Consider the following 60,948-nt stretch of genomic DNA (forward strand, 5'->3'; position numbering starts at 1 on the left):
AGCTCCAATCCATGGGCCAGTCTTGGCCTACACAGTTATTTCCCTCCAATCATATCCACCTGTCCATCAGCTGATGTCACACGTGAAATGAACTGATCGACCAGGGTGGGTGGGATCCAATTCTGCCTTGGCTGAGTATGCCTGTTCCCATCAGCCAATTTTGTAGGATTTAACCCCGCTTTCCCAGGGTTTATTTGGCACACTAGTTAGATTTTTGGAGGGGCCTAAGGTGCAAACAGCATAGACTAGTGTTAGGTTGCAGAACTGGCCCCTGCAACCTGCTCTTTCCACAAGGAGAGAGTTTGAGATTCCCTTTTGTGGTGCTGTTCCCTTTCAAAATGAAAAAAAAAAAAACAACAGAATTTTGGAGCTCCAGAAACAGCTGCTTGCTTGGTCTCAACAAGATACAGTCACATTCACTGAACGAAGTCTCAAAATGCATTATCTATTTGACTCAAAAGACTTAATTCTCGCAACATTTTTGAAATACTGTTGATATAGAACAGCTATGTCCAACCGGTCAACCGCGATTGACAGAGTAGATCTCCTGGAGATCGCGGGAAACTTTTAGTCCCTGCGAATAAAAAAAACAGTTGAATGAATGTCTCGGGCCCCCGCTGTGTACGTTTGCTTGTGTTGGCATTTACTGCAAGCGATTTATGGCATTCACCCCCAAAAAGCTGAACAACTCTGGACTCTCCTCCTAAAAAAAGCCAGATCACTGCCAGTTTGTTTAAACTGGGAGTAGATCGCAGTCTCTTGAGAGCTGGAAGTGCCTGATACAGAAGAGCCAACATGTTTTCTCTTTGGGGAGTTTGTTGTCTCGTCCTACTGATCTGACTGACACAAGCTTTCAAAGGTTTGCTATGATTTTAACTCTTATCAAAGAACTATTGGAGCAGCCTGGCTTGCTCAGTTGGTTAGAGCACAGTGCTGATAATGGCAGGTCAGAGATTCGATTTCTGTATGGGACAGCTGCATTTCCCTGCATTGCAGGGGGTTGGACTAGATGATCCTTGGGGTCCCTTCCAACTCTACAATTCTATCATTCCATGATTAACTATACCAGACACCAACCTGAGAAATAAACCTGGTTGTGTAAATATGCCCTTGTAACATAAATTCTAGGAGCAGGAACCATTCTTTCCTTGATGTGAAACTACCCAACATATAAGTGCAGCGTTCAAATAATGCATTTTTGCCATTTTACTATTTCCATCATAAAATTAACATGTGTCAACACACTGGTCAGTAATTTATCCCCCTGCACTGTCTCTGTGCTCATTTTGCTTGTGTGTCGTTTTATACTTCCTTTATTAAACAGGTGTTTTTTAAAAAATTGTCTTACATACAGGAGAACCTGCAAGCTACAATATATATAATAGTAGTGCAATTCAGATAGGCTCTCACAACGTCTTAACCATTAAACAAAAACCTCAACAAATACGTACTATGCCGGAAAATAATTATTATAATCCTGCAGATTACCAGAAACTGTTTGGTAAGTACTGAAGTTAAAACTTTTTTCTTCCTTCATGAAATAGTTCTTGCTTTCAAAGCCATACATTTTCCTTTGAAACTCTGTTCAGGATATGTACCGTATTTTTCGCTCTATAAGACGCACCAGACCACAAGACGCACCTAGTTTTTGGAGGAGGAAAACAAGAAAAAAATATTCTGAATCTCAAAAGCCAGAACAGCAAGAGGGATCGCTGCGCAGTGAAAGCAGTAATCCCTCTTGCTGCTCTGGCCTCTGTGATAGCTGCGCAGCCTGCATTCGCTCCATGAGACGCACACACATTTCCCCTTACTTTTTAGGAGGGAAAAAGTGAGTCTTATAGAGCAAAAAATACGGTAAGTTTGGATTGAATAGAACTGAAAACATCTACCAAGGAAAGATACGACATGCTCAAACTGAGGTCCAGTTCCAAGGGCCTTCAGGCAGTTCCCTCCCTGCAAGAAGTGAGCTTGCAGGGAACCAAGCAGAGGGCCTTCTCTGTAGTGGCGCCTGCCCTGTGGAACGCTCTCCTTTCTGATATCAAACAATTAAACAGCTATATGACTTTTCATAGAAATCTAAAGGGAGCCCTGTTTTGGGAACATTTTTAATGTTTGATGTCTCCCCCCCCCTTCTTTCCTCTGTATTTTGTTGGACGCCACCCAGAGTGGCTGAGACATAAAAAATAAATAAATTAGTAGTAGTAACAAAAATATTAATCTGTAGAAACAGAGGTGCTAGTGATCTCCACAAAACACAGACTTTGCAGTCAGATTTTGGGATTCTGACCCTGAAGATTCTGGCCGCCTAGCTTGTATCCCTTAGTAGTAGTACAGCGGTACCTCGGTTTAAGAACAGTCCTGTTTACAAACGATTCGGTTTACGAACTCCGCAAAACTGGAAGTAGTGTTCCGGTTTGCGAACTTTGCCTCGGTAAAGTATTTAGGCCCCTTTATGAATTCATTACACAAGAAGGGGTGCCATGAGTAAAGGAGGGAGCAGGCGAATACCTGGTGGCTTCCCCCACAACATTGCATGAATTCCCTGCAACCCCCTTTGATGTCAATACATAAAGTACGGACATCTGCAAGTGGAAAGTCTTCTGCACAAAAGACTGTAAGGCTTCCATGGGATCAGGAATTCTGTACCACTGTGGTTTATGATCCCATGGAAGTCTACACAGGTGGGCTGCTAAAAAAAAAAAAGTGCAGAAAAGTAGCTCTGCACATGCTTTGTGGCCTTGCAATGCAGTCATGTGGCATTTTCAAACAATTCTGACTGGCTCAGAATTCACACTCAAATGGAGGTTCCATGGTGAATATATTGACATAGGGACGCGGGTGGCGCTGTGGCCTGAACCACTGAGCCTCTTGGGCTTTCTGATCGGAAGGTCGGCAGTTCGAATCCCCACAACTACCTTGCTCTGTCCCTGCTCCTGCCAACCTAGCAGTCCGAAAGCATACCACCACAAGTAGATAAATAGGTACCACTGCGGCGGGAAGGTAAACGGCGTTTCCATGCACTCTGGTTTCCGTCACGGTGTTCTGTTGTGCCAGAAGCGGTTTAGTCTTGCTGGCCACGACCTGGAAAGCTGTCTGTGAACAAATGCCGGCTCCCTCAGCCTGAAAGCGAGATGAGTGCTGCAACCCCGTAGTCACCTTTGACTGGGCTTAATCATCCAGGGGTCCTTTACCATATATATATAGAGAGAGAGAGAGAGATTGATTGATTGACATGCACTCAGAGCCCTGCATTCACTGTTAGCAGCAGGGTTGGCCTGCCTGCCCCCTCACACCCATGTTTCTCACGCAAGATGGGGTTTGTCAGGATCTTCCTATTGCCTCTGAGAACAAAAGCAACGGTGTTCCATCACCAAAGAACTAAAGAAGCATTTTCCTTTTGTCGCCACCAGAGAACACTGCTCTCGTTTCAGAAGTTCAACTGAACCTCGTGAGAGAAAATATGGGGAAGAAGTGGAAACCCACGGCGCGGCAGCTGGGCTTCAGTGACCCTGACCTGGAGGAAATTGACCATGACTACGAGAGGGATGGCTTAAAGGAAAAAGTTTATCAAATGTTTCAGAGGTGGCTGATGAAGGAAGGGAGCAAAGGAGCAACGGTGGGAAAGCTGGCCAGAGCTCTCTTTGCTAGCCAGAGGATAGATCTCCTTGCCAAAATAAAGCAGGAGTCAGAAATGAGTAACAAATGAGAGTCATAAACCAGCATAAACTACTTTGCAGGGGAAAGTATGGACATTTTGCTTTACATTTTGCTTTACATTTTGCTATTATGAATGCTCTGGTGCTGCCTGTATAGAATTTGCCGTCAAATTAATGTATTTGTATAATTTTAATTTTAAAAAACCCAATATAAATGGATGCAAGACTGCTCTAGCTTTAATGTAAATAATAAAATATTATCAGATACAAAAACTGAAAGCATATATCAATCTTGAGTCACTCACTATTAGCATATAGAAGAAGAGTTTGGATTTGATATCCCGCTTTATCACTACCCGAAGGAGTCTCAAAGCAGCTAACATTCTCCTTTCCCTTCCTCCCCCACAACAAACACTCTGTGAGGTGAGTGGGACTGAGAGACTTCAGAGAAGTGTGACTAGCCCAAGGTCACCCAGCATGTGGAGGAGTGGGGAAGCGAACCCGGTTCCCCAGATTACGAGTCTACCACTCTTAACCACTACACCACACTGGCTCTCAGTAAGAACCAAGCAAGGAAAGACTGGGGGAAACTGCACTTTCTAGCAATGCCACTGCCGTTGCTCTTCTTTTTTAAATTAGTTTTTATTTAAGTTTTGTTTGTTTGTTACAAAACAGATAATCTCCTTGACATCTGATAGGAGGGCGTACCACAGGGCGGGTGCCACTGCCAAGAAGGCCCTCTGCCTGGTTCCCTGTAGCCTCACTTTTCACAGTGAGGGAACTGCCAGAAGGACCTCAGAGCTGGACCTGAAAAATAGGGGTTGAGATGCTCCTTCAGCCACTGATCTGCCACTCAATCCTGTACATGGGATTTGATCCTAAGGAACTGTGCACAGGATTTCAGACTAGGTCTGGCTAATCATTGTAGCTCAATGTTATGGCTATTGTTTGGGACTGTGTTGTTTTGGATTGGGCTAGTCCCATTCTGTCTTTGATACTAACAGCATGGAGATTAGTCAACACACTATGAGCAGCCCAGTTTTATGGATGTCAGACTCACCACACCATACATATGTACCAGGGACATGGGTGGTGCTGTGGTCTAAACCACTGAGCCTCTTGGGCTTGTCGATTAGAAGGTTGGCAGTTCAAATCCCCACAATAGGGTGAGGTCCCGTTGCTCCATCCCAGCTCATACCAACCTAGCAGTTTGAAAGCACACCAGTGAGAGTAGATAAATAGGTATCACTGTGGCGGGAAGGTAAATGGCATTTCTGTTCGCTCTGGTTTCCATCACAGTGTTCCGTTGCACCAGAAGTGATTTAGTCATGCTGGCCACATGACCCGGAAAGCTGTCTGTGGGCAAACGCCGGCTCCCTCTGCCTGAAAGCGAGATGAGCGCCGCAACCCCAGAGTCACTTTTGACTGGACTTTACTGTCCAGGGGTCCTTTACCTTTACCTAGATATGTGCAATAAAAGAACAACAAAATCATGGCAGTTCAGATCTAGCATGGCGTGGCCTCAGAAGGGAAGGATTTCAGAACAGTAGAATGATTTGTAATGGTAGTGTTTTTGGTCACATCGGGTGAATTATATGTAGTTAAAAGGACCAGGCATGTGAAACCATTCCAGATGTAGCACACTCAATATCCTAACCATGGGGTTTGCAAGGGGACCACAGGACTTCCTCTTCCCTTTCCCCTGGAATCCGCATGTGCAATCTCAGCTGCAGCTTTTATGTTACATCAGCATGAACAGCAACCAAGGTTAACTCCCATGAAGTTCCCTGGTAGCTATGGAAGCAGCCTCAAATCCTGATTTCGCATCCTGGTTAAGAACGAACCTCAGCGACAGGAGAAACTGGAGCCAAGGGAACTAGCGCATAATCCCATGCCTCCTAATCTTTTATTGTGTAAGGTATACATACTTTGGGACCCACTCTGGTAGTGACTGCCATTTGTTTTAAGCTGTTTTATCTACATTGTTACCATCCTGGGACTTGGGGAGAATTATTATTTAAACTGTTTTTTTAGAGCTGCTCCTTGTTTTTAGCTGCTGTTGGTTTCATGTGCTAGTTTGTTTCATTTTTAGGTTTCATTTTGCCTCTTAAAATGTATCTGCATGACTTATTTTGTGTTGTGTAGACTTTGTGAAAGTTGCCCTGTGTATTTTTGTAGAAAACTGGGTATAAAAATGTTATTATCATCATTAGCAGAGTTAACAAATTGTAAGAACAAGTTAGTGTGGTAGTTAATAATAATAATAATAATAATAATTATTATTATTATTTATATCCTGGCCTCCCCAGCCAAAACTGGGCTCAGAGCGGCTAACAACAATAAAAACAGCACAGTTTACATAAAATCACAATCAATTAATTAAAATACATTCTCAAATCAATTCAGAATCAAATTAATGGCAACCATTGGGCTAGAGTTCTATGAGGATTACAGAAGGAGGGGGTCAGACTGTGCCTTGGCCAAAGGCCTGGTGGAACAGCTCTGTCTTACAGGCCCTGTGGAAAGACGTCAAGTCCCGCAGGGCCCTAGTCTCTTGTGACAGAGCATTCCACCAGATTGGGGCCACAGCCAAAAAAGCCCTGGCTCTGGTTGAGGCCAGCCTAGGGTGCCAGACCAGGGCTGTGGAGACCCAGATTCAAATTTCCACTCAGCCAAGAAGTAGACTGAGTGAGCTTGGGCTACTTGCAGGGTTGCTAGGAAGTGGAAACCCTTGTGCCCCTTGGAGAAAAGGAGGGCTAGGAATGCAATGAAGACATAAATATAAAGAGCTCCACTGGATAAGGTGCAGGAAGTTGCGCATGCCCTTTCCAACAGTAGCCAGGGAACCAGTCCTCTAGCACGCCTCTCACACCTGCGCGCCAGTAGCTGGTACAGTCATACCTGGGGTTAAATATGCTTCAGGTTGAGCGTTTTCAGGTTACGCTCCGTGGCGACCCAGAAGTAATGGAATGCGTTACTTCCGGGTTTCGCTGCTCGCGCATGCGCACACTCAAAATGACATCACGCACATGCGCAGAAGTTGCAAAACGTGACCTGTGCATGCGCAGACGCCTGTTACGTTCTACTCAGGATGCGAACGGGGCTCCAGAACGGATCCCATTCGCATCCAGAGGTACCACTGTACAGTGGTACCTCGGGTTACAGATGCTTCAGGTTACAGACGCTTCAGGTTACAGACTCCGCTAACCCAGAAATAGTACCTCAGGTTAAGAACTTTGCTTCAGGATGAGAACAGAAATCGTGGGGTGGTGGGGCGGCGGCAGCAGCGGGAGGCCCCATTAGATAAAGTGGTGCTTCAGGTTAAGAACAGTTTCAGGTTAAGAACGGACCTCCAGAATGAATTAAGTACTTAACCTGGCGTACCACTGCATTGTGATAAACTGCACCAGAACATTGAGGCTTTATTCAACTTGTCCTAGTTGACACAGCCCCCAATGAGTCCCCCCGCCCCACCATGAATCTAGCTAATTTCTTTTTCCAAGCTTTTCTTTTCACATGCAGGGGAAGTCCCTATCTCACCAAGGGTTTGAGTCCCATCATCGGCTGCCCTCCCCTGGTTTAGCCAGCCAGTCAAAGCCCTTCCTGGAGTGTGGCTGCTGTCACATGTCAGGAGCCACGAGTGAAAGCTAAGTGCAAGGTGGAGGACCAAAAGGAGCGTGATTTGTGCCCCCCCCCCACCAGAGGTACCACCCCTCCAACACTCCACACACAGGCCTTCAATTGCAATTAAAATCAGAATTATAGTCGGGGTGGGGTACTGCAAGGGTCATCTAGTCCAACCCCCTGCAATGCAGGAACAAAAAAATTTAAGGGATTAAAAAAATTAAAGGGATTTAAAAAAAGTTGCTAGCAATAAGTGGGGGAAATAAACGAAACAATTAAAAGCAGGGCCGGATTTAGGTTTGATGAGGCCCTAAGCTACTGATAGTAATGGGGTCCTTCATATGTCCAGCTGTCCTTTGTCAACAACAAAATGTTGATTTTTTTGTGTTGAATATATGCTATATGGTAATTTATGGACCTAATAGGTATCTAAAGCCATTTGCACATAACAAAATCCAGTTGTTGTTTTTCCTTTAATATTTTTTGCCCCCCCCCCAAGAGAGTGGGGCCCTAAGCTATGGCTTGTTTAGCTTATAGGTAAATTTGGCACTAATTAAAAGCCAAAACAAAAACAAAAGCCTCCGCACTCCAAATGGGTCGCCTCAACCTGCCTAATAACGATAGGGCCGGCCCTGATTCTCCTGCCCGGTTGCGAAATCGGCGCCTGTTAACCCTTCGAGGATCCTCTCGGTCCCCCGTCCTTCCCTTAGGAAGGCGAAGGCGGAGCCACCGCGCGGCAGAAGCAGAAAGGGCCATGGCTCGGCCGGGAAGCGGAGGGCTCTTGCTGCGGCGCCGTCTCTCCCAGCTCTCCCGCTCCGCGCAGTGGGGGGCGACGCTGCGGGTCTCCCAGGCGCCGGCTGCTTCCTACGGGTAAATTCCCTGTTGAGACGGGGAGGACAGACGAGGCGGGGGAGGCTCTGCAGCCTCAGCGACTCAGAGACGGGAAGGCGGGGGAGGGACTGTGCGCGCGCGCAGTCGGTGGCTTCCGACGACCACGGGGCGGTGGGCAGAACGTTGAAGGACGGGGGAGGAGAGCCGTGCGTGCCTAACGTGGAAGGTTAGAGAGCATAGCGCGCAGCCCGGTGGTTCCCAAACTTTTTTTCTCTGGGCCACACTTTCTGCATAAAGATTTGCTCGCGCCACACCGATATTATTTTAAAATTTAATTTAATTTAATATTCATTTAATATTTGTTTGTTTGATAAGAAATACATCAGAAAACAAAGAGAAATAACTCCTAGCCATAAATAAATAAAAAATATTTGCAGATAGCTCCGTTCTGCACCCCCTAACATAAATCCTGGCCGCGCCCAGTGCACGGCTCCTTTGATCACATGATCACGGGACATCCAGAAAGTACCATGTGAAAACAGCACAGTTGCAGAAGAACAGGAATCCTTCGCAAGATTTGATTATAAGCAAGCACCATATGCACTATAAGTAGCTGAACGAGAGCTGCGAGCTTGCAGTATTGCAGTTGTTGCCCCTGCGATTCGGTTTTCCTTCCCAAATAAACACATAAAGCTGGTTCAGTTGCTGGTATCGCACTTCCCCGCTCCCCAGACCAATGTCTAGATTAGTGGATCCATTATCTTTTTGTGCCTTTGTTAGTCATTAACTCAACAGATTGGTTTCCAGCTACATAGAAGCAAAACAGCAGATACTGACTAAAAGAAGGGAATTGGGGGAGGGAATGCCATGCTGAGCGTTTTATTGGAAGCTCAGGAGAATATTATGCATTCTGGGTTCCATTCCTTAAAGAAGTATGACTCCAGAACAGGAGAGTTGGAGTCCAACATTTATCTGTCAGGGGAGCCTGACAGAACCCTGGGAGCGATGTTTTAATAGAACTCGAAATGGTTGCTCCGTTCCTTTAAGAGTATCAAATCTCAGTTTTACTTTTTTCTGTACGTATATGCCTATTTAATAACTAAAATACCAGCATGCAATTAGTAAGTGACATTACTTGCTTCACAGTGGGATGTAATTGATAGTTCTGAATTTGGATTGTAAGGAGATCTGTGTGGGAGAAGAAACTCAGATCAAATGAGGCTGAAGAATTTGGTTTACCAATGTTGCAAAACGCACTGATGTTCCTCATCTTTTGTAGAGTACAGTCATACCTTGGGTTGTGCGATTTCGGGTTGCACACCGCGCCGAAATCGGAAGTACCGGAACAGGTTACTTCCAGGTTTCAGCGCTTGCGCATGTGCAGAAGCGCTAAATCACGCTTTGCACATGTGCAGAAGCACCGAATCCTGACCCGCAGACGTGCGCAGGTTGCGAACGTGCCTCTCGCACGGATCACGTTCGTAACCTGAGCGTCCACTGTACCCAGATTTTAAGTCAACAATCCCGGCAGTTAAATCTGTTCTGGAGTTCTCCTCTGACCCCCTCTGGAGCAGATTTGTAGAGGGGGGGGATGCACAGAGAAAGGAGAGGGGGGTCCACTGCACAAACAAAATCCTTGCACTTACAGAACCACTTCACTGGATAGCAGCATTCTGTGTTTCCATGCAGGAGGATGTTTCATTTGTTTATTCCCCAGCAGCTGAAGGCCCATCCTCCTTCAAAAGCTGGCAAAGCACTGAGTAAATCTTTCACAGTCTGCTAAAAGAACAGCCTCAGACCACAATTCTGTTTTTCTAATTTTTGGCAACCTCACTCCTATCGTAGAGAACAAAAAATTCCTTCCGTACCTAAAGTGCAAACAACCACACTTTATCCTTCTTTCACTAACAGCATCAGTCTTAACAGTAAGACTGGGCAGTCTGATCCTCCAATTCAGGTGTTATAAAGCTAAAATGTTATTTGTTGGGGGGGGGCTGATATTTCCTCTAGGACTTCAGTAACCTCAGCTAAAGTTGAAGTGAATGGCGTCCGACTACATTATCAGCAAACGGGAAGCGGAAGCCATGCTGTCCTGCTTCTCCCTGGAATGTTAGGTTTGGATATTTTTGTCTTACGTCTTTGGTCTTCGTCTTATGTTTGTGGTCTTTCTCGGTGATGTTCTTTTCCTCAATAAGACATATATACACAAGAACCAGGCTTACTCATACCATTCACACTCTTATAGAGTGGCAATGATTTTTTAAAAAATCTTGTAAGGAGCTAAGAACAACTCAGTCCACCAACTTTTTCTCACAGTGGTCACCCAGACCAGCTGGACCCAAGTACAACTTTCCCCACTTTTGATTCACAGTCATCCTGCCTCAGACAGTGGAGATTGAGCATAGCCATCATACAGAAGTAATCCATTTTGTACCTAAAATATAAGACGCCTTCTGTGCCACTTATTTAATTCAGGAGTGTTCACGGACTTCTACATGTTTGTTTACCTATTTAGGCCAAATATGCAGTTTTTAAGAATGTAGAACTAGAACTGGATTTGAAAGAGGCATTGCTTGCCTGGGAGTAGAGACGTTTTTCTTGCCTCTGGTCAAACAGGTGTTTGCAAGGATGCCAAAGGTGAAAAGAGGATGACAGGTGTGCAGGTGAGGAGCAGCACCCCTTAATTCCAAGCTGCTTTCAATTCTCCGCAAAAGCTATTGCCTCATCTCTTATTTCAACATAGAGAGGGCTAGACAAAGGCATGGAAGAGAAGGCTTTTGATGGTTGTTAGTCATGAAAGATAAGGACCCAAAGCTAAGGTGGCACTGTGGGTTAAACCACAGAGCCTAGGACTTGCCGATCAGAAGGTCGGCGGTTTGAATCCCTGCGACGGGGTGAGCTCCCGTTGCTCAGTCCCTGCTCCTGCCAACCTAGCAGTTCAAAAGCACATCAAAGTGCAAGTAGATAAATAGGTACCGCTCCGGCGGGAAGGTAAACGGTGTTTCCGTGTGCTGCTCTGGTTCGCCAGAAGTGGCTTAGTCATTCTGGCCACATGACCCGGAAGCTGTCTGCAGACAAATGCCGGCTCTCTAGGCCAATAAAGCAAGATGAGCGCCGTAACCCCAGAGTTGGTCACGATTGGACCTAATGGTCAGGGGTCCCTTTACCTTTACCTTAGTCATGAAAGCTATTGCTCTGCCCCCACAGTTAGAGACCCTAAGGCTTCTGTGCTGAGAACCACAGGAGGGGAGAGGGCTCTTGCACTTGGGTCCTCAATGTGAGCATCCCATGGGCATCTGATTGCCCCATATGAGAACAAGATGTTGGCTGTGATGGGCCATTGGGCTCTTCTTATGTTCTTATGCACATATCCCACCATATGGTCTTCCTTGATGATGAGAGTTATCACGCAAGCTACACCTGTTGAATTCCCCCCTTCTCCACAACTATCAAATGAGTCCTGACCTCTCTTGCACCGAGCCACTACAGTGTAACCAAGAACAATTCTCAGAACAAGTCTGGTGCATTGGACAACATTTCCCTGGTCAAAAGGTGTCCTCATACCATTGATTGTAAGCATATGGGGGATAGATATTAAGTACAGTGGTACCTCGGATTACAAACACCTCGGGTTACAAACACTTCGGGTTACAAACACTTTGGGTTACAGACTCCGCTAACCCAGAAGTAGTGCCTCGGGTTAAGAACTTTGCTTCAGGATGAGAACAGAAATCACGCTCTGGCAGCACAGCAGCAGCAGGAGGCCCCATTAGCTAAAGTGGTACCTCAGGTTAAGAACGGTTTCAGATTAAGAACAGACCTCCGGAACAAATTAAGTTCGTAACCAGAGGTACCACTGTAAATATAGCTGTTGGGGCTTAATTTCCAATTGCTCATCATTGTAAGAGAGTATCTGTGACTGTGGTCAGTAGTTGCAGGATATTATGTCAGATCTGTAACTCCTTGAGCAGAGAAAGAAAGACACAAAGTTGGTTTATTGGGTGGTACCCATAAGGCAGAGTTTCCTTTTAAACTTAAAATGTGCATACCAGTGCTATTTTTCTGGAAAAAGAGGTGCCAGAACTCATCATTGTTCTCTTATAATGGCAATGGCGCCCACCTGAGAGGTGCTGGAACTGAGTTCCGGCTGAAAACAGCAATGGGCATAACGATTGTCTGATTTGGTGCAATTATTTCACCTATTTTTTGTAGGGAGTGGCCAGACCGATTTTGGACCACAGCTGAAGTCGATGAACAAGCAGCAATTCACACTTGTAGCCTGGGATCCTCGCGGGTATGGAAAGTCAATCCCCCCACTTCGAGATTTCCCTGAAGATTTTTTTGAAAGAGATGCAAAAGATGCTGTGGACTTGATGCAGGTAAATTTGTCCTCCTAAGGAACACCCTTTGGAGAACTGAAGTAGACAACTGGATCGAGGCGGGTCAGGACTGCTGATCCTTTTAGATTTGTCAGCAGCCTTTGACATGGTCGATCATGATCTTCTGGACCACCGCCTCGCAGACGTGGGGATACAGGGCATAGCCCGTAACTGGCTGTGCTCTTTTATCTCTGGTCGGGGACAGAGGGTGGCACTAGGGAGGGAAATGTCGTCGCGCCACTCCTTGGTGTGTGGAGTGCCACAGGGCGCAATTCTCTCCCCGATGCTTTTTAACATCTTTATGCGCCCCCTTGCCCAGATTATCCGGAGCTTTGGGCTGGGCTGTCACCAATATGCTGATGACACTCAGCTCTATCTGCTGATGGATGGCCACACCGACTCGGCCCCGAACACACTGACCAGATGCTTGGAAGCTGTGGCTGGATGGTTTCGTGGGAGCCGATTGAAACTAAATCCTTCGAAGACAGAGGTCCTATGGCTAGGTCGGGATGGCATGGGGATGAGGGACCAACTCCCTTCTCTTGCGGGGGCCCAATTAGTGCCATTGCCTTCCGTTAAGAGTTTGGGTGTAATCCTTGACGCCTCCCTTTCCATGTAGGCGCAAGTTACAGCAACAGCCAAGGCGACATTTTTCCACCTTCGCCGCATCAAGCAGTTGGTCCCTTACCTTTCCCGCCCCGACCTGGCCACAGTGATCCATGCGACGGTCATCTCCAGGCTTGACTACTGTAATTCGCTCTACGCGGGGCTGCCCTTGAAGCTGTCCCAGAAACTCCAGCGGGTACAGAATGCTGCAGCGAGGCTCCTCACGGGGTCTCTGCCATGGGAGCATATTCACTCAGTGCTTTTCAAGATGCACTGGCTCCCGGTGGAGTACAGGGTCAGATTTAAGGTGTTGCTTTTGACCTTTAAAGCCCTTCACGGCCTAGGACCCTCGTACCTACAGGACCGCCTCTCCTGGTATGCCCCACGGAGAGCCTCAAGGTCCATAAATAACAACACTCTAGTGGTCCCAGGCCCTAAGAAAGTTAGATTGGCTTCAACCAGAGCCAGGGCCTTTTCAACTCTGGCTCCGGCCTGGTGGAACGCCCTGCCTCATGAGACCAGGGCCCTGCAGGATCTGATTTCTTTCCGCAGGGCCTGTAAGACAGAGTTGTTCCGCCTGGCCTTTGGCTTGGAGCCAATTTGATTCCCTCCCTCCCTCTCTTTCTTTTTTCTTTTCCTTCTCCTCCTGCGATGAGGCTACATTTTAATATTTTAATGTTCCATTATTTTAATGTTGTATTTTATTTTTGTTTTTAAGTTGTAATCATTCATCTTGTTTTTATTATTGCTTGTAAGCCGCTCTGAGCCCGGCTTTGGCTGGGGAGGGCGGGGTATAAATAAAAAATTATTATTATTATTATTATTCCCTGGGATTTTAGAATGTTAGTTGTGGGAGTAAACACAGCAAGCAAAACTTTTATTTTTTTGAGCCTCAGAGTTTGTGGCTCGGAAACTATGAAAATGATTAACTGTTTAGTAGCAGGATACCTCTGTTACAGGGATGCGGGTGGCGCTGTGGGTGAAACCACAGAGCCTCGGACTTGCCGATCAGAAGTTCGGCAGTTTGAATCCCCGCGACGGGGTGAGTTCCCGTTGCTCAGTCCCTGCTCCTGCCCACCTAGCAGTTCGAAAGCATGACAAAGTGCAAGTAGATCAATAGGTACCACTCCTGCGGGAAGGTAAACAGCGTTTCCGTGCGCTGCTCTGGTTTCCCAGAAGTGGCTTAGTCATGCTGGCCACATGACCCGGAAGCTGTACGCCAGCTCCCTCGGCCAATAAAGAGAGATGAGTGCCGCAACCCCAGAGTCAGTCACGATTGGACCTAATGGTCAGGGGTCCCTTTACCTTTACCTTTACCTCTGTTGCAGGATACCTCTGTCTCGTTTTTGCTTTAGCAACCTATTCCTTTCAAAGACTTCAGCTTAATTCCTTTTTTAAAAACTCACCATATAGCCTATTCAAACACAAAAACAAGTGTAAGGTATTCACACCCAAATGCATGCCACTAAAACTTTTGGTTCATTTGCATGTAATTGAAGGAAACAACTTAAAGAGGTACATGGTAGGGGGTGCCGAATCTTTTTCTCTCATAGCTCTTAACAGCCAGGCTTACTTCTGGAGAAAAACACCTTGAGGAACACAAAGAGGATTGAGAAGAGAGAAAATGAGGACCAAATGGGTTGGCCTAAATGGTTAAGGCAAAGAATTTTAGCCCTACAATCTGGTGACCCAATTAATCTCCCCTCCACCTCCAGAATGAGCATAGTTCTTGCCCTAGCATGTGACAATGAACCCTCAGAGGATGTTCTAGTAGCCTTCATACACACCTACCATCATGGCTTGGCACCAACCATCATGACTGAAGTGGCAGGCCTCTCTGTGCTTCGCAGAAGCATCTATCAAGATTGGCACCCTATGAGGCAAGATGTATGGGCTACTCTCACTCAAAGCACAAGGGGATGGCTGTCATCCCTACTGTATTTTACTTTTACAAAGGTTTGGCTATTACGTTAGATCACGGTTTCCCAAATTTGGCTCTCCAGCTGTTTTGGACTACAGCTCCCATCATCCTTCCCCCCCCTCAATTTTTTTTAATTGATTTTCCACATATATGACAAAAATAAAAAAAATAAAAAAAACATTACAACACAATAAACTAAACACAAAGAAAATTTGTTTCTTCAAATCTAATTCTTGTTACATTGATAACTGACTTCCTCATATCCCCTCTAACAGAATTTCATTGTATCACCTGTGTAACAGTTCTCCCAAATCATATTTCTAATAAAATTAACTTTCATTTACTATCTTCTTCTCTTTTATTAATATTCTAGTCATTAATATTTACTACCACAAATTCTTATTCTACCCCTACGCCTATTTGTTACTTCCAAGAATTTTCTATTTATCTTATATTACAATATTTAGCTAAATATTCTTTAAATTTCTTCCAATCCTCATGTATCTCCTCTTCTTTCTGGTCGCGGATTCTTCCAGTCAGGTTGGCCAGCTCCAAAAAGTCTAACATCTTCATCTGCCATTCTTCTGTTGTTGGTATCTCTTGTGATTTCCAATTTTTGGCTAATAAAAGTCTTGCCGCTGTAGTGGCATACAAAAACAGTCTAACATCTTTTCTGGGCAGTTTCAATCCTATTATTCCAAGTAGAAAGGCTTCTAGTTTCTTAATAAATGTATTTTTCAACATTTTTTTCAACTCATTATAAATCTTTCCCCAGAAGTCTTTCACCTTAGGACATGTCTACAGCTCCCATCATCCTTATCTAGCAGGACCAGCAGTCAGGGATGATAGGCATTGTAGCCCGAAAACATCTGGAGACTCAAGTTTGGGAAACACTGCTTTAGATGGTCTGGAAGAAGGGAGCTGCCTACCCTTCTTGTAGGTTGCCAGGATACAATATGGGAGTGGCTAATCTGTGACCCTCTAGATATTGCTGGACTACAACTCCCATCTTTCCTGACCATTGGCCATTCTGGCTGAGCTGGTGGGTGCTCAAGACCATCAACATCCGAAGGGCCACAAGGTAGCAACTACTGATCTAGCAAGCCTCCAGTACCATAGATGAAATTTAGTAGGTGCAGCATAGCCAAACTCCCATCACTTGTAAATTCCCTTGATTTCGGTGGGGAAGGGTTGCTTCTGAAGAGACTTGTGTCTTCAGGTAAAGCCATCCAGATGTAAAAATCAGTTATTTCCAGTTTGTTTCCCTGTACTAAACAAGGCACTGAAGTTTAAGAAGTTCTCCTTGCTGGGATGGAGTGACGGTGGAATAACAGCACTCATTGCTGCTGCAAAGAATCCAACTCTTATCCACAAAATGGTGGTTTGGGGAGCCAATCCCAGCGTTTCAGAGGAGGACGTGAAACTTTACAATGGTATGTATCAGATGAATGTAGAAAGGGTACGTTGAAGTTTTTCTTTAATTTTCTTTTCTAAACAACCATAAACATTTCAAAAATTGAAGTAATGTAAGCTTGAAGAATTCACGATTCAGCTATATTCGTACCTGTCAGAAAGGAGGCTTGGTTACTAGATGTGAAACTTAATGCTCCAATATAATAAAAATGCATTACAATGAAAATATTATAATGGTCTATTATACAAAAATCTTTTCCCACTGTACTCATAATTTATGTGAGGAGAAAATGGATTATCCACCTTTTCAGCTCCCTACAATACTTGCTGTTTTCCCATTAAATAGTTAACGATAAATCAGAAAAATATTGCTTTGCACCAGTTGAATAAGCAGCAAATAGAATTAAAAGCCTTCTTGAATCAAGTATCATGGATTGTGGTTACAAAAAGAAGAAAAAAATGTTTTAAGGAACAGTTGAATTGCTCTTGAACAGAAATGGGGGGGGGGGGCAGGGAGCTACTATAATTAACAACCCTGCAGAAAAAGAATTCAATTTAAAACAAAACATTTGCACATTTTGCTGCTACATGAAAATATAAACTCTGTAAAAACTTAAATGTGAGAGCTTCTAGCAGTGAGATGAGATCTTAGGATACTGCTGTATTGTTGCTGGTGCTTTTAGCTTATTCATAAACGACCAAGCTGAGCAGTGAGGCAGCCAATATGCTAATGACATCCAATTATTCGGGGTAGTAAAGACAAAAAAAAAAAAAAACAGGATTGCAAAGTGAACTGTATTTATCCAAAATGGATGAATGGATAAGAAAATGCCAAGTGCAACTCAGAGTAAGGGTCAAGTGAAGTACTGTGGAACAAAATATCCTAACTTCACATTATACTGGGATTGCCATATGTCCAGAAATTCCAGGACATGTCTCTGATTCAAGCTCTGGCGCAGCTTGTGTTCTGCTGCAGCCACAAGTGGTTTGGGCTTGGCAGCAGCAGACAGCATGGGGCCTATTGGGTGAATGCCCCCCAAAATCTCAATAACTATTTATGTCTGGATTTTGACCAACCCTACATTATATACTGGTGGGGCCCGAGCTAGCAGTTACTGACCAAGAAAGGGATTGAAGGATGTGAGGGAAAGCTCGATTTAAATGCTGATTCTAAGTGCTGTGGAAATGGCAAAATTCTAGTTCGCAAAAGAGATTGAAAATGCTGTTACCAATGCCTTTATACCCACCTATGGTGCAGACAGCCTTGGAATACTGTGTACAGTTCTAGTTACTGAAGTGAAGATAGGATACAGTAGAGTTGGAAAAAGTGCAGTCAAAATGATTAGGAGTGGGGCTAAATCCAGTCCATTCTGGGGAAAGGTTATGATGTTTGGTGCCTTTTAGCCTAGAAAAAAAGGTGAGTAATGGGGGCATAATAAAGATGTATTAAAATTATCTGGAGAAAGTGAGTAGAAGTTCTCACTCTCTCTCAAAATACTAGAATAGAGCTGGATTCATGTTTACTTGTGTGAATCAATTTGCATTGACCCTGCCTACCGCTGGCATGAAGCTCTAAAAAGTTAGCCATGGAAGGGCATTGAGGCGCTTGGGCTGCAAAAGGTTCCCCGCTCCCCCATAATAAGACAGGATTTTGATACTTCTTTTAATATACACATTTCCGCCTGGAGGTGGTTGGAGGATGGATGGCAGCTAACAGATTGAGGTTGAATCCTGACAAGACAGAAGTACTGTTTTTGGGGGACAGGAGGCAGGCGGGTGTGGGGGATTCCCTGGTCCTGAATGGGGTAACTGTGCCCCTGAAGGACCAGGTGCGCAGCCTGGGAGTCATTTTGGAAGCACAGCTGTCCATAGAGGTGCAGGTTAATTCTGTATCCAGGGCAGCTGTCTAAAAGCTCCACCTGGTACGCAGGCTAAGACCCTAACTGCCCGCGGACTGTCTCGCCAGTGGTGCATGCTCTAGTTATCTCCCGCTTGGACTACTGCAATGCACTCTACGTGGGGCTACCTTTGAAGATGACCCGGAAACTGCAATTAATCCAGAATGCGGCAGCTAGACTGGTGACTGGGACTGGCCGCTGGGACCAGTGGCGTAGCGTGGGTTGTCAGCACCCGGGGCAAGGCAAGTAATTTGCGCCCCCTAACCCATGGATTTGCGCCCCCTAAGCCGTGGATTTGCGCCCCCTAACCCATGGATTTGCCCTAACCCCAGATGTTGCGCCCGGTGCGGCCCGCCCCCCCTGCACCCCCCACGCTACGCCACTGGCTGGGACCACATAACACCTGAGAGATCTGCATTGACTCCCAGTGTGTTTCCAAGCACAATTCAAAGTGTTGGTGCCGACCTTTAAAGCCCTAAATGGCCTTGGTCCTGTATACCTGAAGGAGCGTCTTCACCCCCATCGTTCAGCCCAGACACTGAGGTCCAGCTCAGAGGGCCTTCTGGCGGTTCCCTCATTGCGAGAAGTGAGGTTACAGGGAACCAGACAGAGAGGGCCTTCTCAGTAGTGGCACCCGCCCTGTGGAACACCCTCCCTTCAGATGTGAAGGAAATAAGCAGCTATCCTATCTTTAAAAGACATCTGAAGGCAGCCCTGTTTAGGGAAGTTTTTAATATTTAATGCTGTACTATTTTTAACATTTGATTGGGAGCCGCCCAGAGTGGCTGGGGAAACTCAGCCAGATGGGCGGGGTATAAATAATAAATTATTATTATTATTTCATTCTCTTGTCCGCAGCTATCCGTGATGTTTCAAAATGGAGTGAAAGAGCCAGGCAGCCAATGGAAGAAATGTATGGCCACGATTACTTTAGCAAAACCTGCGCAGCCTGGGTGGATGGAATCTCCCAGTTTGCACAAAAGCCAAATGGTAAGAAATCCTGCAGCTAAAAAGAGATAGAGAGGCCGGCAATGATAAGCTTTATGTCTCCGCCCTGTTTTGTTGCATTTCAGTTCACTATTGTCCATCGCTGTATCTCAGAATCATATTTATCCACAAACGTTCTTCCCAGGAATCTTCCAGCATTTAAAAATTAATGCTGACTTTGTGTGATTAGAGGGAAAACAAATGCAATCATTTAAAAATAACTGAAATATTACAATGGGTCAGATTTAACTAATTTGTTCCATTAGCAAAAGCCTACACAAGGACTTCCATTAGCACAATGGAGGCTTGTCTTCACTTCCCTCATGATCCCACTTCTCAAATTGGCTTGTAGGGTCAGGAAAAGCCCCAGAGCGGCACTGAGGAGTGGGCAGAATGTCCTGTCAGAGCTGAAATGTTTGCACTGATTCACCTCAGCAGACATTGAACTCCTCCCATAGATTATAGCCGCGTTTCACCAAGTGATTATTTAGATCAGAGCTGAGGCTCTTCCTTTAGCAGCTATGAATGAACTTCCCCTCGCAATTGTGTGTTCCTTTGGGATGTGGGCAGCGCTGTGGTCTAAACCACTGAGCCTCTTGGGCTTGCCGATTGGAAGGTTGCGGTTCAAATCCCCGCGACAGGGTGAGCTCCCGTTGCTCTGTCCCAGCTCCTGCCAACTGAGCAGTTCGAAAGCACACCAGTGCAAGTAGATAAATAGGTACTGCTGTGACGGGAAGGTAAACGGCATTTCTATGTGCTCTGGCTTCCGTCACGGTGTCCCATTGCACCAGAAGCAGTTTAGTCCTGCTGGCCACATGACCCAGAAAGCTGTCTGTGGACAAACGCCGGCTCATTTGGCCTGAAAGCGAGATGAGCACTGGACCCCATAGTCTCCTTTGACTGGACTTAACCATCCAGGGGTCCTTTACCTTCTACCTTTTGACACAGGGCTGCCATGGGATAAACTTTTCAAGTGCAGACTGTTTCTCCAGCTGTCATTTTACCTTCCTTGTCATATGGAATTTGTTTTTTACTGGTAGCAGTTGGTTGGAAAAGCACCATGCTACCTGCAAGGCGAAAGAAGCTTCTGAGCCGCTGAGAGTAGGAATTGCAGGGGGTGTGTGTGTGTGTGTGTGTGTGTGTGTGTGTGTGTAGATTTGGATTGGCAATCCACCTGCAAATGAGGAACTGCCATTTGAACAGTTCTGCAACCTTGAAATAACCGTCATGCTAGCCAGATCCGTACATTTTGCTCGTGGTTCTGCTTTTCTAAGTAAGCAAGCCTGTTGGAACGTCTCGCAGGGGAAATGACACGCTGCCTAATTGCACACAAGGTATTTCTGCTTTTCTACTCCACCTTTCAGAAAAAAATTAACATTCCCTGCTTACCCTTCTCTGCTTAAGCCAATCATTGCCAGTCTTAGTTAAAAAAAGCAATAATCGTTCGAGACTAATTTCAAGGAGCTTTTTTAAAAAACAAAGTTGTTGTTTTTTAAAAAAAGCTTTCTGAATGCTAATGGCTGTTCAGTACATCAAGGACAAAGCGGTCGAATCACTTGGAGGGCACAGAATAGGCTGGCTACAATCTCCTACCCACATATTCTGGGAGCAGCCCCCAATGAACTCAGTGAGACTGACTTCTGGGTAAACCTAGAGCTGCATTATTACTATCCCAGTCCCAGCTGGCGAGAAGCAGAGTGGCATATCAGCCACCACATCCCAGGTTCTGACAACCAGGGGAGAAGAGGTAGAAATAAAAAATTTGCTGCACCGGTTCCAGGCTGGCCTAGCCGAAGGATGTGAGAATTGGTTCCTTTGGGGAATCTGCAAACCTGACACCATTTCTGGCCTTTCTGCCGGCTACCACTTAATGCTTTCCATTAAGACCCACACCCACCCCACTAACAGATTTCCACCTTCACCATAGCCTAACACACACACCCCAGCAATGCAGATCAGGAGATTAGGGCTACTCAGATTATTAGCCACTGTTTAATTTCCTGATGACACTTTCTCAGTGTTCCCAGGCCTTGCCAGCACATCTTTTAAACTCCTGTAATGTTGTCCTTTCTTTGTAAACCTGTATATGGTATCAGGGTGGTGTATAGGTCACAGAACTCAGTAAATTGGGTTATTTGGAACCTAATTTATTTTGTGTGTGCATTAGCTGAGTGCCTGCATTAGCTGAGTCGACATATTTAACTCAAGATTTATAAGTGCCGACACTTGTGATGGGGAATAAAAGGAAACAGAAGCAAACTGCCCACAAAAGCAGAATAAAATTCTGACCCATATTTTTAAGTACAAATATCAGTACATGCTTGAACAGGTTGTCTTAAGAATTCAGAACTAGATGCTGAGAGAAGGGGGAAGAAAACCCTGGCAATTTTGTCTGAATCAGAGAGACTGGCACTCATGGAATTGCTCCCATTGTAGTAATTCCTGTTGCTGATCCAGTTTCTACTAAACCATTTTTTTTGCAGCAAGAAGAATCAACTATTTCACTTCCTTTGCAAGGAGGAAGTAGGTGGTGTTAGCATCACATTTCCCCAGTGAAGCATATTACCATTTCAAAGTAAATAAATAAGGAAATTATCTTGACATTTTTTTCCACTTCCCATCCCCAGGCAGTATCTGTCAGTCTTTGCTGCCTCATATTCACTGCCCAACGTTAATAATCCACGGAGAAAAAGATCCCTTGGTTCCACGCTTTCACCCTGAATATCTTCACAAGCATATCAAGGGTTCACAGTAAGTCTGTTTTTCTTGGGGAGCTGGGCAGGAGAAACTAAAGCTAAAAATTATGTGAACAGATTAAAAAGCTTCTCCAGTTGCTCAGAACGAACCACTTTGCAGGCTTCTGCAATCATTGGAAAGAATGCTTCCAGCCACAATATTGTAGAAATACTCACAAGCAGACAGATCCATCCCATAGGAAAGATTTGTGCACAGTAGATGCAATTTCTGAACGCAAGTAGAAAGTGCAACTTTCATTTCGCAATTTTCCGCAATTCAGCAAAGCGTCTGGGGTCAGTAACTTGAGATGGAAGCTCAAGGACCTGCTTCCAAAATTAGACCCTGGTATCAGGAAGTTAGAAACTGTTAGCAACAGTTTCAAAACTCTAAATGCTGCAAGTCTTTAATGGGACATGGTACAATGGAGGCAATCTATTCTATAGCAGCTACAAAATAGCTGTCTTGAATGCTCTGCAGTGAATAGCGCAGTGATGTCATACTTCAAATGAACCACCTTGCTAAAACAATCCTTAAGGGATCATTTTTTAAAATCCAGTAATTTTGTAGAGATAGCAAGACAACGAAGACTGCGAGCTTAAGTTTTACTGAAACTTGTTTCCAAATTTGCCCACATCGGACAAGCACATAAGCCTGACAATTCAGTGCTTGCTTTGAATGTTGAAATGGCCACAGCAGCTCATAACACTTTGCTATGACATGACTCCTCTGCGGTCATGTCCTGCAGATTATGTTGCTTCTTTTCATAGAGGCTTTTTTTATTTTAGACATGTCCATTTGAAAAAGATGAGCATGGACCGGGAAATAATTGTAGCATGCTCAAAGTCAGACACCTCCATGATGCTTTGAGATATCAATTCCAAATATGAAAATACAAATCTTTCTAGCAAGTTGGCTTCTTGCATGCACTTGGGCAGAGTGTAGGTTTAAGTAATAAATGCTTGCCGTGTTTCCTGTACACCTAGAATTTATGCAGTGATTTTTTGTTTGTTTCAGGTTGCATTTGATGCCGGAAGGAAAACATAATTTGCACCTACGCTATGCAGACGAATTTAACAGAGTGGTGGAAAAGTTTCTTCTATGAAATGCTGCCAGTTGTTACTGAACCACCCTGAGATCTATGGGTATAGAGCAGTGTAGAAATTCAATAAATAATAATAATTGATAAGCAGCAGTTTCTTTGCTGTTCCTACTCATGGGGTGGACAGGACGATAAGTCCACTTTAATCAGCTTCATCTGGTATGGGGGAGAGAAAGGGAATCAAATTTCTTTCTGTTATTGCACCAAAGTTGTAACATGCTTCTCATGTCAACAGTTTGGCTGTATCTTAACCTTTCGGGGTTTTTACACTTAAATGAGCATTAAAATCTGCCTTTTGGCTATTAAGGACTGCTCGTGTTTCTTAGCGACTTTAAAAGGAACATTAAGGAAGTACATTAGTTTTAATAGATGTACAATATGATCTATCTTGAAGAAAACAGTCATTATTCAGAACACATGCCTTTATAGAGTCCTCAATATTTAACACCACACAAAAACCATTGAACAGTTTGAGTTCATGACAGATTCTTAATGTTTACACAAAAATGCCACAAAAAACGTGCTTTATCACTGCTATCAGAATCCATGCCTGCTCTATTTGCAGTCTTCTTGCTGCTTTCCCCCCTCATTTTCAAGCGTTTTATTCTCTTAAAATGGAAAGGTTTAAAAGCCAGCTTTTTTTTAGGGAACATGGGACATACGTCATTGAGCAATTAATACCCCAAATATAATCTAACTATGGAACTGAAGATAAACTGTACAACTCAGTGGCAAACTCCTCCCTCTGAAGAAAAAGTTATCCATGAATCAGTCATGATTTAAGTATCTGCATCCTTTGAGGTATGCAGCGCAACAACCGCAAATGTTGCAATTAAAATTTAAACTGTCGAACATCTAACACACAATTCAGGTTGCAAATTTCTATACTGTGCATTGTGGAAATACAAGGACATTTTTTGAGGGCAGGGAATATCCAAGATTAGATGAGCATACACCTCTAGAATTTGGTAGAGCATCCTTCCCCAAACTAGGTCTAGTGGTGGTATAATCCAAAACAGTTGGAAGGGCCAGGTTAGGGGAAGCTGCTGTACGAATTTCTTCTCTTTCATGCTTGCAAAATGTGAAGAGGTGTTCTCAGGTTGTTCCTCAATGGGATCCAAACTACTATTTCTAGATTCCTGAATTTTCAATATGGCTTGTGAGGTTAGATTCCTTGCCTATGGAGCAGCTGAGAAGTCTTTATTTCAGATAAACTATGATATAAGTAACCTCTGCAAAAAATTATAAAAATTATAAATTTATATAAATTTATAATTTTTATAAAACAGCTGCAGTACAATTGTGTGATCAATAGCTTTCCCAATTGGCTGAACGACAACAGTTGTCTTAATAAGGAAGTAAATATATTTTTAAGGGTAAAGTTTACAAAGTTCACTTTCCACTTCATAGGACCCATTTTTCATTATTATGGTGAAATGCTTTCATGACCTATAAAAGTGCTTCCAAATCAAAGGGTTTGGGCAATGAGGGAAATCAACAGTGAAAGCACCAAGTTGAACTGAAAAAGCATGCAGCAGCAGAGCTGAACAGACTGTGCCCCAAAACACTTGCCCCTAAACCACCGCCATCCTAAGCCTCGTCCTCCTCGCCTTCCTCTTCAAACTCTCCTTGCTCGTCCGCTGTGGCGTCTTGATATTGCTGGTATTCGGAGACCAGGTCGTTCATGTTGCTCTCGGCCTCCGTGAACTCCATCTCATCCATGCCTTCTCCGGTGTACCAGTGCAGGAAGGCCTTACGGCGGAACATGGCTGTGAACTGCTCGGAGATCCTCTTGAACAGCTCCTGGATGGCCGTGCTGTTGCCAATGAAGGTGGCGGACATCTTGAGGCCTCGCGGAGGGATGTCGCACACAGCCGTCTTCACATTGTTGGGGATCCACTCGACAAAGTAGCTGCTGTTCTTGTTCTGGACGTTCAGCATCTGCTCGTCCACTTCCTTCATGGACATTCGGCCCCGGAAAATGGCCGCCACCGTCAGGTAGCGCCCGTGGCGCGGGTCACAGGCCGCCATCATGTTCTTGGAATCAAATAATTGCTGGGTGAGCTCTGGCACTGACACGGCCCGGTACTGCTGGCTTCCGCGGCTCGTGAGGGGAGCAAAGCCGGGCATGAAGAAGTGCAGGCGAGGGAATGGCACCATGTTGACCGCCAGCTTGCGAAGGTCGGCATTCAGTTGGCCAGGGAACCGCAGGCAGGTGGTGACGCCGCTCATGGTGGCCGACACCAAGTGGTTGAGGTCCCCGTACGTCGGAGTGGTGAGTTTGAGTGTGCGGAAGCAGATATCATACAAGGCCTCATTGTCAATACAGAAGGTTTCATCCGTGTTCTCCACCAGCTGGTGGACGGACAGCGTGGCATTGTAGGGCTCCACCACTGTGTCCGACACCTTAGGGGACGGCATCACACTGAACGTGTTCATGATCCGGTCGGGATACTCCTCCCGGATCTTGCTGATGAGGAGCGTCCCCATCCCAGAGCCCGTGCCACCGCCCAGGGAATGGGTCAGCTGAAAGCCCTGCAAGCAGTCACAGCTCTCTGACTCCTTCCTCACCACATCCAGCACAGAGTCCACCAGCTCCGCTCCCTCCGTGTAGTGGCCCTTGGCCCAGTTATTCCCAGCACCACTCTGGCCTAGAAGCAGAAAGACAAGGATAAATAAACAAATTGGCAATTATTGATTTCTGGTCCAACTGTTCCTCTTATAAGCCATGTCCAGCCCCAGCCCACAAAACCAGTCTATTTTCCTCTGGTTCTCAGATATAGTGTTTAAAGACCCAACTCTGGAAAAGTACATTGGATCAAATATCATGAGCTTTTGTACCTTTGGCAATTTGAAGGGTAGGGGGATGATGAAACTCAGAGGAAGGTCAGATCTTTCTACCACTTCACCTACTGCATATACCTGGAGATGTGCCACCTTTCTGCCAACTGGCAGAACTATCCTTGCCCTTGTTTCAGTACATGATCAAAAGTTATAGGGAGAATGTATAGGATTAGTCAAACATTCCTCATAGCTGAATTCAAGTGGCTCCCAGGACAGGCAGAAGAGTCAGCTGTTTTGCATAGGGATGAGATCTGCAGAACATTTGGAATGACAAGATACATTGCGCTCCTGTCAAGAAGGGAGACTACAGTCACCAAAAGAATATTACATACCAAAGACAAAATTGTCAGGCCGAAAGATCTGGCCGAATGGTCCAGACCGGACCGAATCCATTGTGCCAGGCTCCAGGTCCACCAGGACTGCACGGGGGACATACTTGTTGCCTGCAGGGAGAACAAAAGAAAGATTTATGGATGCAGTGACCTTGTTAAATTATCTGCAGTCTACTGTGCTCTTGGCAACCCTCAGCGTTACTCAGAAAAGTATTTTATATCAAGTAGCAGCACTTATTGTGAACAGATTTTCAATGGCAACCGCTGTCAACTGCTATCCTCTAAGGTATTTAGTCAGCAAAATCAACCGTACAAAGAAAGCAGGTTTCTGGCATCAGCTTCAGAAAACAGGCCTTAATCATGCTCTAGCCTCGGTTATGCCTTTACATAGCGACACCTTTGTACAAGCCCAGAGGAAAGAAAGCATCATTCACCCCTCATCTGCCAGGTCTTTCACATCACCCACTATCCAGTCCTTTTAACTTGAGATGCACCTGCTCTACCACTGAACTGGTCCCTCCCCATAGCCCCCCCAGCTAAGTTGTGGCCCATCAGTTGTTACCGCAATCCCCTTTGAAGTAAGTCAGGGGTCTTATTAGGTATCCAAGCACAATTCAAAGTGTTGGTGCTGACCTTTAAAGCCCTAAACAGTCTTGGCCCAGTATACCTGAAGGAGCGTCTCCAGCCCCATTGTTCAACCTGGACACTGAAGTTCAGCTCCGAGGGCCTTCTGGCAGTTCCCTCCCTGCGAGAAGTGAGGTTGCAGGTAACCAGACAGAGGGCCTTCACGGTGGTGCCCTCCCTGTGGAACGCCCTCCCATCAGATGTCAAGGAAATAAGCAACAATCTGACGTAAGACACCTGAAAGCAGCCCTGTTTAGGGAAAGTTTTTAATGTTTCATCTTTTGCTACGTCTTTAATGTTCTGCTGGGAGCCGCCCAGAGTGGCTGGGGAAATACAGCCATATGGGCGGGGTATAATAAATTATTATTATTATCACCCGACATCTGGAGATTGGCAGGTGGTACATCCTGCTCACCTGTCAAGGTTGGCCTGTGTGTGTGTGTGTGTGTGTGTGTGTGTGTGCGCGCGCGCGTGTGCGTGCATGTGTGCATAGACCACAGCAGCCAGAGCCACTTCCCCACCTGTACTTCATAGGTACCCATGGAAAATTTTGTCTGCGAAGTTTTATTCTTACAAGGTTATTTATTTTCAATTACAGAAATCATAAATAACCTTTGACATCCAGAAGCAACAATGTCAATGTTTCCCCTCCCAAGCAAATAACCCTGTGTTTGAAAACACATAATCAGGGAGCTTCTGGCAGGCAGGCAGGCTGCATCTTAGAACAAAGAAATTCTTTTTACTCCCCTCACACAGAAGGAAATTCTTCTAAGGTGGGGCTAGACACAAAAATGTGAATAGCATCTGTTTATAAAAATAAAAAGGCTCTTTGCAAGAACTGCGTATTTATCTGCAGATTTAATTAGTTGGAAGCCGTGCAATCTATCAATCAAGATTTCTGTAAATGGGCAAGAGACTTATTTCCGGAGGCAGCTAGAAGCACTTCCTTAAAAAGACAAGCGCTCCATTTTTACCAGCAGCTTCATTGTAGTAGACGTTGATCCTCTCAAGCTGCAGGTCGCTGTCTCCATGGTAGCTGCCTGTCGGGTCAATGCCGTGCTCGTCGCTGATGACCTCCCAGAACTGAAACGGGAATTTTGCAGAGCAATTTAGCAAGTGCGACGAGGAAGCATGACTTAACACGTGCAGCTGCCGCGGCCACACCTTGGCCACCATACTGCAAGCACATGATCCTCTGCGCCATGACGAGACAGATTCCCTTCACACAAAGCAATGCCAACAGGGCATAAGATGGCAGGATTGTTAAATTTCACGGATGGACATACTGTTGGGGGAGGGCTTGTTTAACAAAGAAAGAAGCCAATTGGTTTCCGGCTCTGCACCATCACGCTGCTTCAAATACAGGCTGCACCCTTTGCAGAGGGGGGAGGCAACCTAAAAGCTTATCGTTATAACTGGATTGCTGCAAGTTCTAACACTGTGTGAGACAGATCTGGCCCCGATGGAAAGCGAAGGCCTTTATTGTTTCCCGCAAGATCTGCCCTATGAAGCGGCAGGGGAAAATGGTCTGTGTATCCGAGGCTTGCGAAAGAGGAGGCGCACCGTAGACATAACCCCGGGGAGGGTTTTCCTAATGCTTTGCCCTCCCCGCAATCCTTCAGCTTAATTCTTAGGTAGCGATTAATGCCTTTCATTGGAGACGCAAGAGTGGCTGGGGAAACTCAGCCAGATGGGCGGGGCATAAACAGTAAATTTATTATTATTAATTAATTAATTATTATTATTATTATTCTAAGAAAAGGAAACGACACGGCTGGTCCCCACACACTCGGCTCTTACCAACAATAGATCCCCCCCACCAGATTCCCTTGCCCCCGCTTTCCCATGATACCTTGGCTCCAATCTGATTCCCGCACTGGCCGGCTTGCATGTGCACGATCTCCCGCATGGCTGCGACTTTGTTTCAGGCGATCACCCGCTTGCTACCTTCCGGAAAGAAAAAGCTGCGCCTTACAGACGACAGAAGCAGAAAACAAGGGCGCGCCTCCCTCCTCCCCCCGAGGGCTCCTTTATAGTGGGAGCGCGTGGCTCCGCCCCTTCCCTTCCCGGCCGGGCGCAGGGCGGGGCGAAAGGCACCTAGAAGCCTCCTTGTCTCTCGCTCACGCCTCCGCTGCTCGCGCCCGAGGGAGGGAGGGGGCGGGGCGGTGGCGGTGGCGGCCTGGATTTGACCGACCTCGCCCCGCGCACGCAAGCAGGTGGTATCTTAGGGGCGCCCCTAATATTGCAAAGCGGGTCCTCGCTGTGCCGGCTTTTGGTCTTTTCAGCGGGGTTTTATTTTTGCAGCTGCCTGCAGAGGAAACCATTTTGATGCGCGCGAAGGTTTTCTTTCCCCCAGAGAGACTGTTGTGGGCCCGGGAGCTCAGTCTAAGGGTTGCGTTTTTCTGCTGCGGTCAGAAATCTCCAATTTTCCCCTCCCCCACCCAGCCCTTTCACATCCTGTTTCATCCAATGAGTGGGCATCGCCGACTAGAAAGGAATGTGGGATTGTTAAGAAACGACTCACGCTGCTGGGGAAATGCCTAGCTGCTGGTTCATACTACTCCGAGGAAAGAGTGAGAAAAGAGCAGGCTGTGGAGTAGGAAAAGCAGGCGTTTCCCCGATAACTTGAGGGGGATTTGGCTGACAAGTGCAGGGCACACAGTCTGCAAGTCCCTTTATAAGCGATTTCTTTTATATTCCAGAATTCCCTCCTATCTGTGAGAAGGGGGTGGTAGCAACCTTGACCAGGTAGTTTGAGACTTAGCATACCTACCTTTCAATGCAGTTGTGGAAGCAATGACATAATCAGGCTCCCATAGCCTTCCTCTTCTGTGTCAAGACTTCCATCCAAGAAACTATCACTTTTTTTGTTTACTAATGTGGGGTGCTTGGTCTTTTCACCTTTGGTTGTGACTGAGTGGGACTCTCAGTGGGGAGTTTTGCGCCCAGAGAGTAACATGTCTAGGGACTAGTAGAGATTTTGGAACACACCTGTTGTATGACTGCCTTTCTTTTTTGTTGTGTAGCGTGCTGTCTCCCCATTGCCATTGTTTCTTCCTTCCCTCTCTCATACTCTTAGTTCCATGCAGGTGTGAGCAGTGTGCTAGTTCATGTGCATCTATGATCATGGCCATTTCTAGCACTGTGTGGAGATGCAGCATATTCCTTGGGGCCTCTGGACAGAACATGGTGTTATGAGTTTGTGGGGACCAGATTCCCTTAAATTCCTGGGTCCAGTAAATGTTAAAAAATAAGCCGGGCCAGTTTCCTGATCAGGTAATCGCCTGGGAGATGAGCCATTTAGAGAACAAAGGGAAGGTAACGAGCCATTAGGGAAGCAAAGAGAGGGAGCTCTATGTCAGAAGGCATATATACAACCTGAGCATATGATTAACACACAAAAGGGTCTTGCTTCTCCCATAGCTGCAGCCTTGGATGCAAGCAGAAATCAGCAAGCAAATTCAACTCAGAGTGAATTTGAAGACAAAGCCGGAGTTTGAAGTAGAGTTTGAGAGCTGGCTTTGATGTGAGCGAGAAACTGGAGAAAAAACAGCAAGCAGAGAGTCAGGGAGCCGTGGCTGATTTCTGCTTGCATCCAAGGCTGCAGCTATGGGAGAAGCAAGACCCTTTTGTGTGTTAATCATATGCTCAGGTTGTATATATGTGTAAATAAAGGTGTGGGAATGTTGAGGAAAGTAGGAGAGGATATATTGATTAAGTATTATCCCTCCTCACTCACGCTAATGAGTAAGCAGCAGAGCACATTCCCTTGCAGGTTGCTGGAAGCAAGTTGATGATTTGTTAGAACTATTTAAGTTAAGCAGCCCAGTCTGGCTTGTCCAGCCTGGATTGTTCCTGGCAATTTTTCCCTTTTATTTCCCTCCTAAAATAACAACAAAATGACAGTCTTGTTTAGAAGCAAGAGTAAAGTTTACTTACATTCAGTTCACAGTAGTATTCTGAAGGCAGGCTTTATCTTGTGGTTACAGTTACATTTGTAGAGAAAAGCAGTCTGAGCTAGGCCTCAGACTTTCTACCTTGTGGCTTCCATCCTCTGTAAGGATGAGCCATGTGCTGGCTAAGAGCCAGAAGTGGAGTCCAAAAGGAGAAAATGGGAGGAAAGGGAAGATGGCTGCATGACTAGCCCTTTTGTAGAGTCTGCTAGGGTCACGCCAATCTACCTGGTCACACTTGGGGGGCGGGGCTCCAAAGCAGGTATGACAGGAAGTCCTCCCTGTCTGGAGCAACATTCTCCTGTGTGTCCACTCTAGGCAACAGGAAATGTTGTAGTTGACGGCTTCAGTGATGATACATCCCACAAAAGACACCACAGTCTCTGCTGTGCCTCATTTCCAGTAAGAAACCTGGACTCTGGGGAAGCGTCTGAAACCCCTCGACTCTCACACCTCTTGGCGATTGGGGTGATGGGCAACAGTACTTAGCTGCATTTCTTCTTTTTCTTGGCTATTTATGATTCTGTCAGCCAACATGGCTAGTTTAAGAGCTCAAAGAGGCATATTTAAAGGGTTGTACATATAAGTCATATCGCCTTGGTTTTACTTACATCTGCTTTCTCTTTAAAAATATTTTTTATTGAAAGTTTATTTTCCACAATTATGCTTTCTCCAATAAAATAATGCAATCATTGGCTTCCCTTCTTCAGCTCCCATGGTTCATTACTGCATATCCTATTCTAACCATCTAAATCACGCCCCCCACTTTAAATATTACCTCAGCATGATTTTTACTGTTGAATTTACCTCAATCCTGCTAGCGTTTTCACTTGTTTACAATTATTTCCCGATAATTCTCCTATTCTGCTGGTTAGACCCACTGATTCTGCATACTCTCATCATCTTGAACTGCCATTCTTCCTCCTTTGGATCTTCTCCCACCCTCCATTTGATCCCATCTGCTTTCTAATTCCCAGCATTTTCAAACTTAAATTACAAAAAATGCAAACATACCTCTCTGTGTTTATTTTAAGGCCATGGAGTCCTGTTGAACAACAAACTATTTTAGTGCTTATTGAGAGCGCTCTTTAATGAGCGGTTCAATTTTAATGATTTGTTACTTTTTGTTTGCTGAAATTGCCAGGAGATGAAAGGTTCCTTTGAGAGATCACCCAGAAGTCCCTTCTGCCCAAGAGACCATACCTTGAAAGCCAGCTTATATTTTTGCAGCTCTCCTTGGTGTTGTGTGCAACATTTTCCCTGTATGTACCAAGGGACAAGCACCTCATTGCCTCTACCAAGGAAAGGCTATGCACATCAGCTTTCTTTGAAGACACCCGCACTTAATGTCTGAACATCAGGGACACACACAGAGATGTGGCTCTGCAGCACCATTCCACATTTGGTGCCTCATTGTGCGATGCATGCAAGGTTAATGTTCCGGAGATCCATGGGCATCCATGCGACAGCAAGGGCATCTTCCTCCACAAAAATCATAATCCCCTTCGTTAAGAAAAAGAGCAAATTTTTAGCATGTGTTGTGAGAAACTAACCTGCTCCCACCTTCTAGGCTTTCAGCATTCTATTTCCAAGTTGTTCATAAACTAAGCTCTTCTAAAACACTGTATTGCTTAGTTCTTAAGAATGGAGTACTAAACCAGGGGAAACGTGTCATAGTTTTTTGTTACTACTTATGTATTTTATATTTCACTCTGGCCCTCCTGATGGTTGAAAGAGGGCAAAATGATTATATTCAAAATGTTTTCCCAGGGATGATGAAATGTGGTACTTTGAAGGAAAAGATAAGGACCTGAGGAGATGGAGCAGTGGTTCTTGACTGTGTATCACCTAGAGTGATCCCGTGTAGACTGTTGAAAAGATCAGCATGAACACTGGTACACTCAGTTTCATGGATTGCAGGTGTGAGGCCTGTTGATCACAGGATTCCAAACATGGTATCGCTTTAGATTGGAAACGCTTTAAGGGAATTGGGGCAAGGGGAACCTAACTCCTACTGATGCTTCAGATTAAAATACCCCATTAAAAGTGGTGCCACTGCTCTCTCTCCGCCGCATTTTACAAAGTTGATGTCCTTTAAAAGATGTTCAGTAAACGTATGCATGTCACCAGTACTTCAGATGCTGGGCTTGACAAAACCAAAGAGTTGTAGAACTGGAGGAGTTGGAAGGGAGGCAAAGGGTCATCTAGTCCAACCCCCTGCCATGCAGGAAGCACAGGTAAAGAATCCCAGACATCTTCCTCACATGGGAGCTATTGGGATGAAAATTCAAGTTCTGGGGTAAAAAACTGAATAGATTTTAGGAATAAATAACCCAGCAGAGTTTGGTCAGCCACCTCCAAACAACCCACACAAGGTGAAGTAAGATGTTTTTGTTATGGTCAGGGGTATTAGCATTGAAATATATATATATTTCAGGGGGCTTGGGAGTGTTTAGCTGCTTTAAAGAAGAACAAGCATAGGCCAAAAAGGCTAGTTTACTAACCCTCATTTAGAAAGCTTTGTTTCAGTCCTTTACTACCATGTTTTCCAAATTCCACCCTGAATAAGGCATTGGTTCATTTAGTACAGGGTTTCCCAAACATGGATCACCAGTTGTTTTTGGTCTACAAATATCATCATTCCCGACCACAGATTATGCTAACTAGGGATGATGGGAGTTGTAGTCCAAGAGCATCTGGAGACCCAAGTTTGGGAAACACTTCCCACCCACCCCCATTATTCCTTAGGGCAGGCATGTCCAACTGGTCCATTACGGGGAATCCCTGGTCGATCGCGTGATCCTGATTGATCGCCCAAAAAGAAAAAATAGCTCAACAACTTTGGTTAATCCAATGGGTAGATCACTGCCAGTTTAATAGTTGGGAGTACATCACAGTCTCTTGGAAGTTGGACATGCCTGCCCCAGGGAATGAAGAAAAATATGTTCCTTTCCCAGTCCTAGGAAGGTGGTAAAGGAAACCATGTCTTTCTTTTTACCCTGCAGCAGCAGAACAGCATGAAGGAAAACTCTTGTCTGTGGAGGGTGAAAGGACAGATCTCGACTCTTCCTCGGTTCCACACATTGTCTCAACAAATTATATTCTCAGCAGCCACTCCTCCAAGTTTCCAGGCGCATGTAGAGATCTGAAGGACAACCTCAAGTTTTACCATCACTGGCCGCAATCTTCTGCGTTCTCATGAAGCTTCAGAGGCACAGGCCCAATCTTGTTTTCCTGTAATTATGATAATCATTTACCATACCTTCAAGAAATTGGTTTTAGGCTGAGGTCTTGACTCTCCTCTTTGAAGATGAGTGTGATTAGGATTTTTTTATATGTATAAAAAAACTTGAGTAAATTAATTACAAAAGAAAACAATTCCTCACTAATGAACATGGAGTGCAGTTCCTAAATTGAGTAGTGTTAGACCAGTTACTTAGACACCACCTCTATTGAGGGACCATCTGCAGGAAAAATGAAATTTGTACTGTAATTCTTGTTGCATCCATTAGGGTTAGAGTAGCAACTTACTTTCAATGGACAACAGTACTCCTTAATGTCAGGACAATTTAGGCTTTAGACTTATGATGACACTGTTGAAAACATGTTTCTTGCCATTGTCTTCAGAGTATACTCCAGCTTCCTTAAATAGGGGTGTGGATTCTGTGAGCTTCCAAGTGATGTTGGACTAAAACTCCCACTCGCCATTCTCCCTGGGGCTGATGGGAGTTGGAGTCCAACAACATCTGGAAGACTAAAGGTCCCTCGTCACTCAATTAGGAAACGCACCAAGAAGCCTGACAATCAACATTATCTTTTAACATAGTGTTAGCACCCCAAGGAGAGCATAATGATCTAAATATTTTACAAATTGTGTAGAGGTGTTCTCAGGTTGTTCCTCAATGGGATCCAAACGACTATTTCTAGATTCCTGGATTTTCAATATGGAATGTGTAGTTAGCTTCCTTGTCTATGGAGCAGCAGAGAAGTCTTTATTTCAGATCAATTATGATATAAGTAACCTCTGCAAAAATTTATAATAATTATAAATTTATATAAGTTTACAATGCATATAAATTTATAATTTTTATAAAACAGCTGCAGTACAATGGTGTGATCAATAGCTTTACACATACAGCTGAAGGACAACAGTTGTCTTAACAAGGAAGGAAGTATATTCTTAAGGGTAAAAGTTACAAAGTTTACTTTCAGCCCCAATTTAAAGTGTGGAGAGCACCCACTTTTCATTATTATGTTGAAATGTTTTCACGACCTATAAAAGTGCTTCCAAATCAAAGGGTTGGGGCAATGAGGGAAATCAACAGTGAAAGCACCAAGTTGAACTGAAAAAGCATGCATCAGCAGATCTGAACAGACTGTGCCCCAAAACACTTGCCCCACTGCACTAAACCACCGCCATCCTAAGCCTCGTCCTCCTCGCCTTCCTCCTCAAACTCTCCTTGCTCGTCCGCTGTGGCGTCTTGATATTGCTGGTATTCGGAGACCAGGTCGTTCATGTTGCTCTCTGCCTCCGTGAACTCCATCTCATCCATGCCCTCTCCGGTGTACCAGTGCAGGAAGGCCTTTCGGCGGAACATGGCCGTGAACTGCTCAGAGATCCTCTTGAACAGCTCCTGGATGGCCGTGCTGTTGCCAATGAAGGTGGCGGACATCTTGAGGCCTCGCGGAGGGATGTCGCACACGGCCGTCTTCACGTTGTTGGGGATCCACTCGACAAAGTAGCTGCTGTTCTTGTTCTGGACGTTGAGCATCTGCTCGTCCACTTCCTTCATGGACATTCGGCCCCGGAAAATGGCCGCCACCGTCAGGTAGCGCCCGTGGCGCGGGTCACAGGCTGCCATCATGTTCTTGGAATCAAATAATTGCTGGGTGAGCTCTGGCACTGACACGGCCCGGTACTGCTGGCTTCCGCGGCTCGTGAGGGGAGCAAAGCCGGGCATGAAGAAGTGCAGGCGAGGGAAGGGCACCATGTTGACCGCCAGCTTGCGGAGGTCGGCATTCAGTTGGCCAGGGAACCGCAGGCAGGTGGTGACGCCGCTCATGGTGGCTGACACCAAGTGGTTGAGGTCCCCGTATGTCGGAGTGGTGAGTTTGAGTGTGCGGAAGCAGATATCATACAAGGCCTCATTGTCAATACAGTAGGTTTCATCCGTGTTCTCCACCAGCTGGTGGACGGACAGTGTGGCATTGTAGGGCTCCACCACTGTGTCCGACACCTTAGGGGACGGCATCACACTGAACGTGTTCATTATCCTGTCAGGATACTCCTCCCGGATCTTGCTGATGAGGAGCGTCCCCAGTCCGGAGCCCGTGCCACCGCCCAGGGAATGGGTCAGCTGAAAGCCCTGCAAGCAGTCACAGTTCTCCGACTCCTTCCTCACCACATCCAGCACAGAGTCCACCAGCTCAGCTCCCTCCGTGTAGTGGCCCTTGGCCCAGTTATTCCCAGCACCACTCTGGCCTAGAAGCAGAAAGACAAGGATACAGAAACAAATTGGCAACTATTGATTTCTATCTGCTAATGGCATCATGATCTGGTCCAAATGTTCCTCTTATAAGCCATGTCCAGACCCAGACTACAAAACCGGTTTACTTTCCTCTGGTTCTCAAATACAGTGGTACCTCGGGATGCGAACAGGATCCGTTCCGGAGCCCCGTTCGCATCCTAAAGCAAATGTAACAAGCGATGGGTCTGCACGTCGCGTTTTGCCGCTTCTGCGCATGACGTCATTTTGAGCGTCTGCGCATGCACGAGCGGCGAAACCCGGAAGTAACACGCCCCGTTACTTCCGGGTTGCTGCGGAGCACAACATGAACGTGCTCAACCCGAAGCACATTCAAACAGAGGTATGACTGTATAGTGTTTAAAGACCCAGCTCTGAAAAAGTACATTGGATCAAATATCATGAGCTATCGTACCTTTGGCAATTTGAGGGAAGGAGATGATGAAATTGGCTCAGAGGAAGGAGAGATCGTTGTACCACATCACCTATTGCGTATACCTGGAGATCTGCCACCTAGCATAACTAGCCTTACCCTTGTTTCAGTACATGGTCAAATGTTACAGGGAGAATGTATAGGATTAGTGAAACATTCCTCATAGTTGAATTCAAGTGGCTCCCAGGACAGGCAGAAGTCAGCTGTTTTGCATAGGGATAATATTCGCAGAACATTTGGAATGAATAGGTATGAGCAATCCAGCAGCTGCTTCAAGATACTTTGAGTACCTGTCAAGAACAGAGACTACAGTCACCGAAAAAAATATTACATACCAAAGACGAAATTGTCAGGCCGAAAGATCTGTCCAAATGGTCCAGACCGGACAGAATCCATTGTGCCAGGCTCCAAGTCCACAAGGATGGCACGGGGGACATACTTGTTGCCTGCAGGGAGAACAAAAGATTTATGAATGCAGTGACCTCATTAAATTATCTGCAGTCTACTGGGCTCCTGGCAACCCTCAGCGTTACTCAGGAAATAATTTTATATCTCAACCCAACGTGCTGCTTTTGCGCATGCATGCATGGCGAAACCCAGAAAAATACTTCCAGGTCTGCCGTGTTCGCATCCTGAAAGGTACGCAACCAGAGGTGTGGTTATGTAGAGGTAGCAGTGTATCTTTTAGAAGACATCTGAAGGCAACCCTGTTTAGTAAAGTTTTTAATATTTGATCTTTAACCATGTTTTTAATTTTCTGTTGGGAGCAGCCCAGAGTGGCTGGGGAAATACAGCCAGATGGGTGGGTTATAATAAATTAGTATTATCACCTGACATCCAGTGATTGGCAGGTGGTACGTCCTGCTCACCTGTCAAGGTTGGCCTGTGTGTTCATATACATGTGTGCATAGAGACCACAGCAGCCAGAGTCACTTCCCCACCTGTACTTCATAGACACCCATGGAAAGTTTTGTCTGCAAAGTTTTATTATTACAAGGTTAAAGGTTAAGGTAAAGGGACCCCTGACCATTAGGTGCAGTCGTGGATGACTCTGGGGTTGCGGCGCTCATCTCGCTTTATTGGCTGAGGATGCCGGTGTACAGCTTCCAGGTCATGTGGCCAGCATGACTAAGCCGCTTCTGGCGAACCAGAGGAGGGCACGGAAACGCCGTTTACCTTCCCGCCGGAGCGGTACCTATTTACTTGCACTTTGATGTGCTTTCAAACTGCTAGGTTGGCAGGAGCAGGGACCGAGCAACAGGAGCTCACCCCGTCGTGGGGATTCGAACCGCCGACCTTCTAATCAGCAAGTCCTAGGCTCTGTGGTTTAACCCACAGCGCCACCCTGTCCGTAATTACAAGATTATTCACTTTCAATTACAGAAATCATAAATAACCTTCGACATCCAGAAGCAACAATGTCAATGCCTTCCCCACCCCCGCAAAAAACTGTTTTCATTACTTTAATACCTTTTCTGCCCCCACCCCAGACAGATGAAGAGAAATTTTAAATCCTTTAATACAGCCCCAGTTTACTGGCCAGGTGTGCATTTTTTTTCTTCTTCCCAAGTCTGTATTTTTAGCTTGAAAACACATAATCAGGGAGCTTCTGGCAGGCAGGCAGGCTGCATCTTAGAACAAAGAAATTCTTTTTACTCCCCTCACACAGAAGGAAATTCTTCTAAGGTGGGGCTAGACACAAAAATGTGAATAGCATCTGTTTATAAAAATAAAAAGGCTCTTTGCAAGAACTGCGTATTTATCTGCAGATTTAATTAGTTGGAAGCCGTGCAATCTATCAATCAAGATTTCTGTAAATGGGCAAGAGACTTATTTCCGGAGGCAGCTAGAAGCACTTCCTTAAAAAGACAAGCGCTCCATTTTTACCGGCAGCTTCATTGTAGTAGACGTTGATCCTCTCAAGCTGCAGGTCGCTGTCTCCATGGTAGCTGCCTGTCGGGTCAATGCCGTGCTCGTCGCTGATGACCTCCCAGAACTGAAACGGGAATTTTGCAGAGCGATTTAGCAAGTGCGACGAGGAAGCATGACTAAACACGTGCAGCTGCCGCGGCCACACCTTGGCCACCATACTGCAAGCACATGATCCATTGCGCCATGACGAGACAGATTCCCTTCACACAAAGCAATGCCAACAGGGCATAGGAAGGCAGGATGTTAGATTTCACGGATGGACATACTGTTGGGGGAAGAGGGGAGGGACTTGTTTAACAAAGAGAAACCAATTGGCTTCCGGCTCTGCACCATTACGCGCACACCCAACCAGCTTGAACGCTGCTCCAAATCCAGACTGCATCCTCTGCAGAGGGGCGAGGCAACCTAAAAGCTTGCCGTTATAACTGGATTACTGCTAGTTCTAACACTGTGTGAGACGGATCTGGCCCCGACGGAAAGCGAAGGCCTTTATTGTTTCCCGCAAGATCTGCCCTATGGAGCGACAGGCAAAGATGGTCGTCGCATCCGAGGCTTTACGAAAGAGGAGACGCATCGTGGACGCACAGCTGTCAACTTTTCCCTTTTCTTGCGAGGAATCCTATTCGGAATAAGCGAATTTCCCTTTTAAAAAAGGGAAAAGTTGACAGCTATGCGTAGACATAACCCCGGGGAGATTTTTCCTAGTGCTCTGCCCCCCCCCCGCCCCAATCCTTCAGCTTAATTCTTAGGCGGCGATTAATGCCTTTCATCGGAGACGCAAGAAAAGGAAACGACACGGCTGGTCTCCACAATAGATCCTCCCCACTAGATCCCCTTGCCCCCGCTTTCCCATTATACCTTGGCTCCAATCTGATTCCCGCACTGGCCGGCTTGCATGTGCACGATCTCCCGCATGGCTGCGACTTCGTTTCAGGCGATCACCCGCTTGCTGCACTCCGGAAAGAGAAAACTGCGACTTGCTCTCTCGACAACAGCAGCAGCAGGAAACAAGGGCGCGCCTCCCTCCTCCTCCCCCGAGGGCTCTTTTATAGCGGGAGGCGCGTGGCTCCGCCCCTTCCCCTCCCGGCCCCGCCTTGTCTCTCGCTCGAGGGGTGGAGAGGAGAAAGTTCACTCCTCCGCTGCTCGCGCCCGAGGGAGGGAGGGGGCGGCGGCGGCGGCCTGGATTTGACCGGCCCCGCCCCGCGCACGGAAGCAGGTGCTTTCTTAGGGGCGACCATAATATTGCAAAGCGGGTCCTCGCTGTGCCGGCTTTTGGTCTTTTCAGCGGGGTTTTATTGTTGCACCTGCCTGCAGCAGACACCATTTTGATGCGCTCTAAGGTTTTCTTTTCCCCCGATCCAAAAGCAGACAGACTGTTGTGGGCCCGGGAGCTCAGTCTAAGGGTTGCGTTTTTCTGCTGTGGTCAGAAATCTCCGATTATCCCCGTCCCTACCCAGCCTTTTCACATCATGTTGTTGTTGTTTAGTCGTGTCCGACAGCAGACTGTGCTGATCCCTGGAGTGGGAGAAGCAGCTATTTTCCTGATAACTTGAGGGGCATTTGGCTGACAAGTGCAGGGCACACAGTCTGCAAGTCCCTTTATAAGCGTTATCCCAGAATTTCCTCCTATCTGTGAGGAGGAAGGGGGGGTGGTAACCTTGACCGGGTAGTTTGAGACTTAACCTGCCTACCTTTCAAGCAGTTGTGGAAGCAACGACATAATCAGGCTCCCATAGGCTTCCTCTTCTGTGTCAAGACTTGCATCCAAGAAACTATCATTACGATTGCAGCCCCCTTTTTTTGTTAATTAAATATACCTGGGGTCGCGTAGTGATTGCATGCTTTTTATGGCAGCTGGTAAAACAGTGAGTGAGTTCCCTCCCCACAACCTCTGGGTTTATATACAGTATTTACACAATAGGTCCCATCTGATTGGCTGATTATGCTTCCCTCCTGGAGCCTGATTGGGCTGCTCCTGCAGGCCAATCACATTGTTGCATTCTGCCTATTGTTCTAGGATCCAAGCTTAGTACATAACACCCCTCCCCTCTAAGTTTCCATCATGCGCAGGTGGTTAGCATTCGTAGTCGTAGAGGTATGCCGGTCACCTACATATGCGCTGTGGTCTGGGATGTCCCTCGGTATAGGTTTCTGGTTCTGACTCTTGTTCTGGGGCTGGCTGCTGCAACGGGGCTCTTTGCTCGGGTTCCATCGGTCCACACAGTCGTGGTTCTGGTTCCTGTGGGCGCTCGGCTTCGGGGGTCACCTCTGGGCTAACTAGTTCTGCCTCCCTTGCCTGCTCCTCCAGCTCTACAGGCCTCCCCTCCAGCTGTCCCCTTGGGATTCCTCAGTCCAGCCCTCTTCCCAGTCCCGCCCCCCCCCGAATCATCGCCATAGCAGTGGCGGTGCCAGCTTTGCCCCCCCCCCCTGTTAGCACCTCATACAACACGGGGCTGGTCGCTCTGGTAACCGTGGTGGGTACCCATGCTGTGCCCGCCCCGAAGTACACTATGTCCCGGGGCCAGAAGGTCCAGGGGTCCCTACTTTTCCCCACTACTGCCTCATCCTGAGCCCTGTTGGGGTGAAGGCGGTCCAGTCTTGTTGTGAGGCGCCAGCCCATGAATAGTTCCACTGGGCTTTGGCCAGTTGTTGTGCTGGGAGTGCTGGGCTGGGCTAGGAGAAATGCGGCTAGGCAGTGCTCCCAGTCCCCTTGCATTATGCGGCGAAGGGCATCCTTCGTGGTCTGCACCATGCGCTCTACTTGACCGTTGGTGGCGGTGTGGAACGTCGCTGATCATGTGTGGTGGATGGCGTTTTGTGCTGTGAAGGTCTGGAACTCCTCTGACGTGAACGCTGTTCTGTTACCCGAGACGAGGGTGTTGGGGAGCCCATGGGTCATGAACAGCCTACGTAGCACTCGGATGGCCACGGCCATAGGAGTGGATGGTACCAGGGCAACCTCCAGCCATTTGGAGTACGAGTCCACCACTATGAAGAATGTCCTATGAAGAGGCCAGCAAAGTCCACATGCAGGCGGGACCACACTGCTTGGGCGGACTCCCAGGGTTGGACAGGGGCCCTCGGGGGATCTGGGCGGGACTCCTGGCAGGTCTGGCAGCATTTAACCCAGGCCTCTATCTCCCCATCAATCCCCAGCCACCACACACAACTCCTTGCAAGGGCCTTCATTCTCACTACCCCTGAGTGTGTTTCGTGTAGGGCTGTGAGGACCTTTTGGCTGGGGAACGACCATCCTGCTTCCCCATAACATGCACCCCTTGTGGGCCGACAGTTCGTGTTTGCAGGTTGTTTAGCCTGCGAATTCCAGCCCGGGGTTGCTATTGGACCAACCCTGCCACACCCAGTTCAAGACCTCGGAGATGACCCTATCCTTCGAGGAGTGGCGTGCTACTTCCGGCGGCTGAATGGGGCTGTTGGGAAGCTGTTCCAGGCTCATGACCTCTTGAGCAGGTGCTGGTTGGGGCCGGTCTCTGGTAGTGGCAGCCTGCTGAGGGTGTTTGCATGGCCCATCGCCTTCCCAGGCCAGTGGATCAGTGTATACTGTTAGCCGACAAGGAAAATCGACCACCTGAGGACATGAAGTGACAGTACTTGAGGGTCTTGTTGGAAATACACTAAAAAGGATATACCAAGAGCTCAGGCCACCAGTTTCAATATAAGGAATAATTCCTACTCGAGAGTTGAACAGAAAAACGTATATATTCTGCTAAGAATAACAGTTTGAAGCTGATAGTAGATTTAAACACAACGTGTAAGTACGATAGTTTTAAGGTAAAACGTTTAAGTACAGGAATAATGTAGTTTCAAATATGCAGTGATATAGTATAGAGGTACATGAAATACCAGTACACAACAATTATTTTGTACAAGTCTCAATGGCAGTCAAAAGGTGTCCATATTATATAGAATCAAAATAAGGACTAAAGAATCAAATAGGGCCGAAAAGGAGTATCCGGAGTGTGAATCAGATGTACGACTCCTTATATTGAAACTTGTGGCCTGAGCTCTTGGTATATCCTTTTTAGTACTTGAGGGTCTGCTTCTCAAGGGCAAACAGGCTGAGCAGTGGATTGTGGTCGGTCGCCACGGTGAAGGGGCACCCGTGCAAGAAATTGTGAAATTACTCCCTTCACAATTGCCAGACCCTCTTTATCTATTTGCGAGTAGTTCCTCTTGGCTGCAGAGAGGGTCTGGGAAAAATAGGCAACCGGCACCTCTCTCCCATCCAGAAGTTGGTGCCCCAGGATGGTGCCGATGCCGTAGGGCGAGGCATCACATACCAGCACCACCGGGCAGCCTCTTGTCAAAGTGCACCAGGACTGAGTTCAAGACGAGCGGCTTCCTAGCGCTGCCCCCACACCCATGGGGCCTGTTTGTCTAACAGTCTGTGTAGGGGCTCCGCTACCGCCGCATTGTGAGGTAAGAAGGCATGGTAGTGGTTCAATAGTCCCAAGAAGGCCTGGATTTCGGCCTTACACTTAGGTACCAGGGTGTCGCAAATAGCTTGCACCTTGTCCCCTGTCGGGTGGACTCCGTCTGCGTCCACTGTAAATTCCAGAAAGTCTACCTGTTGCACTCCTAGCAGACACTTTTCCCGCTTCATCTTGAGGCCAGACATCTGGAAACGGTGCAGGATGGTGCGGAGTCGGTCCCCAAACTCCCCTGGTGTGGCCCCAACGATCAACACATCATCGAAGAAGGAGGTGACGCGAGTAATTCCTTTGAGGAGAGAGTCCATGAGATTTCGGAATATGCATGGTGCCACACTGATGCCAAATTGCAGCCACTTGACACGGAATGCGCCCCTGTGCATGACACTGAGTCTGTGCCTCAGCAGTGGCCTCATCCACTGGTAACTGCTGGTAGGCCTGGGCCAAGTCCAGCATGCCAAAAATCTTCGACCCTACCAGGGTGGCGAGGACATGGCTGATTTGTAGAGAAAAGCAGTCTGAGCTAGGCCTCAGACTTTCTACCTTGTGGCTTCCATCCTCTGTAAGGATGAGCTATGTGCTGGCTAAGAGCCAGAAGAGGAGTCCAAAAGGAGAAAATGGGGGAAAAGGGAAGATGACTGCATGACTAGCCCTTTTCTAGGGTCTGCTAGGGTCACGCCAATCTACCTGGTCACACACAGGGGGAGGTGGCTCCAGAGCAGGTATGACAGGAAGTCCTCCCTGTCTGGAGCAACATTCTCCTGTGTGTCTACTCCAGGCAACAGGAAATGTTGTAGTTGACAGCTTCAGTGATGATACATCCCACAAAAGACACCACAGTCTCTGCTGTGCCTCATTTCCAGTAAGAAACCTGGACTCTGGGGAAGCGTCTGAAACCCCTGGACTCTCACACCCATGGTTCTTTTAAGTTTCCCATCATTACAGCATATCCTATTCTAACCATCTAAATCGCGCGCCCCACTTTAAATATTACCTCAGCATGATTTTTACTGTTGAATTTACCTCAATCCTGCTAGCATTTTCACTTGTTTACAATTATTTCCCGATAATTCTCCTATTCTGCTGGTTAGACCCACTGATTCTGCATACTCCATCATCTTGAACTGCCATTCTTCCTTCTTCAGATCTTCTCCCACCCTCCATTTTATCCCATCTGCTTTCTAATTTCCTGCATTTTCAAACTTAAATGACAAAAATTGCAAACATACTCTGTGTGTTTATTTTAAGGCCATGGAGTCCTGTTGAACAACAAACTATTTTAGTGCTTATAGAGAGCTCTCTTTAATGAGCGGTTCGATTTTAATGATTTGTTACTTTTTGTTTGCTGAAATTGCCAGGAGATGAAAGGTTCCTTTGAGAGATCACCCAGAAGTCCCTTCTGCCCAAGAGACTCTACCTTGAAAATCAGCTTATATTTTTGCAGCTCTCCTTGGTGTTGTGTGCAACATTTTCCCTGTGTGTACCAAGGCACAATCACCTCATTGCATCTACCAAGGAAAGGCTATGCACATCAGCTTTCTTTGAAGACACCCGCACTTAATGTCTGAACATCAGGGACACACACAGAGATGTGGCTCTGCAGCACCATTCCACATTTGGTGCCTCATTGCGCGATGCATGCAAGGTTAATGTTCCGGAGATCCATGGGCATCCATGCGACAGCAACGGCATCTTCCTCCACAAAAATCATAACCCCCTTCGTTAAGAAAAAGAGCAAGTTTTTAGCATGCGTTGTGAGAAAGTAACCTGCTCCCACCTTTTGGCATTTTAAGTCAATGAATGAAATCAGATCAATGGCTAACACTTAGGAAAGATGATCCATCCAATTAAACAAGGCTAGAGTGAAACAGCTATTATCTACAGTTATGGTTTGCTATTAATCCTTTGCTGCAGGTTCTTTTTTGGGGGAGAAGTTATTCCTGCTGACCCATAGTAAACAGTGCAGGTATACAGGATTTTAGTGCAGCTGTGCTTGGGGAGCAGCGTATCAACTCAAAAACCAAAATGCAGCAGCAAAGACAGGAACATACAGTGGTATCTTGGTTTAAGAACAGCCCTGTTTATGAATGATTTGGTTTACAAACTGCAAAACCAGAAAGTGTCTTGGTTTGAGAACTTTACCTCGGTCTAAGAATGGAACCCGAACTGTGGAAGGGCACCGGCAGCGAGAGGCCTCGTTAAGGAAAGCGTGCCTTGGTTTAAGAATGGTTTCGATTTAAGAACGGACTTCCGGAACGGATTAAGTTGGTAAACCGAGGTACCACTGTACTATATTTCTAAGCCAGGTCTTTGGACTTGTTTTTTTTTTACTCTGTCAACATTTTGGAACATTACTCTGTTTAAACCAAAGCAGACCAAGTCTGTTTCTATTATGTTGATATTTTCAAAGTCAGGACAGTGGCTGGAAGTGTGTGGGTTATATCCATCCTGCAAAGCATCCCTGTTTTGTTCTACTCATGTTGCCGAAGCAAGTAGGTTGCATATGACAGCCCTGATGTGTAGTCTAATGTTTTTAACCTAGTGTTTGGTGGTGGTAGGGGGAATGGGGCGATTCTTTGGGAAACGCAGCATGTAGGCTATAAAGCCTTAAAAGGCTCAGGACCGCAATCCCTCAAGGACTGCCTCTTTCCATACGAACCTACCTGGACCCTGAGATCATCTTCTGATGTTTGCCCCCATCCTCAAGAGGTCTGGAGGGTGGCAACAGGAGAAGGGGGCCTTCTCTGCAGTGGCTCCCCTTCTGTAGAATGCTCTCCCCAAGGAAGTTCACCTGGCGCCATCACTATACACCTTTAGGTGCCAGCCAAAACATTCCTTTTTAACCAGGCCTTTGGTTGATCTGATTGACATCCTATGCCCTTTTAAAATGTGTGGGTTTGTTGTGGCGGAGAGCTACTGGTTTGTTGTTTTTTTATTATGCATTTTGTGGTTGTGTATCTTGATTTTATTCTGTGAACCGCCCTGAGATCCCCAGGTACAGGGTGGTATACAATAAAAAGTACAATAAAAAAATTAAAAAGTGAAGTTGTAGCAGCCGTGCAATTAATTAAGGGCTGGAGAAGGTGACGGCAGCCAGGGGGAAAGCTGAGAGTTTCATCAGGGAGTGAAAAGACATTTGGATCTCAGATCCACCAGCAGGTGGACAGCAGGTCTATCCACTGAGAACCAGCAGATGGGTAGATGTGAAGTGCATGTTTCTCAGATGCCAAGTCTACCCAGGCTCCATCATTGCTCTGTCACCAGATACGCTAGACCTGTTATCTGATACTAGTAATGTTTATTTGGCGTAAGCTCACCCACAGAAAAAGGCCAGCAACTGCTCATGCACCCAGATACAAAACACAGTGAGATGATTTCTCATAAGGATGCAGAAGGGCATTAGCAGCTTGTATAACAAAAATATGCACCCTTAAGCCCATTGAATTAAATGTCTCTAAGTATCACTTAACTCTTAAGAATGGAGTACAAAATCAGGGGAAACGTGTCATAGGTTGTTGTTTTTTGTTACTACTTATCTATTTCATATTTAGCTCCAGCCCTCCTGTTGTTGAAAGAGGGCAAAATGTTTATATTCAAAATGTTTTCCCAGGGACAATGAAATGTGGTATTTCAAAGGAAAAGATAATGACCTAAGGAGATGGTGCTGTGGTTCTTGGCTGTGTATCACCCAGAGCATGGGTAGGCAAACTAAGGCCCGGGGGCCGGATCCGTCCCAATCACCTTCTAAATCCAGTCCCGAATGGTCCAGGAATCAGCCTGTTTTTACATGAGTAGAATGTGTGCTTTTATTTAAAATGCATCTCTGGGTTATGTGTGGGGCATAAGAATTCGTTCATACCCCCCCCTTTAAAATATAGTCTGCCCCCCCACAAGGTCTGAAGGACAGTGGACTGGCCCCCTGCTGAAAAAGTTTGCTGACCCCTGACCCAGAGTGATCCCTTGTAGGCTGTTGAGAAGATCAGCGTGAACACTGGTACACCCAGTTCTGTGGATTGCAGGTGTGAGGTCTGTTGATCATAGGATGCCACACATGCTGCTTGAACACGGATGGTGCTGTGGTCTGAACCACTGAGCCTCTTGGGCTTGCTGATCAGAAGGTTGGCAGTTTGAATCTCCACAACGGGGTGAGCTCCCATTGCTCTGTCCCAGCTCCTGCCAGCCTAGCAGTCCGAAAGCATGCCAGTGCAAGTAGATAAATAGGTACCTCTGCGGTGGGAAGGTAAATGGCATTTCTGTGCGCTCTGACTTCCATCACGGTGTCCCGTTGCACCAGAAGCAGTTCATGCTGGCCACATGACCCGGAAATCTGTCTGTGGACAAACGCCGGCTCCCTCGGCCTGTAGCGAGATGAGCTCCACAACCCCATAGTCACCTTTGACCTGACTTAACTGTCCAGGGGTCCTTTACCTTTATCTTTTACCTGCCATACATGGTATCTCTTTAGATTAGAAACGCTTTAAGGGAATTGGGGGAAGGGGAACCTAACTCCTATACGGATGCTCCAGATTAAAATACCCCATAAAAAGTAGTGCCACTCCTCTCTGCCCCACCCTGGATTTTACAAAGTTGATGTCCTTTAAAAGGAAGATGTTCAGTAAACGTATGCATGTCACCAGTGCTTCAGATGCTGGGCTTGACAGAGCTAAAGAGTGTAGAACTGGAGGACTTGGAAGGGAGGCAAAGGGTCATCTAGTCCAACCCCCTGCAATGCAGGAAGCACAGCTAAAGAATCCCAGACATCTTCCTCACATGGGAGCTATTGGGATGAAAATTCAAGTTCTGGGATAAAAAACTGAATAGATTTTAGGAATAAATAACCCAGCAGAGTTTGGTCAGCCACCTCCAAACAACCCACACAAGGTGAAGTAAGATGTTTTTGTTATGGTCAGGGGTATTAGCATTGAAATATATATATATATATATATATATATATATATATATATATATATATATATATATTTATTTTCAGGGGGCTTGGGAGTGTTTATCTCCTTTAAAGAAGAACAAGCATAGGCCAAAAAGGCTAGTTTATTAACCCTCATTTAAAAAGCTTTGTTTCAGTCCTTTACTACCACATTTTCAAATTCTACCCTGAACAAAGCATTTGTTCATTTAGTACAGGCTTTCCCAAACATGGATCGCCAGTTGTTTTTGTCATCATCATTCCTGACCACTGATTCTGGTAGCTAGGGATGATGGGAGTTGATGTCCAAGAGGAACTGGAGACCCAAGTTTGGGAAACCTCCCCCCTCCCCCCCGCATTATTCCCTAGGGAATGCAGAAAAATAGGTTCCCGTCCCAGTCCTAGGAAGGTGGTAAAGGAAACCATGCTTTCTCTTTTACCCTGCAGCAGCAGCACAGCATGAGGGAAAACTCCTCTCTGTGGAGAGCGAAAGGACAGATCTTGCCTCTTCCTCGGTTAAACAGGCAGGTTCCACACACTGTCTTACCATCACTGGCCGTAATCTTCTGCGTTTCCAGGAAGCTTCAGAGGCACAGGCCCAATCTTGTTTTTCTGTAATTATGATAATCATTTACCACACCTTCAAACAATTGGTTTTAGCCTAAGGTCTTGACTCTCCTCTTTGAAGATGAGTGTGATTAGGTTTTTTTTTAAAAAAAAAACTTGACGAAATTAATTGCAAAAAACAAAACAAAACACAATTCCTCACTGCAATGAATATGAGTGCAATTCCTACATTGAGTAGTGGTAGACCAGTTACTTAGACACCACCTCTATTGAGGGACCATCTGCAGGAAAACTGAAATTTGTGGTGTAATTCATGTTGCATCACTTAGGGGTAGAGTAGCAACTTACTTTTCAATGGACAACAGTATTCCTTAATGTCAGGGCAATTTGGGCTTCAGACCTATTACGACTCTGTTGAAAACATGTTTCTTTCCATTGTCTTCAGAGTATACTCCAGCTTCCTTAAATAGGGATGTGGATTCTGTGACCTTCCAAGTGATGTTGGACTAAAACTCCCACTCACCTTGCTCACTGGGGCTGATGGGAGTTGGAGTCCAACAACATCTGGAAGACCACAGGTCCCTCGTCGCTCAATTAGGAAAGGCACCAAGAAGCCTAAGGATGACAATCATCATTATCTTTTAAGATAGTGTTAGCACCCCAAGGAGAGCGTAATCATCTAAATATATTACAAAAAACATGCCTGTTTGTTCCTTGGTCAAATACTTTTCCAGTGCCAAATGTTAATTGGAAGAGTACCGTATTTTTCGTCCTATAGGGCGCACCGGCCCATAGGACGCACCTTGTTTTTTTTGGGGGGGGGGAATGAATAAAAAAAAAATATTTCTCCCCCCAGCCGCAGCTGCCGCCCCAAGCCTTGCACACACCTGCCCGAAGCACGGGGCACCCTCCGGAGGGCTCCCTGTGCTTCGGGCGGCAGGCTGCCGCCCCAAGCCTCGTGCGCCCGGCCGGACCTCCCACCGGGCGCGCAAGGCTTGCGAATAGCTTCCTGAAGCATGGAGAGCGAGAGGGGTCGGTGCGCACCAACGCCTCTCGCTCTCCAGGCTTCAGCGAAAGCCTGCATTCGCCCCATAGGACACACACACATTTCCCCTTCATTTTTGGAGGGGGAAAAGTGCGTCCTATGGGGCGAAAAGTACGGTATGTAGCATTCTGATAATCGGTCCAGTTCATTCACATTTTATTTACTTGCATGACGGCTGCAACACTTCTGTCGCAGAAGTAGCATAATAATTTCCCACTGTTCCCCGACTTGGCTTCATTACTGCTCTGCAGTTTTACAACACAATAAAAGAATCCAGACAACAGCGTGAAACACAAATGCCTTTTATGTTTGTATCAGACATTTAGACAGAAGACTTTTTCATAACTCTTTTGCAACTACTGTTACACAACGAGTAAATCTGCTGACAAAGCCAGCAGAGAAAGCACCAAGTTGAACTGAAAAAGCATGCATCAGCAGATCTGAACAGACTGTGCCCCAAAACACTTGCCCCATTGCACTAAACTTGCCCCACTGCACTAAACCACCGCCATCCTAAGCCTCGTCTTCCTCGCCTTCCTCTTCAAACTCTCCTTGCTCGTCCGCTGTGGCGTCTTGATATTGCTGGTATTCGGAGACCAGGTCATTCATGTTGCTCTCGGCCTCCGTGAACTCCATCTCATCCATGCCCTCTCCGGTGTACCAGTGCAGGAAGGCCTTTCGGCGGAACATGGCCGTGAACTGCTCAGAGATCCTCTTGAACAGCTCCTGGATGGCCGTGCTGTTGCCAATGAAGGTGGCGGACATCTTGAGGCCTCGCGGAGGGATGTCACACACGGCCGTCTTCACGTTGTTGGGGATCCACTCGACAAAGTAGCTGCTGTTCTTGTTCTGGACGTTGAGCATCTGCTCATCCACTTCCTTCATGGACATTCTGCCCCGGAAAATGGCTGCCACCGTCAGGTAGCGCCCGTGGCGCGGGTCACAGGCCGCCATCATGTTCTTAGAATCGAACATCTGCTGGGTCAGCTCTGGCACCGTCAGGGCCCGGTACTGCTGGCTTCCGCGGCTCGTGAGGGGAGCAAAGCCGGGCATGAAGAAATGCAGGCGAGGGAAGGGCACCATGTTGACCGCCAGCTTGCGGAGGTCGGCATTCAGTTGGCCAGGGAACCGCAGGCAGGTGGTGACGCCACTCATGGTGGCCGACACCAAGTGGTTGAGGTCCCCGTATGTCGGAGTCGTGAGTTTGAGTGTGCGGAAGCAGATATCGTACAAGGCCTCATTGTCAATACAGTAGGTTTCATCCGTGTTCTCCACCAGCTGGTGGACGGACAGCGTGGCATTGTAGGGCTCCACCACTGTGTCCGACACCTTAGGGGATGGCATCACACTGAACGTGTTCATGATCCGGTCGGGATACTCCTCCCGGATCTTGCTGATGAGGAGCGTCCCCATTCCAGAGCCCGTGCCACCGCCCAGGGAATGGGTCAGCTGAAAGCCCTGCAAGCAGTCACAGCTCTCTGACTCCTTCCTTACCACATCCAGCACAGAGTCCACCAGCTCCGCTCCCTCCGTGTAGTGGCCCTTGGCCCAGTTATTCCCAGCACCACTCTGGCCTAGAGGAGGAAGCAGAAAGGTGATGAACGAGCAGAAGCTACAGCTGCCAACACTTTCAATGCATAAAGGGTGGAACTGCTAAAGCAAACCAGCTGGAGCCAAACTGTGCATTTCTTTTTAAATTTTGGTTATGACCTCTTCAGGGGGGCACAGTCTGTAACAGCCCTAAGAAATGGTTCTGTTGTGTTCTTGGATAAGCAATCCATCAAGTGCTAGAACATTGGTATTTCCTTCATATATCTCCTCCAAATATTTATTTGCATGCAAACGCTAAACTGCATGGCCAAGAAATTTGCATGCAACAGGGATCCATGGTCAATCTAGCATAGTGTCAGGTCTGCAGATATGGACAGGAGTTTCCAATAAGAGTTAATGAGCCTCTGACAGGTTTATAGTCTATTTACAATAACACAAAGAGAGCGGCACTGAGCCAACTTCTCTCAGGGTATCAGTTGTTCACTCTGAATCTCCTCCCCTTTTGCAGCACGAAGGGCGCCGATTCCCTGTCCTTCTGCCCCTGTGCTTTCGTTGCTCCTTAACCCTTTCCTGCCTCCTAGTCCGAGGGGAGGGAGGAACATCCTCCCCGCTCTCAAAGTAAGAGCCTTCCAAACTCTCCCTCCCTCCTGGTTGCCTAGCAACTTTATCAGGGCTGTCTATCTCCTCCTCCTCCTCCTCCTCCGACTGCGAGGTTTCTTAATCTACTGTTCTCTCTGTTACTGAGAACACTGAAGGAAGGGGGGCAATTACCCCCTTCCTCCTCATTAAAGGCTGCTCTGTGACTGCCTGCCTGCCTTGTCTGAGTCAGACCAGTCTCTGGCATCTGACACTGGCCAGCCCCTGACACATGGAATCATAGAACTGTAGAGTTGGAAGGGACATCGATGATCATCTAGTCCAACTCCCTGCAATGCAGGAATCTTTCACCCTACGTGTGCCTCGAACTCACAACCCTGCAATTAAGCGTCTCATGCTCTATCGACTGAGCTATCCACGGTGTGTTCTGGTTAAGGGAGAGAAGGCTGCCCTTTCTCTTGTGGCGATATGCCCCAAATCCTGGAATATCTCATCCATTTCACCATGGGAGAGATGCAGGAATGATCCCTTGACCCATTTTTCTGCCAATACATGGGAAACAGGAAATGCATACTTGCCCATCCTACTCCTATTGTGAAAGCTCATAATGGCAGAACCCTACGCAGAGATTGATGCCTGACAACTTTAAAGAGGACCACACATGCTGATGCAAGTGAATGCCAATTGGCTTCAAGCCAAGCTGACTGTAGCACTCATGCTTCACTTGGTGGTGGAGAAGAGGAGGTACTGAAGGTGAACTGGAACAGATCGGTAGATTTCTAGCCAGCAAACCCTTGATCTAGGCAGAGAGGACCTGAGCTTCTGAGTTCATTTTCGCTTGGGCCACCCGTATTAGAACAGCCATGTTGAAACACTTACCAAAGACAAAGTTGTCAGGTCTAAAGATCTGCCCAAAAGGTCCAGACCTGACCGAGTCCATTGTGCCAGGCTCCAAGTCCACAAGGATGGCACGGGGCACGTACTTGTTACCTGCAGTGGTGGTGGTGGAGGGACGACAAAAGACACTCAGCGTTACAGACCTGCTGTCAGCAGATTTCGTGGGCTGGGGAGGGGAGGGGAATCCGCACAAAACCCAACACAAGGCAGCTCCTATGCTCTTGGCAACCTCATTACTATTCACCGGAGAGACACAGCAACTCTCTAAACAGATAAAAGGAGTGGGGGAGGTGCAGATTTAAAGGGAACAGCCTAATGAAACCAGGCTTGAATTTTAAGTAGGCATTAAAGCGTTGCCAAGGATTTCAATAGCTGCTTAAAGGCCCCGGCTTGCCAGGGTTTTGTCACGCTTGCTGCTCTCCCAGTGCCCATGACATTTTTTGAAGAATCTATCAGCAGCTTTCCTCCCCGGCCTCCCTCCTCTCTCTCTCTCTCTCTCTCACACACACACCCACACCCCGCTCCCTCCCCAAGGTTACCAGTTGCTTCATTGTAGTAGACATTGATCCTCTCTAGCTGTAGGTCGCTGTCTCCGTGGTAGCTGCCGGTGGGGTCAATTCCGTGCTCATCGCTGATGACCTCCCAGAACTGGAATGGGAATTTTGGAGAGCTATTAGCAACTGCCTCTGAAATGCCTAGAAGGCTGACTCCCCCTCCCCCCCAAAAACCCACATGCCGCTTGCTGGCACGCCTTGCCAAAATCCCGTTGTCAGGGCTGCCAGATTCCCAGCTGAAAAGAGCTTCTGCCGTGGGAAATGAGGCAGATCAAGGCAAACGCTTAAGAGCTCTGGCAGCCCAGGTGGCTGCCTTGACAGCAGCTCGAAGCACAAAGAAACAGCACCGCTGCAATACTCCACATGCAACCCACAAAGGAAGCACAATGCACCAGGATGCCATTGACAGCTCTTTAAAATCTCCGTTTATAATTCTGAAATACGTTGCATGGTGGGCAGTGAGAAAAGGATGGCTGCAGAAGATTTTTCAGTACTGCTTTCCTTAAAAATAAATAATTCACTCCTTATGTTTGTAGGTATTTTCTCTGCTCTATCTTTTGTAATTCAAGCCTCTGTCTTGAATGTGCTTGGGTTTGTTCAGTTTTAACCGTATTTAAAAATTGAATGGTGATCTTTCGTTGTGTGGAGGAGTGGGGAGGAAAAGGTGCCACCAAGCCCATGTACACACCCACTTGCGCCCCACCTTAGCGGCACTAGAAAGGCTATTGTCTCCTGGTGCTGTTCTCTCAAACACAAAACCAAACCAGCACCAGCCTCTCTGCCCATGATCATAACCAAAATGGGAGCAGAAAGCCACTCTTTGCTTCATATCCTTGAAAAGGTAACCTTAGAAGCTGCTAGGAAACTTGCTTATGAGAGGACCATTGGGCGTGTGTCCCCAGATCTGTGACAATGTTTTCTGAGCAAGCACTAAGGTCTAAGGTGTGTGTGTGGGGGGGGGGGTGCTTTATGCTCACAGAAAAATGCCCTGCAGTGTCGCAGGTTAAAGACCACTTTCCATTCACTTGAGAGCCTCGAGATACATGCTGTGTGGACCACACTATTACTGCATAGCCTGCCAAGGTGGTAGCACCAACTCTAAATATTTTCAAAGCGAATTCAGTATTTCTTCGTTCCCTTTCACAAAAGAGAAGAGGAAAGCCCAGCAGGGGCAACCAGGTCCCCAAGCAAGTCAAGCTCAAAATAATAGGCTCATATGATCTACCCAAACTGAATTCAGAGAAAGCACTGTGACGAGGGAAGCAACATGAAGACGGAGTACTATTCATCGAACTTTAAAATCCCCTTTACTGCAGAATCTAGCCCAATACCGTATTAGAAGAGAGGATACCAGTGAGCTTAGAGATGACTATAGACCCCCCCCCTCGACTTACTGAAAGCTATATTGTCTCTGTACCAGCATTGAGGGTGTGGCTGGGAATTGAGTTACCAGCTACCCTTACTTGTCAAAAATAAAACAAGCGGCTGGTGAAACCCAGCCATATGGGCGGGGTATAAATAAAATTGTTAAAGCACCAGATCCAGTCCCATCTACACACAAAAAACCAACACCACCCGGATTTGGAATTTTGTGTGTGTGTGTGTGTGTGTGTGTGTGTGTGTGTGTGTGTGTGTCTTTGTGACATGAGCGCTGACTCAAAGCACGAAGTGCCTACAACAAGGCGGGATGAGGAAACGCCTTTTTCTAGACCCCTTATTAGAGCACCGGTTCCTGCTAGCAGCTCACACATCAAAGGCAACGAATGGGACTATCCAACGCGACCAGCATTTTCTATTCTCCTCCCTCCCCTCCGCAAGGGGCGTGTAACAAAGGAACCGGCTGCAGCAGAGGATGAACGCGCCGTCGAGCGGGGGCAGAGGTGGTGAAGAATACATCTCTCAAAATTGTGAGACGAAGACATAAAAAGAGAGAGAGAAAATGCTGAGTTGCTGAATAGGCTCCTTCGATGCGCAGGAGGCCGAGGTCATTGAACCCCACCCGAGTTAGAGACGCGTGGAACGCCTGGAATTGGCGACTCCCTGCACCGCGTGTAACAATAGAGACGCCCCCCTTTCCTCTCCTGCCCCTGTCCAGACCATACCTTCGCCCCTATCTGGTTGCCACACTGGCCGGCCTGGATGTGCACGATCTCACGCATGGCGACGGCTTGACTCCGGGCTGACCCCCCACTCGCTGGCCGCTTCTGCCTCCGGCGCGCCCACCTGCCTGACCTCGGCTCTCTTCAGCACCGGCAACAAGCAACAGGGAGCGCCTCGGCCGGGAGCTGCTTTTTATACGGGGAGCGCCGATCCCCGCCTTTCTGCAGCCCAAGCCCCACCTACTCCCATTCACAGCTGCCTCCTCGGCTCGGGTGATGTAATGCGCCCAGTAGCTGACGGCGGATGGGGGGGACGGGGGGAGACGACGGATCCGCAGAAGTCCGTCCATCCCCTCTCCCCCACCCTCGGTTGATTTTATTTTTTAATAGAATGCATTCAGACATTTGCTTGGAGGTTTATCATATCGTAATTGCTGACCCATCTCTTCTCTCTCCCTTCGCTTTCTGATATATATACAGTGGTACCTCGGGTTACATACGCTTCAGGTTACAGACTCCACTAACCCAGAAACAGTACCTCGGGTTAAGAACTTTGCTCCAGGATGAGAACAGAAATCGTGCTGGGGGCGCAGCGGCAGCAGGAGGCCCCATTAGCTAAAGTGGTGCTTCAGGTTAAGAACAGTTTCAGGTTAAGAACGGACCTCCGGAACGAATTAAGTACGTAACCAGAGGTACCACTGTACTTAACCCGAGGTACCACTGTACTGTATGTTGGTGTAGCGGGGGTGGGGACACGGAAAGGCAGCTGCCACCCAAAATCAATAAAAATCCCATGCCCTTTTAAAATGTGCTTTTTTGGGGGGCCCTGTTGGGTCGTTGTTTTATTTTTATTATGTATTTTTTTGGTTTTATATCTTTATTTTATTATGTGAACCGCCCGGAGGGCCCCCGTATAGGGCGGTATAATTAATAAAAGTAATTAATAATTTATTAATACAATTAATAAATACAACAACAACAAAATAAATAAAAATATATAGCCAACTGAAGTTCTCCCCCCTCCCCAACAAGAGGCCTGCCCCCTAACAAAAATCCTAGCTACGCCCTGCCCCTCCTTGGCGACGCCCCATGTATTTAAAGGCGGTCGGAAGCTTCAAGTTGAAATGGACCGGAGGAACAGAAACAGCCTCCATCCTCGTCCCTCTCTGTCTCCAGCAGGACTTTCCCCCTGAAATATACTTGGAGTCGAAACACCCCCCCCCCCGACTCTTCTTCTTGTTCTTCTTCTTCTTCTAAAGGATGGAGTGGAGCGGCTTTGTTCTCGACTCCCCCAGTGAGAAAAGATAACGTGATGGGGTCAGGGACAGAGGAGGAAGGGAAGAGAAAAAGAATCTGCTGCGCGCGGGGCTCCGGCATTTGCAGTATTTGCAGCATCCGGCCGCGCCCTCCGGCTCCCCCCCCCCATCCTTTTGTTTCTTAAGAGAAGCCCCCCCGCCCCGCCCTCCGTTTGCAGCTGCCAACGCTGCAAGGTGGCAGGCAGGCAGCGCGCTCGGGCGCGGCCTTTGCTGCAGTTTCTCTCTGCCATCCTTCTCCCCACGTGCTTTCCCCGCCCTACCCCTGTCGAGATCGAGGGCTGGTATGCAAAGGTGCAAGGCCAGGCCACTCTCTCCCCTGCCTGGCTCCCCATTTCTGCAGGCGGAAACACGAGTCTGGGCGTGTTTATTAGCGAGCGAGCCCAGTGGGTGACTTGAATGAGGACGAGTCCCCCTGTTAGCAAGGTGGTGGTGGGAGGAGGAAAGGACCACGGCGCCTTTTAAGCTCTGGAGTCAGATCCACAGCTAAACCTGGGTTGGCACCGGGTGTGGCTGGAAGCAGGCTGGTTCACGTGAACAGAATGAGAAGGAGCTGGTGATACAACTGAACAAAACCCGCAAGGCCCTTTCTCATCCCAGCTACAAGGCTCCAAATAATGTGGAATAAGAAGTTTTAAAAAAGCTGGTTCGGGGACCATAGCCAAATAAGCGCATCGATTCTCTTTGCTCCTTGGATCAAAAGCAAGATACAAGGCAATGCATGCCTTAAAAAATAATAATGATGAATTTAAGACGGATAACTCATCATTAAAGGGTAATGCTGCTTCCAGAACAAATGCAATTCACGCACGAGTCTCAAGAAGATCTTTTGCTCCGTCTGGAGCGTTTTACATGACCTGGGTTAGCTAAACGGCTCACCCAGGATTTCCCTGAGGAGCGATTCAGCTATGTAGATGCATCAGTCTCGTTTGATTTGCAGTGCGATTCGTGGGTATAATTTTATTGCTGATGTTATGTTATTCACCGCCATGGTTTTTATTTTATTTTAATTGATGATGATGATTGCAAATAAGGCTGCAGAAGGTTCTGGGTTCATTTTTAAAGTCTTGTCTGAGGACGCAGCACTTCTTTTCTTCCCAGCCAATAAACACTGTTGCTAATCGGTGTCTTCTCTTTTCCCGTCTACGCCTTGCCCGGTGTTCTAGAGACAATGATGAGGTCAGCTTCCCATCTTCCAGGGAAGAGAGGATACATTTCAAGCTGGCAACGGAGCGGCTTTCGAGCAACGTAATATCGGGAGGGGGTGACTCAGGGCTGCCGGCTGCCTTCTGCCAGATCGTCACTGGGAGGGGAACTCCGCCTTATCCTCTCTTCCTCCCTGCAAAGAGGATGAAACGATCCAAGCCAGGGGGTAACAGTTTGGTATTTGCTCTCTTGCATATTTTGCTGCTGTGCCTGTGGAGGAAGGGAAGACAGAGGGCGTGAATAGTATCACACCATATTCCTCGCAACGCAGCCTGAGTGGCTGGTCGCAGCAGCGCTTTATCTCAAACCTGCTATTAGCAGAGGCAACGCGTTTCATTCTGTTTCTGTGTGCTCAGCAGACAGACAACAACAAGAGCAAGTGGCTAAAAGGAGCAGCTTATTTTCCCCCTTTGTTTTCTAGCCAGCTAGAACTATAACTGTATCACGTTTCGATCTGGCCTGTGTGTTTACTCCGGGGGTGGGGCAGATCCACCGAATTTAATAGCGCTTATTCTCCATTCCCATAAAGCTATCCACCTTACTGAACACAGTGGATCTTCCTTCCGAAGAAACAAGACAAGCGAAACTGCAAATCCAAGATTACGCTTGGGAGTGAAGCCTCACTGAACATAAGTGGAATTGACCTTCAAATAAAATTGGGTGAAATTTAATGCTCCTCGTTACTACTTAAGAAGCCAATTACCAATTCTTATCCCTTGAGTATTCACTATTTTCAATTCTTGGTTATCATTTATAAGATTTATTACCCGCCCTTCTCAAGGAAATCCCAGAGCAAGTTACAACAAAGAGAAAATGCAATTTTGTAGCAGATAAAAGTCCGTATAATCTTAAAACACATAAAGGTAAAAGTAAAGGGACCCCTGACCATTAGGTCCAGTCATGGCTGACTCTGGGATTTCGGCGCTCATCTCGCTTTACTGGCCAAGGGAGCCAGCGTACAGCTTCTGGGTCATGTGGCCAGCATGACTAAGCCGCTTCTGGTGAACCAGAGCAGCGCACGGAAACGCCGTTTACCTTCCCGCCGGAGTGGTGCCTATTTATCTAATTGCACTTTGATGTGCTTTTGAACTGCTAGGTTGGCAGGAGCAGGGACCAAGCAACGGGAGCTCACCCCATCACAGGGATTCGAACCGCCGACACATACAAGCGTTCTAAAATGGAATAGAGCAATATATAATTAAAAAGTGTCAGATATTCAGCTAAACTACCAGGCTGGGTTTTTTTTTTTTTTTTTTTTAAAAAAACACCCTTATATTCCTTTTATAAGTAACACAACTCCCAGACTACAGGATTTCCAAAGAATTTGGAAGAAATTGAAATAAAAATAAAAGTATCAGTATTCAAATTTATTTTAGTCACAGACCAGCATATGATTAAAAAACAACAACAGATAAACTGAACACATAAGACTTAAAACAGGTAAGGGATAAAAAAACTAGTAATTAAAAGGTGATTATATCATGCATACTTAAAAAGATAGAAACAATGACAAAAGATTAAAAGGTTATACCCAGATGGGTGGGGTATAAATAATAATAATAATAATAATAATAATAATAATAATAATAATGAAGGGAGTGTGAAGGAGCACAGCTTCTTGGCTAAAATCAAGTGTAAAAATAAAAGTATTATCAAGAGACACCAACCGGTATGTATAACCTCATGTTTTCCATATTTGTGAGACAAGACTTTGCTGTTTTATTTGCAAAGCAAATCTTTAGACTTGAGCATAGAATTTTGTCAACGATATTCTTTATTCCTTTTCCAAGGAACAGAGTAATCCTGTTTTGCCTTATATAGCTCAACACAGCACTGTCAAATATTGATTATACAGACAGCATAGGATGCTCTCTGCTGCATATGAGCCAATTTTAGTCTATTATTGCGATACACATTTATTCTGTTTGACATGTTTCCTCGAGATATATGAGGGAACCACAGAATAGCCCTCCATGGATATTGTATTTTGCTGCGTCTGAATGTGCTGGGATTCCTGACAAGCTGCCTTTCCAACACATGCACATGTAGGCAGAGGTTTTCCTGTAGGAGAAAGAAAGGGAGGGAATGTCTGAAAGAGCATTTAACCACCCGCAGTCTGAAAGAGAGTTGAGCAAAAGCAGCGCTATACCGCTCTCGTTTGTGTAGGTCGCCTCTTTTAAAAAACTGGACTTTCCAGGCCTGTCATCTTGGTGGCGGCAAGGATCAGCCAAACCCAAAACTGCAGTCCTGGATTCACCACCACTCCCGAAAAGGCTTATTATATAATTAACAGTGCAACTTTGATGACACCCAGAGTTCTTGGCGTCCGTCTGCCTTGAGAGACAATGGAGTGTGCCTCCGGGAGTGAAGTCAAACCACTGGGTTAGCAGCACCAAAGTGGCCTCCCTGGGGCGCAAGTCTGGGCAGCGTGAATGAAGGTCCTGGACTGCCAAGCTAATACGACCCCCTTCTTGGCCTGGCTGATGTGGTCCAAAGGAAAGCAGAGCAAGACGTTTGGCACCAGTTTGGCTGCAGGAATTGCCGGAAGGAGGCGTAGAAGGCGCCATCCAACCATCTTAGGAACTCCACTCCATATTTGTGTAGGGTTTACTCCAGGGGTCAGCAAACCTTTTCAGCAGGGGGCCAGTCCACTGTCCCTCAGACCTTGTGGGGGGCTGGACTATATTTTGAAGAAAAAATAATAATAATGAATGAATTCCTATCCCCACAAATAACCCAGAGATGCATTTTAAATAAAAGGACACATGTAAAAACGCACTGATTCCCAGACCGTCTGTGGGCCAGATTTAGAAGGCGATTGGGCCGGATCCGGCCCCAGGCCCTTAGTTGCCTACCCATGGTTTACGCCTTAGCTTTTTCTTCTCCCAAAGATGTCTTGCAAGGCAGTGCAAGTCCTTCTCCTAGAAGGGCTACCTTCCCAGGTTGACGAG

At 46.6% G+C, this 60,948-nt stretch overlaps 5 protein-coding genes and 3 long non-coding RNA genes across 9 annotated transcripts in view; 3 read left to right on the top strand and 5 right to left on the bottom strand.

The window, feature by feature from the left end:
* Nucleotides 1–3,929, top strand: part of RIPK1 (receptor interacting serine/threonine kinase 1) — a 23,500-nt gene extending 19,571 nt beyond the window's left edge. For both annotated transcript variants that reach the window (XM_083623856.1, XM_083623857.1), the window contains exons 11-12: nt 1,355–1,501; nt 3,411–3,929. In XM_083623856.1, the coding sequence (XP_083479982.1) occupies nt 1,355–1,501; nt 3,411–3,706 (443 nt within the window). In that variant the 3' untranslated portion in view covers nt 3,707–3,929. The remainder of the gene's footprint in view (nt 1–1,354; nt 1,502–3,410) is intronic.
* A 3,928-nt stretch (nt 3,930–7,857) lies between these two features.
* On the top strand, nt 7,858–23,456 carry BPHL (biphenyl hydrolase like). The gene is made up of 7 exons (XM_083624019.1): nt 7,858–8,150; nt 10,122–10,225; nt 12,324–12,490; nt 16,297–16,450; nt 19,187–19,318; nt 21,943–22,066; nt 23,066–23,456. Exons 1-7 carry the CDS (start codon nt 7,873–7,875, stop codon nt 23,151–23,153), a joined length of 1,047 nt encoding a protein of 348 aa, XP_083480145.1. The 5' UTR covers nt 7,858–7,872; the 3' UTR covers nt 23,154–23,456.
* LOC310767243 lies at nt 13,920–16,288 on the bottom strand. The gene is made up of 3 exons (XR_014550789.1): nt 15,848–16,288; nt 14,414–15,109; nt 13,920–14,044 (listed from the first exon to the last, which is right to left on the bottom strand). It is a non-coding gene; the product is annotated as an uncharacterized lncRNA (long non-coding RNA).
* A 98-nt stretch (nt 23,457–23,554) lies between the features above and the next one.
* On the bottom strand, nt 23,555–29,021 carry LOC310767095 (tubulin beta-1 chain-like). The gene is made up of 4 exons (XM_083623969.1): nt 28,803–29,021; nt 27,925–28,033; nt 26,327–26,437; nt 23,555–25,801 (listed from the first exon to the last, which is right to left on the bottom strand). Exons 1-4 carry the CDS (start codon nt 28,857–28,859, stop codon nt 24,741–24,743), a joined length of 1,338 nt encoding a protein of 445 aa, XP_083480095.1. The 5' UTR covers nt 28,860–29,021; the 3' UTR covers nt 23,555–24,740.
* A 78-nt stretch (nt 29,022–29,099) lies between these two features.
* Nucleotides 29,100–34,768, top strand: LOC310767236. Its single transcript, XR_014550782.1, has 2 exons — nt 29,100–29,169; nt 31,229–34,768. It is a non-coding gene; the product is annotated as an uncharacterized lncRNA (long non-coding RNA).
* LOC310767093 (tubulin beta-1 chain-like) lies at nt 33,382–39,863 on the bottom strand. Its single transcript, XM_083623966.1, has 4 exons — nt 39,652–39,863; nt 38,749–38,857; nt 37,197–37,307; nt 33,382–36,385 (listed from the first exon to the last, which is right to left on the bottom strand). Exons 1-4 carry the CDS (start codon nt 39,706–39,708, stop codon nt 35,325–35,327), a joined length of 1,338 nt encoding a protein of 445 aa, XP_083480092.1. The 5' UTR covers nt 39,709–39,863; the 3' UTR covers nt 33,382–35,324.
* On the bottom strand, nt 33,382–48,717 carry LOC310767237. Its single transcript, XR_014550783.1, has 2 exons — nt 48,674–48,717; nt 33,382–33,966 (listed from the first exon to the last, which is right to left on the bottom strand). It is a non-coding gene; the product is annotated as an uncharacterized lncRNA (long non-coding RNA).
* A 1,349-nt stretch (nt 48,718–50,066) lies between these two features.
* LOC310767178 (tubulin beta-2 chain) lies at nt 50,067–55,657 on the bottom strand. The gene is made up of 4 exons (XM_083624139.1): nt 55,482–55,657; nt 53,365–53,473; nt 52,808–52,918; nt 50,067–51,354 (listed from the first exon to the last, which is right to left on the bottom strand). The coding sequence occupies exons 1-4, from the start codon at nt 55,536–55,538 to the stop codon at nt 50,294–50,296; spliced, it is 1,338 nt and encodes a 445-aa protein (XP_083480265.1). The 5' UTR covers nt 55,539–55,657; the 3' UTR covers nt 50,067–50,293.
* Between the last annotated feature and the right edge of the window lie 5,291 nt (nt 55,658–60,948).

This window comes from Podarcis filfolensis (assembly GCF_964270895.1).
Source record: "Podarcis filfolensis genome assembly, chromosome: 7".
Lineage (NCBI taxonomy): Eukaryota > Metazoa > Chordata > Lepidosauria > Squamata > Lacertidae > Podarcis > Podarcis filfolensis.

Excerpts from the sequence above, each read along its gene's own strand:
- LOC310767095 (XM_083623969.1), bottom strand. The coding sequence starts at position 28,859 with ATGCGGGAGATCGTGCACATGCAAGCCGGCCAGTGCGGGAATCAGATT. Across the intron at positions 28,034-28,802 it reads GGAATCAGATTGGAGCCAAG|TTCTGGGAGGTCATCAGCGA; the intron begins GTATCATGGGAA and ends TTCCCGTTTCAG. Across the intron at positions 25,802-26,326 it reads GCCTGACAATTTTGTCTTTG|GCCAGAGTGGTGCTGGGAAT; the intron begins GTATGTAATATT and ends TTCTGCTTCTAG.
- LOC310767093 (XM_083623966.1), bottom strand. The coding sequence starts at position 39,708 with ATGCGGGAGATCGTGCACATGCAAGCCGGCCAGTGCGGGAATCAGATT. Across the intron at positions 38,858-39,651 it reads GGAATCAGATTGGAGCCAAG|TTCTGGGAGGTCATCAGCGA; the intron begins GTATAATGGGAA and ends TTCCCGTTTCAG. Across the intron at positions 36,386-37,196 it reads GCCTGACAATTTCGTCTTTG|GCCAGAGTGGTGCTGGGAAT; the intron begins GTATGTAATATT and ends TTCTGCTTCTAG.
- BPHL (XM_083624019.1), top strand. The coding sequence starts at position 7,873 with ATGGGTCGCCTCAACCTGCCTAATAACGATAGGGCCGGCCCTGATTCT. Across the intron at positions 12,491-16,296 it reads ATGCTGTGGACTTGATGCAG|GCACTGAAGTTTAAGAAGTT; the intron begins GTAAATTTGTCC and ends GTACTAAACAAG. Across the intron at positions 16,451-19,186 it reads GGACGTGAAACTTTACAATG|CTATCCGTGATGTTTCAAAA; the intron begins GTATGTATCAGA and ends TCTTGTCCGCAG.
- LOC310767178 (XM_083624139.1), bottom strand. The coding sequence starts at position 55,538 with ATGCGTGAGATCGTGCACATCCAGGCCGGCCAGTGTGGCAACCAGATA. Across the intron at positions 53,474-55,481 it reads GCAACCAGATAGGGGCGAAG|TTCTGGGAGGTCATCAGCGA; the intron begins GTATGGTCTGGA and ends TTCCCATTCCAG. Across the intron at positions 51,355-52,807 it reads ACCTGACAACTTTGTCTTTG|GCCAGAGTGGTGCTGGGAAT; the intron begins GTAAGTGTTTCA and ends TTCCTCCTCTAG.